The following is a 72,089-nucleotide window of genomic DNA, read 5'->3' on the forward strand; positions in this document are numbered from 1 at the left end:
CTTATACTGCAGGCGTCGTTTAAGAATGAATTTTTCGAAAGTCCAACTCTAAGGAAGTGAAATTGGGATGGAGTTCGTTTTTTTAAAACAAAAAATAGGTCGCTATTAAGGTAATTTTGAAGATATACCTACGAAAATTGGTATTTGGTTTCTTGATCAGAAATAAAGAACCGCTTCTCAAGCTGTGACATTGTCGCGAAAAAACTGACCGGTATATGTAATAAGTTTCCTTTAATTTACATCTATCGTCACAAACTTTTTGTTAACAGATTACCGGTTTCGGTCTTTAATGACCCTCATGAAATCTCTTTCATAAAAACAAGGTCCGAATGTACTGCAGCCTTTGTTTTTATGAAACACATCTGATGATGGTCATTAAAGACCGAAACCGATAATCTGTTAACAAAAAGTTGAAACGTCCCCTTAGAAAAATTAGTGAAGAGGGAAGCATTATCGATCGATCGGTCGGCAACAGCTCGCCTCAGGAAATCGAAATGACAGGACACAATCTTGCAAATACTGTTGATTCAGATTTTGGGTCCTCACCGTTGTCTCAAATAAGTCAAGACACATTTTCTGCTTGTCAAAATGTGAATGTTGCCGGTGCAAATGCACTGCCGAAAAGCATAGAGGAACAGATTCCAGACACTAATACATTATTATTCCAATTAATGCAACAAATGAAACAAAATCAGAGACAAACATAGCAACAGTTAGACACAATGGAACAAAATCAGAGACAAACACAGCAAAAGCTTCAAAAGTTAGACACAATGGAACAAAATCAGAGACAAACACAGCAAAAGCTTCAAAAGTTAGACACCACACTTGAACAAACACGTGAAGATTTAACTACTGAGTTACATAACATTGAATCGAAATGTCAAAAAGTCTGTAATGACGTAAAAACACAAATTTGTGAGCATTTTCAACCTATTTTTTCGCGGCGTGAAAATGCATTACAGAATCACGAAGCAGCCATAAAAGAACTGCAAACCATTGTTCATGAAAATCATGAGACCTTGTGGGCTAAAATTGACTCAGTTGCATCTACCGATTCGGTTACGCTACTTGCAAAAACTCAGGAAAACTTAAAGGACACAGTAGATACTCCGAAAATTGGTTCAGAAAAACACATGGAGGAAATTAGTTCATTATCAGAGAAAGTAGTCGAACTTTCGGATCAGCTAAATAATTTATCTACGAAGGTAGATGATAATCTGAATGACGCAAGACCGGTAGCCATCACTGACACAGAAGAGTATGAACAAATTAAGAAATTCAAACAAAATTAGAATCAAATTAATACGCAACACAAAAGAGCGAAATGTCTGAGTAAGTTCAGTTTTACTCAGCTGTTTGAAAATCAAATAACGTAAGGGATTTACCAGCACAGTAATTCACTAATTTTTCTAAGGGGACGTTACATAAAGTTTGTGACCATAGACGTAAATTAAAGGAAACTTATTAAAAAGAACTATGTGCTTCAGCATTTTTGGAAATTTAACTCTGTGCGTGTAAAATTGTGGGTGAGAGGTTGTTTTTAAAAATTCATCGTTATTAAAGAACTATTACAGTGTTTTTAAATCTATGAACATTGATATTTGACTTCTCTGTTATAAATAAAAAATTTATGTTTCAGTGTTTATGGAAATTATGTATATATGTAGCCTTAAAATCCTTTAGGAGTTCTCCAGTAAACATTTATTTTCAAAAAAACTGTCATCCACTGTTTTACCTCCTTAGTGGATGAATTTCCAAAAATACTGAAACACGTATTTTTAATTTTCTAACTGAGAAACCAAATACCAGTTTTCGTAGTTCTAGCTTCAAAATTCCCTTCATAGCGGCATACTTTCGAAAAGCTTTTCATCCAATGTTTCACACCCTTGGGAGTGTAAAAACGGTAACATGCATATGTTTTATTTATAACAGAAAAGAGAAATACAAATTTTCATAGATTTTGCTTCAAAAATGCTTACACAATGAAATATTTCCATAAAAACTTTCATCCTCGTTTCACCTCTACAGGGGTTGAACTCGCAAAATGCAGAGAAACAAGTAGTTTTTTGTTTCTAACTGAGAAGATAAATTTAAATTTTCATAGATTTAGCTTCAAAAGTGATTTCATAATAAAATATTTTCTTAAAGTCTAGTCTCTTATTTCACCTACTTAGGGGTTAAATTTCCATAAACACTTAAACATAAAATATTTATTTGTAACCTCGGGCATGGGTGTGTGTGTTTGTCCTTAGGATAATTTAGGTTAAGTAGTGTGTAAGCTTAGGGACTGGTGACCTTAGCAGTTAAGTCCCATAAGATTTCACTCTCATTTAAACATTTTTTTGTAATTAGGGAAAGAATTCTAAGACACCCGGTATATTCTTTTCGGAGTGACATTTCGACATATTTCTTCCTTGTATATTTTGGCAAAGTTGTAACATTACATATCCGGACCGCGCCCGTTTAGTGGTTTCTATATCTACAGCTAACTTAACATGCCACTGTCATTACCCCCCTTTCCTGTTCCAGTCGTATATGGTTCGCGGGAAGAACGACTGCAAGAAAGCCTCCGTGCGCGCTCGGAATCTCTCTAATCTTACATTCGTGATCTCCTTGGGAGGTATAAGTAGGCGGAAGCAATATATTCGATACCTCATCCTGTTCTGCGGCGAACAGTTACCCTCCAAGTTTGACTCCCATTCATTAAGGAAACGAACTCCCATGTTCAAACGTATCATTACTTAACAAATGAGTCAATGTGTTGTGCGGCTACAGCTGCATGTATGCTAGAAGACTAACAGATTTATACTCCTAGAGCATACGGTCATCTACTCAGTTGTCCGCACCCGCTAGCTGAGTGGTCAGCGCGACTGAATGTCGATCCTAAGGGCCCGGGTTCGATTCCCGCCTTGGTCGGAGATTTCCTCTGCTCAAGGGCTGGGTGTTGTGCTGTCCTAATCATCAACATTTCATCCCCATCGACGCTTATCTACTCAGTTATTAGCTTGTTTCATAATACAAAGTATTCGTATCAGTAGTTCACTCGCCGCTTAAATTGTGAATATCTTGAAGACACAGATCTGTACATATCTATATACACTACTGGACATTAAAATTGCTACACCACGAAGATGACGTGCTACAGACGTGAAATTTAACCGACAGGAAGAAGATGTTGCGATATGCAAATGATTAGCTTTTCAGAGCATTCACACAAGGTTGGCGCCGGTGGCGATACCTACAAAGTCCTGACATGAGGAAAGTTTCCAACCGATTTCTCATACACAAACAGCAGTTGACCTGCGTTGCCTGGTGAAACGTTGTAGTGATGCCTCCTGTAAGGAGGAGAAATGCGTACCATCACGTTTCAGACATTGATAAAGGTCGGATTGTAGCCTATCGCGATTGTGGTTTATCGTATCGCGGCATTGCTGCTCGCGTTGGTCGAGATCCAATGAATGTTAGCAGAATATGGAATCGGTGGGTTCAGGAGGGTAATACGGAACGCCGTGATCGATCCCAACGGCCTCGTATCACTAGCAGTCGAGATGACAGGCATATTATCCGTATGGCTGTAACGGATCGTGCAGCCACATCTCGATCCCGGAGTCCACAGATGGGGACGTTTGCAAGACAACAACCATCTGCACCAACAGTTCGACGACGTTTGCAGCAGCATGGACTATCAGCTCGGATACCATGGCTGCGGTTACCCTTGACGCCGCATCACAGACAGGAGCACCTGCGATGGTGTACTCGATGATGAACCTGGGTGCACGAATGACAAAACGTCATTTTTTCGGATGAATCCAGGTTCTGTTTACATCATCATGATGGTCGCATCCGTGTTTGGCGACATCGCGGTGAACGCATATTGGAAGCGTGTATTCGTCATCGCCATACTGGCGTATCACCCGGCGTGATGGTATGGAGTGCCATTGGTTACACGTCTCGGTCACCTCTTGTTCGCAATGACGGCACTTTGAACAATGGACGTTACATTGCAGATGTGTTACGACCCGTGGCTCTACCCTTCCATTCGATCCCTGCGAAACCCTACACTTCAGCAGGATAATGCACGACCGCATGTTGCAGGTCCTGTACGAGCCTTTCATGGACACAGAAAATGTTCGACTTCTGCCTTGGCGAGCACATTCTCCAGATCCCTCACCAATTGAAAACGTCTGGTCAATGGTGGCCGAGCAACTGGCTCGTCACAATACGCCAGTCACTACTCCTGATGAACTGTGGTATCGTGTTGAAGCTGCTGGGCAGCTGTACCTGTACACGGCATCCAAGCTCTGTTTGACTCAATGCCCAAGCGTATCAAGGCCGTTATTACGGCCAGAGGTGTTTTTTCTGGGTACTGATTTCTCAGGATCTATGCACCCAAATAGCGTGAAAATGTAATCACATGTCAGTTCTAGTATAATATATTTGTCCAATGAGTACCCGTTTATCATCTGCATTTGTTCTTGGTGTAGCAATTTTAATGGCCAATATTGTAAATGTGATGTTTAAGTGTTAAGTTTTGACACGCACTAATTTCGTACTTGAAAAGTGCGGTACCTGATGTAACCGCACGAGTTGTAGGATCCATCTCGATCTCAAGTTCTATGGATAACATTTTATGGTAACTTTCAAACATGTAATGCTTAGTTTAGTGGGGCATGTTTAATAAATACACAAAAAGTATTAGGTTCGTAGCCATGAACAGAAAAAATGTATTATGCGGTAAGCTTTTCCTTTCTTGTGGGGAGTGTTAGCGAGGAAAAGATTCGAAATCGTTTGAAATTTCGTTTAAACCTTTTTGGAAGTCGCTAACTGCTCTCTTTATCAAACACGTGATGAGTATTGTCTGGGTAACGAGTTTGTTTGCGTGGCCATCATCTGCAGCAAGCACTGAAATATTTGTTTTGTAAATAAAAACCGCCTTTTCTTGCTGCACTGATTTTATTTCTCCCAGACGCGTTTCGCCTTTTTCACTTTGAGGCATCGTCATTTCGATCTAGAATGATACAGTTCTGTTTTTATATGCGTTATTTGTAGATTACAAAACACTTCACGTCTTTTTTTTACGTAATCACTTATTTACATAAAATCCGAGACTTGGATGTTATGCAACAGCCACAGCCTTGCACCTAGTGCTGTATGCTCTGGATCATTATCTTGTGTGGAAATACAAGGCGTCCATAATTAAAGTTCTAGTTTCAAAACGACGTAAAAAGAGAAAGACGTCGTAATTGATAAGCATATTATTGACGCAGGAGGAAACGTCTTGGGATAAAAACAAAGCTAACGAAAATTTGACTAGTAGGCCCACATGCCACTGTAAGCGTCAGAATATGCACACCAACAAACACGCTGCACACGTCTGATCCTTAGTTTACTTCCGGGACACCAGGTTCCTCTCAGAGTATCCACGCACAATAGCACATTTCTTAGCAATCATAAACAACCACTCTCTTGACGAAAAGTCTGTTCCTGAAGACAGGAAAGTAGCACAGGTCACACCAATATTCAAGAAAGGAAATAGGAGTAACCCATTGAATTACAGACCCATATCACTGATCTGAATTTGCAGTAGGATTTTGGAGCATATACTGTACCCGGACATTATGAATCTCCTTGAAGAAAACGACTTATTGATACGTAACCAAACGGTTTCAGAAAATATCGTTCTTATACAACACAGATAGCTCTTTATTCCCATGAAGTAATGAGTGCTGTCGACAAGAGATCTCAGATCGATTCCATATTCCCAGATTTCCAGAAGGCTTTTGATACCGTTCTTCACAAGCGACTATTAATCAAATTGCGTGCATATGGAATATCGTCTCAGTTGTGTGACTACATTGGTGATTTCCTCTCGGAGAGGTCACAGTTCGTAGTAATAGACAGTAAATCATCGAGTAGAACAGAAGTGATGTCTGGCGTTCCGCAAGGTAGTGTCATAGGCCCTCTGCTGTTCCTGATTTACATTAACGATCTAGGTGATAATCTGAGCGGCCCCCTTAGATTGTTTGCAGAAGACGCTGTAATTTACCGTCTAGTAAAATCAATCCCAATTACAAAATGATCTAGAGACAATTTCTGTATGGTGCGAAAAGTGGCATTTGGCACTAAACAAAGAAAAGTGCGAGGTCATCCACATGGATAGTAAAAGAAATCCTATATATTTTGGGTATACGATAAATCGCACAAATCTAAGGACTGTCAATTCGACCAAATACCTAGAAATTACAGTTACGAGTAACTTAAATTGGGAAGACCACATAGATAATATTGTGGGGAAGGCGAAACAAAGACTATACTTTGTTGGCAGAACGCCGGCCGGGGTGCTGCCACAACTGTTGACTGCCGAACTTGTTGCAGTCATGTAACACAACTGAAACCATAGTCGTCGTATTGCGATTTATCTGTCATTATTTATAACCGATCCCATTTACGTTAAGACGCTTACAGAACCATCAATTGGTAAATTTTTCGCTAATTTTTCTTGTTACTTGATGTTTCCCCCTGCGTCAATAATACGCTGTTCAATTTTGACGTCATTCTGAGCAGTTGTTCTCGATCGAACAGCGTTTTAAACTGGTTTTTTAATTATGGACACTTCGTATAATTCTCAGAAAGACCAATATTATCCACTTCTGGATAGATGTATTTTCGGAATATTTATGTAAAAGCTTTGGTCCATAATTCAACCAATAAAACAAAAATTCCCCATAACATTTGTACTCATGCCGCCCCAGACAAGTACAGAACCTCCTCCATGTTTACCTGAGGCTTTTACATATCTGTCTTCAAGATCTTAATTCTTCGTCCTCAAACTGTTACTCGTCATTTGACTTAACCAGCTGAAATCGACTCTCGTCAGTAAATACGATCTTCTTCCAGAAAACAAACCCACTGGATTTATGTTTTGTTGATTTTACTGATGTATGGTCTTCTACGAACTGTGCAGCCTCCATAGCCCACACGATAAAGCACAGTCCTCACAGTCCGTGCTGAAACAGATTTTCCTGTAGGCCTTTGAACTGCAGTAGCAATTTCTGGAGAGCTTAGTTTTGGATTTTTCTTGAATTCTCTATGTAGCTCTCGTTTTTCCATCTCATACAGTACTGCAAGCGAAGCGCTTCGCGACTGGTTTTCATACGTTTTGTTGGCATTAAATATGTATATAATAATCTCACTGTACTGGTAGGTCTGCCTATGGTAACTACGATTTCTTGAAAACAATCAAATGTATGTTTATCTCTCTTCTTTTGTAGTTTCACGACGTTTTCGGCCCATATTTCTTAAATATCACGCAATGGTTTTAAAAACAAATAGGGAGCTATCCACTACTGTCTACGAAACACAACTGTATTAGAAAAGGGAGAGGGACGTGTGCCAGTGCAGCAGCCCACCTACGACCTACACTCATGCTCATAAATTAAGGATAATGCTGATACTTGGTGAAACAACGCTCTGGTGGGTGGTTTGCGGGCTTAAATCTACTCAGGGTATGACCATGCGGTGCATTTGACCTGCAGTCGTCGCATGGTGGCTCTGGCAGCAGTTCACATAGTATGTTGGTGCATGTCAAAGTACGGTGGAGAGAGTAAGTGACGTTTTCAGACGTGCTTATAGTGACTGTGTGTTGAAAATGGCTCAAAGAACACGTATTAATGACGTCATCAGGGGTAGAATAGTAGGACGACTCGAGGCTGGCCAAACACAGCAGATAGTAGCACGAGCCCTCCATGTGTGACAAAGTGTGATCTCAAGATTATGGCAACGATACCAGCAGACAGGAAACGTGCCCAGGCGCTACATCTCGGGACGTCCACAGTGTACAACATCACAAGAAGACCGATATTTCACCATCAGCACTCGCAGACGGCCACGGAGTCCCGCAGGTAGCCTTGCTCGGGACCTTACCGTGGCCACTGGAACAGTTGTCTCCGAACACACAGTCTACAGACGACTGAAAAGACATGGTTTAATCGTCAGGAGATCTTCAAGGTGCATTCCACTGACCCCTGGTCACAGGAGAGCCCATAACGTCTGGTGTCAAGAACACAGTACATGGTCATTGGAACAGTGGTCCCAGGTTATGTTCACGGACGAGTCCAGTTATAATCTGAACAGTGATTCTCGCCGGGTTCTCATTTGGTGTGAACCAGGAACCACATACCAACTCCTTAATGTCCTTGAAAGAGACCTGTATGGAGATCGTGGTTTGATGGTGTGGGGTGGGATTATGAATGGTGTACGTACACCCGTGCATGTCTTTCACAGAGGAACTGTAACAAGTCAAGTGTATCGGGATGTCATGTTGCACCAGCATGTCCGCCTTTTCAGGGGTGCAGTGGATCCCACCTCCGTCCTAATGGATGATAACGTACAGCCCCACCGAGCTGCCTTCGTGGAAGAGTACCTTGAAACAGAAGATACCAGGCGAATGGAGTGACCTGCCTGTTCTACAGACCTAAACCCCATCGAGCACGTCTGGGATGCTCTCGGTCGACGTATCGCTGCACGTCTTCAATCCCCTACGACACTTCCAGAGCTCCGACAGACACTGGTGCAGGAATGGGAGGCTATACCCCAGCAGCTGCTCGACCACCTGATCCAGCGTATGCCAACCCGTTTTGCGGCCCGTCTACGTGTGCATGGTGAGCATATCCCATATTGGTGTCGGGGTACATGCCCAGGAAACAGTGGCGTTTTATAGCACATGTGTTTCGGGACGGTTTTCTCAACTTATCACCAATACCGTGGACTTACAGATCTGTGTCGTGTGTGTTCCCTATGTACCTATGCTATTAGAGCCAGTTTTGTATAGTGCCACGTTGTGTGGCACATCATTCTGCAATTATCCTTAATTTATGAGCATCAGTGTAGTTTACTAGACGAATACTTGTGTAACATTAACTGAGGGATGATTTTAAATAACGTGGATTTGTTCACAAATTAGGCAACATATGAACCCAAATGGGTGTTACTTCTAAATAAAATGAAATAATTATTGTTTCTTTCTTAGCTGTATTTTTATGATTGTGCATGTTATTTTCTATGCACTAAGGTCGGACAAATACTTTTTGGAGTCACTGTCTATTCGTGAAGTGTCAGTTACGATTCATTGCGTAATATCTGTGTCCGGGAAGCGTCAGTCAGAACTCTGCCTTCCTGGCGAACATGTCAGCGCTCGACGATGTGGCGCTAGCGTGTACTGCGATCATGTTCCTTACCTTTCAGAACACGAGCAGAAGTTGTGCACAACGAGCGAAACAAATTTGAAAAGCTTAAAAAGAACATTTCAGTCGACCAGGGGCATTCACGACAGCGTAGATTCATAAATCACAACAACAAAACTTTTCAGTGTAAATAAGTAAACTATGTGATTGATCGTGTAGATGGCCTGCTCCTCTATGCATTTCCGTACTGTTAACAACTGTTGAAAACGAAATAAAAGAGTTGTTTAGTGATTACTGATTGAAAGCTTATATGAATTTTAGAGACCTTCGGATGCTCAATATTTACTGCACAATAGTAAGTATTGCGCAGTAATATTGACAGTCTGACAACGGTGTTGACAGTTTGTTTGATATATAGAAGGAGACTGCAGAGATTGAAAAACATTGACGCTGACTCAATACATTGCGCAGTATACACTGATAAGCCAAAACATTATGACCAGTGCCCACCGCGACGTTCGATGCCGCCTGATGGCGTCACGAACACATGACGCTGTAACAAAATTATGTAAGCGGAGTAATCGTGGACGTAGGATCACAAATGGGGACATCCATTGTGAGATAAACGACTTTATAAAATTATAAACAGCCGACCAGTTGCAATGGGTAAAGAAATCTTTACCTAGGTTTCAACAAATTTAAATTTGTCTTCTTCAGAAGGTGGCCTAAGGACAATGAACATCATAGCTTACATTAAAAGGTATGAATTTAAGTCAAGAATAGATTTTAACACATATTAGAGAGCTCTTGTATAACAAAAATATAAGAAGGACGCCTGGTGCTTACAATTTTACATTAGTATGGACTGATGTATCATCGCCGTTTTTACAAATGTCTGCATAGATCCATTTGTCCAAATTAAAATATAGCCCTAAAAATAGGGTTTGTCGCGTAAATATAAATTAGTACATGGATGTTGCAGAGCTCACAAGCGACTGAGTGTAATCGGCCAGCGTAGTTACTCTGCGGCCAGGGCAGGTGGCGCTCATGGCGCGAAACATGTGCCGATTGGCGTACAAAAGCAACGTGTAAATTATCAGTATTAATAGCGTCTTTAGATAAAGTAACAATAAAAAGAAGGAAAGCGTTTAACACTCCCGTTATAACAGTATGGGAGCCTTGGTATCATTAATGTAGTTATACATCAAAAAGGCAGGTGGCGTTTACGCCGAGAGTTACGTACAGTGGCATATACAGCCAGAATATAAAAATTACATTACAATATTAGTGAAGCACACACACCGTATATATGTCGGAAGTTTAAATTAACAATAATGGCTCTTAAAACAGAATTACGAACCCTGGTCCACAATCCAGTTAGTACATATTCTCGGGGAGCCAACGTTTTAGAGCCAGACAAAATCACATAAGGTCCGATGTAGTGGCAGCCATACATCGTGAGAAAACCACATTACATAAAGGGTAGTGAGCTTAAAGATTTGAAAGTGCATCATAGCTTCCTGAGAAAATAGACCACTGAGGTTACCAGCATTAATGTTATACCATAAACAGTACAGGTTTAAAGCCTTCGAAAAATTGTCTACAAGCAAGGTTCAACTGGTCGTTCAGTATATTGCCGTCTTTGAGCTCTAGATGTTTAAAAATTTGTAACTCTTCCCACTTTGGCAGAGGGCAGATTATAATTGCGCAGAGCCTGTGAACGAGTATCTCGAAAACATAATAGCCGATCGAATGTTCACGTGCTACTGTCGTGAGCATCTACGAAAAGAGGTAGAAGGACTGTGAAACCACCACTAGGCGCCAAATGATTGGACGTCCATGACCCTTCACAGAACGTACGGTTCCAAGGCTTGCCTGCTCTGTAAAATAGGATAGGTGGTGATCTGCCGAAGGAGCGCAATGCTGATGCACAAGGGTTTAGAACCACACCGTTCATCATACACTGTTGAGTGTGGAGCTCCGTAGCAGACCACCCCTATGTGTTCTCATGTTGACCCAACGACATCGTCACTTACGATTGCAATGGGCAAGGGGACATCGAGATTCGATCGTCGATCAATGGAAACGTGTCAGCTCTTAGGGTGAATGGCATTTTTGATACATTAGGTCGATGGTCGTCTCCACAACCGCCGTCTTCGAAGTAAACGGTGGCTTGAAACATACCGCACGCCATGACGCAGGCTGGTGGGAGCAGCATTATGCAGCGGGAGACATTCTCCTGAGCTTGCATAGGACCTGTGGTAGATGCAGAAGACACGCTGACAACTGCGAACCATCTGCAGCCCTTCATGCCTGATGTCCGCTTCTCGGAGCTATAATAGTGCTACTGTGGCTTGAGGAGCATTATAGTGAACTCATGTTGATAGCTCGGCGACCTAAGTCGCCTGATGCAACCCCATCTGCTTTGCTATGGGCGCCATCACCGCTTAGGCAAATCAGAGGCCCGTTCTTTACGTGGATAACCTCTTCGTAGACATCCAATGCCACATACCTCCAGAAACCTATCACCAAACTGTCGAATCCCTGATACACATAATCAGTGATGTATTTGTGGTGCCACCGCCAAACACCACACTTGCTAGGTGGTAGCCTTTAAATCGGCCGCGGTCCACTAGTATACGTCGGACCCGCGTGTCGCCACTGTCAGTGATTGCAGACCGAGCGCCGCCACACGGCAGGTCTAGAGAGACTTCCTAGTACTCGCCCCAGTTGTACAGCCGACTTTGCTAGCGATGGTTCACTGACAAATTACGCTCACATTTGCCGAGACGATAGTTAGCATAGCCTTCAGCTACGTCATTTGCTACGACCTAGTAAGGCGCCATTATCAATTGCTATTTATCTTGTGATGCATGTACCGTCAGACCGATATTCACCAATTATGGATTAAAGTTAAGTATTCCAACTGTGGTGTCACCGCCAGACACCACACTTGCTAGGTGGTAGCCTTTAAATCGGCTGCGGTCCGGTAGTATACATCGGACCCGCGTGTCGCCACTGTCAGTGATCGCAGACCGAGCGCCACCAAACGGCAGGTCTAGTGAGACGTCCTGGCACTCGCCCCCCTTGTACAGCCGACGTTCATAGCAATGGTTCACTGACAAATACGCTCTCATTTGCCGAGACGATAGTTAGCATAGCCTTAAGCTACAATTGCTACAACCTAGCAAGGCGTCGTATTCAATTGATATTTATTATGTGATGCATGTAACATCAAAAGCGATGTTCTACAATTGTGGATTAAAAAAAAAATGGTTCAAATGGCTCTGAGCACTATGGGACTTAACATCTATGGTCATCAGTCCCCTAGAACTACTTAAACCTAACTAACCTAAGGACAGCACACAACACCCAGCCATCACGAGGGAGAGAAAATCCCTGACCCCGCCGGGAATCGAACCCGGGAACCCGGGCGTGGGAAGCGAGAACGCTACCGCACGACCACGAGATGCGGGCTGTGGATTAAAGTTAAGTATTATATCAACTACGTACTTTATTTGCCATTCTCAAGATATTGTCCTGTTCCAGACCTCACGCCAGTCAGCGTGTAATTAAACGCGTGCATTTCGGCCTCCTCTACAAAAACAGTGTTGGCTCTTCTGCCAACAAAACACCAACAGTTACGTACTTTATTTACTAGACTCAAATCCTTTAACTGTTCCAGACCTCACGCCAGCCTGCGTGAGCTTAAACGCGTGCCTTTCGGCTTCACCTCTTAGTGGCTTGGCTGTCTTGCCAAGTCACAACAGTATTTCGTTTCAAAGACAGACAATCAAGCTATTAAGGAAGTGGCCATAATGTTTTGGCTCATCAGTGTGTTATACGGTGTAAGTGTGATATTGTGCAATACACGGCAGTTCCTGCCGTGACTTTGTGAGATGTGGACATGCAAACAACTATTACAGCGACGCCATATGAATATGAATAGAAGGAGAAACACAGATGAAAGAAATCACCTGTTGAGGTGCATTCAGGACAATAGGTTGATTTCGTATTTAATTCTAGCTTAAAGCCCACTGCTTCGTTCGTGTAGACTGTGCGATCTGCAAAGAAGTCTTTTTCTTTAATCGAATTTGTACGTTGTTGTGTCCGTTGCTTGTGTATAAATCTCCGCACTATAAAGGAGTCAGTGACTCTTTACATGGCTGGTAGTCTTTTCAAAATTAAAATGTTACAGCGGGTATAATTTAATTTCGTGTAACTAGTTAGAATCGGGTAAATGGTTCTTTAGTTACTACGCCGTTCTTATACCTTGTTCTGAACTCTACTGTAAATGAAATCATATTCAAATGTGACGTTTATATTGTCCTCAGTTATGATTAGCTTGCGAGGTAATTACAACAAAAATTATTTTGTGTATTTGTATTAGTCCTAGTGAAAAATTAACTGAAGATCCGTTTCTTTTTCTAAGCAATTCTGACAAAGCCATTTCGTCGTAGTGACTATTAAATAGGTTTCTTTGATCTGGTTCACAAATTTCAACATCTTTTAAATCTTTAACATTAATTAAGGCCATAGAAGCAAGGTCTTTGCTGAATGTACTTCTCGCTCAAAAGCGACTCGGTTTTCGTAATGAAATATTTTATTGAGACTTTTCATCTCCTGTTGACTCTTTAGGGGCTGAATTTCCGAAAACACTGAAACACGTACTTTTTTAATTACTAATCTAGAATCCAAATACCATTTTTCACAGACATAGATTTAAAAATGCATTATTAGTTCTTTAATATGATTTATTTTCAGAAAAAAACATTCACCCACTCTTTCATATCCTTAGAGGTAGAAGTTCCAAAAATGCTGTAACATGAATTTTTTTGGTTCTAATCAAAATGTTCGTAGATTGAAGTTAAAAATGTTTTGTGATGAAATACTGTCATAGAACTTTTCATCCCCAATTTCACCCCCTTAGGGACTGAATTAAAAAAAATAAAATAAAAAAATAAATGAAACACGTGTTTTTTTTTTAATTTCCAACCGAGAAGTCAAATACCAATCTTCACATATGTAGCTTTAAAATTGCTTTGGTAATTCTTTAGTAACGTTTTATTTTCAAAAAAATTTTCACTACTTAGCTGTTGAATTCCCACAAATTCTGAAAGACTTTTTTTTTCTGAACGAGTAACCGAATACCAGTTTTCGTAGTCCTACCTTCAAAATTGCTTAATAGCGAGATATTTTCAAAAAATATTCTATCTCCTATTGCACCTCCTTAGGTGTGAATTTCCAAAAATCCCTTTTTAAACGGTACTTATTAGTGTATAAGACCCTCTCCAAATTTCAGGTTCCTATCCTTAGCAGTTTGGGCTGGGTGGTGATGAGTCAGTGAGCCGATCAGAACATTTCTTTTTATATATAGAAATTTACTCAGTAATTAGCTGTAGAATTTGCGCAGAGGAGTTTACGTGCTGGGAAATAACACTGCATTTGTCATTTGTTCGTTCCAGAAACTTGAATTATTTATTGCAAAATAGATAACAACATTATCTAACAATCCTCTGCAGCCGTTGGATAAGCAGCTGCCAGCAACAAGTCGTATACTCTTAGCTCACTTACTTGTTACATAGTTTAATTCTTAACTTCTTTGCGTGTTTTTGGGTACTTGCATTGTTTAATTCATAAATTTCGGGCGTATTATAGTATTTGAGTGTTGTAGCATCGCGCTTTAGTACCTGAATAGTGTAAATTCGCATAGTCGTCTCTTTTTGGTTTGAACGGCCAGTGTCGGTTGGTCACACCCAGTGTGGGTATCACGGGGATGTCAACCTCGTCCCTTCTGTCCCCAGATCGGTCTGCCGCTGTGGTTGCCCCGGTTGCTGCCCGCAGAGGGGCTGAGCCCTCGCCTGTGGTTGATTGGGAGGTCGTTCCAAGGCGTGTCAGGCAGCGAAAGACGTCCCCGGAGGCTGTTCAGAATGCCTCCCCGATGCGTCTGACAAACAGGTTTCAGGCACTGTCTCTGGCTGAGCCAGATGCAGCTGCGTGCCCTGTTTCAGAGGATAATTCTCAGTCTTCAAGGTCCGGGCTATCCCAGAGGGTGGGCTTATTGGTAGTTGGGAGCCCCAATGTTAGGCGCGTAATGGGGCCCCTTAGGCATATGGCGGCTGCGGAGGGGAAGAAATCCAGTGTGCACTCCGTGTGCATTCCGGGTGGAGTCATTCCTGATGTGGAAAGGGTCCTTCCGGATGCCATGAAGAGCACAGGGTGCAGCCAGCTGCAGGTGGTGGCACATGTCGGCACTAATGACGTGTGTCGCTTTGTATCTGAGGAAATTCTCTCTGGATTCCAGCGGCTATCTGATTTGGTGAAGGCTGCCGGTCTTGCTTACGAGGTGAAGGCAGAGCTCACCATCTGCAGCATCGTTGACAGAACCGACTGCGGACGTTTGGTGCAGAGCCGGGTGGAGGGTCTAAATCAGAGGCTCAGACGGTTTTGCGACCGTGTGGGCTGCAGATTCCTTGACTTGCGCCATAGGGTGGTGGGGTTTCGGGTTCTGCTGAATAGGTCAGGAGTTCACTACACTCAGCTGGCGGCTACACGGGTAGCGGAGGCTGTGTGGCGTGGTCTGGGAGGTTTTTTAGGTTAGAAGGCCTCGGGAAAGTACGGGGTGGGCTGCAATCTCAAAGGGTGCATGATAAATACAGGACGGTCTTGGATCAAGGAACAGTCGGAATTGTAGTTGTAAATTGTTGTAGTTGTGCTGGGAAAGTTCCTGAGCTACAAGCGCTAATAGAAATCACAGAAACTGAAATCGTTATAGGTGCAGAAAGACGGCTAAAGCCTGAAATAAGTTCTGTAGAAAGTCTCAGACGGTGTTCAGGAAGGATACATTAGGCAGAATTGGTGGTGGAGTGTTTGGGTCTGTCAGTAGTGGTTTATCTTGTAGTGAAGTCGAAGTAGATACTCCGTGCGAATTGGTATGGGTGGATGTTATACTTAACAGCCGAACTAAGTTAATAATTGGCTCCTTCTACCGACCCCCAGACTCCGATGATATAGTTGCTGGACAGTTCAAAGAAAATTTGAGTCTCGTAACAAATAAATACCCCACTCATATGGTTATAGTTGGTGGGGACTTCAACCTTCCCTCGATATGTTGGCAAAAATACTTGTTCAAAACCGGTGGTAGGCAGAAAACATCTTCAGAGATTGTCCTAAATGCTTTCTCTGATAATTATTTCGAGCAGTTAGTCCACGAACCCACGCGAATTGTAAATGGTTGCGAAAACACACTTGAACTCTTAGCCACAAACAATCCAGAGCTAATAGAGAGCATCATGACTGATACAGGGATTAGTGATCACAAGGTCGTTGTAGCTAGGCTCAATACCGTTTCTTCCAAATCCGCCAGAAACAAACGCAAAATAATTTTATTTAAAAAAGCGGATAAAGTGTTACTAGAAGCCTTCCGAAGAGGCAATCTCCATTCCTTCCGAACTGACTATGCAAATTTAGACGAGATGTGGCTCAAATTCAAAGATATAGTAGCAACAGCAATTGAGAGATACATACTTCATAAATTGGTAAGAGATGGAACTGATCCCCCATGGTACACAAAACAGGTCCGAACGCTGTTGCAGAGGCAACGGAAAAAGCATGCGAAGTTCAGAAGAACGCGAAATCCCAAAGATTGGCACGGACTTTAATGCGAGATGCCTTTAATAGGTTCCACAATGAAACATTGTCTCGAAATTTGGTAGAAAATCCAAAGAAATTCTGGTCGTATGTAAAGTACACAAGCGGCAAGACGCAGTCAATACCTTCGCTGCGCAATGCTGATAGTACTGTTACCGACGACTGTGCCGCTAAAGCGGAGTTATTGAACGCAGTTTTCCGAAATTCCTTCACCAGGGAAGACGAATGGAATATTCCAGAATTTGAAACACGAACAGCTGCTAGTATGAGTTTCTTAGAAGTAAATACCTTAGGGGTTGCGAAGCAACTCAAATCGCTTGATACGGGCAAGTCTTCAGGTCCAGATTGCATACCGATTAGGTTCCTTTCAGATTACGCTGATACAATAGCTTCCTACTTAGCAATCATATACAACCGCTCGCTCACCGATTGATCTGTACCTACAGATCGGAAAATTGCGCAGGTCGCACCAGTGTTTAAGAAGGGTAGTAGGAGTAATCTATCGAACTACAGACCTATATCATTGACGTCGGTTTGTAGTAGGGTTATGGAGCATATACTGTATTCAAACATTATGAATCACCTCGAAAGGAACGATCTACTGATACGTAATCAGCATGGTTTCAGAAAACATCGTTCTTGTGCAACGCAGCTAGCTCTTTATTCGCACGAAGTAATGGCCGCTATCGACAGGGGATCTCAGGTTGATTCCGCATTTCTGGATTTCCGGAAAGCTTTTGACACCGTTCCTCACAAGCGACTTCTGATCAAGCTGCGGGCCTATGGGGTATCGTCTCAGTTGTGCGACTGGATTCGTGATTTCCTGTCAGGAAGGTCGCAGTTCGTAGTAATAGACGGCAAATCATTGAGTAAAACTGAAGTGATATCAGGTGTTCCCCAGGGAAGCGTCCTGAGACCTCTGCTGTTCCTGACCTATATAATGACCTGGGTGACATTCTGAGCACTTCTCTTAGGTTGTTCGCAGATGATGCTGTAATTTACCCTCTAGTAAGGTCATCTGAAGACCAGTATCAGTTGCAAAGCGATTTAGAAAAGATTTCTGTATGGTGTGGCAGGTGGCAGTTGACGCTAAATAACGAAAAGTGTGAGGTGATCCACATGAGTTCCAAAAGAAATCCATTGGAATTCGATTACTCGATAAATATTACAATTCTCAAGGCTGTCAATTCAACCTGGGTGTAAAAATTACGAACTACTTCAGTTGGAAAGACCACATAGATAATATTGTGGGGAAGGCGAGCCAAAGGTTGCGTTTCATTGGCAGGACACTTAGAAGATGCAACAAGTCCACTAAAGGGACAGCTTACACTACACTCGTTCGTCCTCTGTAAGAATATTGCTGCGTGGTGTGGGATCCTTACCAGGTGGGATTGACGGAGGACATCGAAAGGGTGCAAAAAAGGGCAGCTCGTTTTGTATTATCACGTAATAGGGGAGAGAGTGTGGCAGATATGATACGCGAGTTGGGATGGAAGTCATTAAAGCAAAGACGTTTTTCGTCGCGGCGAGATCTATTTACGAAATTTCAGTCACCAACTTTCTCTTCCGAATGCGAAAATATTTTGTTGAGCCCAACATACGTAGATAGGAATGATCATCAAAATAAAATAAGAGAAATCAGAGCTCGAACAGAAAGGTTTAGGTGTTCGTTTTTCCCGCTCGCTGTTCGGGAGTGGAATGGTAGAGAGATAGTATGATTGTGGTTCGATGAACCCTTTGCCAAGCACTTAAATGTGAATTGCAGAGTAGTCATGTAGATGTAGATATATTTTACTCTTCTCAGGATGACTTCCAGCATTGTGGAAAGTGAAATCCAACGAATTTATGAACAATATTTTTTCTGTGTTCGTAAGGTGTAACGAAGTTCGTCAATTCGCTGGAAATTCAACTTTCATCCTTCAAAAGTTCCGATAATCTGGCTCGGCTGCAAGTTCTCTTAGCATGTTAGTATGGTCGTGTGTAGGATGCCCTCAGGGTGCTGGACCAGGATTTTTAGCAGGCCCGCATTCTTATTGCCTCCATCTGTTCAGTTTCTAGTGACCCAGCTGGCGATCTCCAAATCCCCCGTCACAGTCACAATCCAGGCCTCTAGCCTCTGTTGTAAACCTGCATTAAGTTACAAACTTTTACTTGAGTCATACGTCTCCTTTCATTAAGCGATTCTCTGTCCTTTTTATTTTTTTCTTTATTAATGAAGTGTTGGCAGAAGAGCCAACACCGTGTTGCTAGAGGAGGCCGAAATGCACGCTTTTAATTACACACAGACTGGCGTGAGGCCTGGAACAGTTAAGGGAATTAATAGTAGCAAATAAAGTACGTAGCTGTTGGAATACTTAACTTTAATCCATAGTTGGTGTACATCGCTCTTGACGGTACATGTTTTATAAGATAAATATGAAATGCTATGGCGCCTTGCTAGGTCGTAGCAAATGACGTAGCTGAAGGCTATGCTAACTATCGTCTCGGCAAATGAGAGCGTATTTGTCAGTGTAGCATCGCTAGCAAAGTCGTCTGTACAACTGGGGCGAGTGCTAGGAAGTCTCTCTAGACCTGTCGTGTGGTGGCGCTCAGTCTGCTATCACTGACAGTGGCGACACGCGGGTCCGACGTATACTAATGGACCGCGGCCGATTTAAAGGCTACCACCTAGCAAGTGTGGTGTCTGGCGGTGACACCACATTCCTCCCCCGCAAATCGGCGAACGGTTGTGTTATAAGGCTTCCGCCCGCCGTGGGGAGGACCCTATGTTGACGTATGCGACGAGGTGGGGAGCCTAACAACAGGCGAGGCTGTGCCACCCGCACCCGGCCATTCGGTCCGAGGGGAGCTAGGAAACGCCTGAAAACGTAGTCCAGGGTGCACGCCAACATGCGGTGTATGCGCCCGTAGAGAGACAGGAGGGGCCGATGAGTCGACCTCCATCGCGTCGGGGTACCCGACGGGCGAAGACGACATCTGGTCCGGAGCGGGCAAGAGTTCCATGTCGGAGGACAGCTGGTCACGGGAAGCGATCGGCGGCACGTGACCCAGGGAGGCGCTTGGCGGCTGCGGCGAAGCGTCCACTGTGGGCGTCGCCGGCGGGAGAACAGGCGGCGGCGGCGGCGGCGCGTCGTCATGGGGCAAAATGGAAGGCAGCGTCGGTAACACCTGGGGATGAGGTGAGCAAGTAGATGGGTCCCCAGGGCGCTGACCAGACGGCACCGTCGCTGAAAGCAGACGGGGAGCGGCAGAACCCGTGCGACGACAGAGGTGCAGCTGATTGAGATGCCGACGCACCTCACCAGAGGCCCCCAAAACCAGATACATAGCGCAGCCGAGGCAGCGAAGAATGCACCCTGCGAGCCAACGCCGTGAACATCGATAGCTGCGATAATATACAACGTCGCCTGGAGCAAATGCAGGTGGCTGCCGCTGCACAGCAACCTGATGCGGCGGATGTAGCAAAGACATCAAGGTTCGATGAGGACGACCGTGGAGCAACTCAGCCGGCGAGCGACCATCTCGGGGCTGAGAGCGATACGAGGACAAGAAGAGCAATAACGCGTCCTCCCGAGAATGCGACTCTTTCAACTTCAACATCTGCGACTTGAAAGTCCGAACCAATCGTTCAGCGGCACCGTTTGAGTGAGGCGAAAACGGCGCGGATGTCAGATGTGGAATACCATTGGCCTTGCAGAATGACTGAAATTCTGCGGACATGAATTGTGGGCCATTGTCGGAAACAATAGTCTGTGGAAGATCTTCTATGCAAAAGATAGCAGATAACGCTTGGATGGCGGCAGAGGACGTCGTGGAAGACATCCTGACAACAAAAGGAAAATTACTGAATGAATCTGCCACAACCAACCATCGAGCATTCCAGAATGGACCACCAAAATTTATGTGTAAGCGTTGCCAAGGGGAAGTGGCTTTCGGCCATGCAAAGAATTTCCGCGGTGGTGCGGATTGTTGTTCGGCACACGTCATGCAAGAAGAGCACATATTCGTAATCGCAGCATCGATTCCGAACCAAGTACAGTGCTGACGAGCAAGTTGTTTCGTGCACACTATACCCCAATGTCCTTGGTGGAGAAGCCGTAAGACAGAGGACTGTAACGAACGTGGGACCACGACCCCGGACTGATCATTATCAGAACGCAACAGCAAAACACCACGTCATACAAAAAGTCTCTCCTTGTGAGCAAAAAATCGGCGAACCAACGGATCCTCGATCTGTGACTTTGACAAGGGCCATTGCGCAGCAACAAAACGCAAAACTGTAGCAAGGACAGGGTCAGCAGCTGTGGCTGTAGCTACACGACGAAAATCAATCGGAAACGATTCGACCACGTCATCGGTTTCCGAATCAATGAACAGGCAAGCAAGTTCGAAAGAATCGAATGCTCTATCCTCAGCAACAGGCAAACAGGAAAACGCATCGGCGTTTCCGTGCTTAGCAGTGGACCGATACAAGATATCGTAGCGGTACTGCGAGAGGAAAATAGACCAGCGAATGAATTTCTGCGCTGTACGTGGAGGTACAGGCTTGTTCGGATGAAAAAGCGATGTCAAAGGTTTGTGGTCTGTGATGATGGTAAAGTAACAACCATACAAGAAATCATGAAACTTTGTAACACCAAATACGAGAGCCAAAGCTTCTTTCTCGCTCTGTGAATAATTTCTTTGCGCAGACGAGAGCAATTTGGACGCAAGGCAAGTATTTGAAAGCAACGCCGATTTCAACTGGCGAAAGGCGCGTTCGCATTCCGTCGTCCAGACAAACGGAACACCTTTACGGCGTAAGCGATGCAGCGGAGCTGAAATGGAAGAGGCATGCGGGACATATCTGTGATAATAGTTAATTTTTCCCAGCACACTCTGTAGCCTTGCTAAGTCGTAGCAAATGACGTAGCTGAAGGCTATGCTAACTATCGTCTCGGCAAATGAGAGCGTATTTGTCAGTGTAGCATCGCTAGCAAAGTCGTCTGTACAACTGGGGCGAGTGCTAGGAAGTCTCTCTAGACCTGCCGTATGGTGGCGCTCGGTCTGCTATCACTGACAGTAGCGACACGCGGGTCCGACGTATACTAATGGACCGTGGCCGATTTAAAGGCTACCACCTAGCAAGTGTGGTGTCTGGCGGTGACACCACAATTAAACTCTCATTTTCCCCAAGGCTTCGCTCATAAACGCGTTTGACATATATGTTACACAGATCTCTTCCTTCCTCTCTCTGTGTTCACCTCTTCTATTCATTTCTATATGTCCATATCCTCCCACCCCTATCTTTCCACTGCCTCCTTTCCACTCTGTTTCTCAATCTCCCCCTTACCTTCTCTCTTTGCCCATATCCTCTTCCCCTCTCTCTGTCCAGCTCCTCCTACCCATCCCTCCTCTTCCTTTTCCACTTGCCCACTACACCCTACGCCTTTCACCTACCTCCTGCATATTCCCTTCTCATCAACTCTTTGTCCACTCCCCCTCACACTTTCTCTGACCATTTCGTCCTCCCCCTCTCTTTGTACATTTCCACCACCCTCACTCAGTCCCCTACTCACCACTCTGTGAACCTCCTCCACTTGCCTCTCTCAGTCCATCTTATTCAGCTTACACTCTCTCTGTCCATTTCCTGCTCCTCCCTGTCTCCCTATTCATCTGCTCAAACCCCCTCTCTCTGGTCAACCCCTTCTCTGTCTCAGTTTTCCTCCAGTCATACCCAACCACAAATGTAGGCCTGAAAAACACTGTTTCTGTGAATCTTTTTTTTTCGCCCCTGACATTTAGGTTTCCCTGCAAAGCAAGTCGACAAGGTGGGTCAATATTAGTCCAACATGCCTGTCATTCAGGGCAGCCTACAATCAGAGGCTGGAAAACCATTTCTCACGCTTGACATGTAGGGTGCCCAGTAAAGCAACTCCATCAGGCATACCAATACTATTTCCACATAACATGCCTGTTGTGCAGGGCATTCTGTATGCCAGGTACTGGAGGACCACACTTTTGCTCATATCTCTGCTGCTCTTGTGGCTAGGAGGTTATAAACCCCACAATGCTGATCCTAGTAAAGTTTGTTATTTGTTCGTCAAACTTGTTTGAAATAGATTCAGGGGTTAGAAGGAGATCATGGAAATACATACATGCTAGATATATGAGATTAGTTTTACATTTAGAACTTGCATTTTCCTACCAAGGGCTGTGTCCCACTGTTGTGATTGTCTGTTCAAAAATATCTCTCTTCTTGAGCTACAACAGGCAGGAGGAGTTGCTTGTGTGGGCTTTGATGGTCATTTTGAAGGAAAAACAGCAGAGGAAAGTGCACCTCTGCCATACTGCCGGCGCTTGTTCCTACCATCAAAGCGCCCTGGCCAGCTGGTCACGTATGACACAAGCACACCTGCTATTTCGGTACCTTACAAGCATTACCTGTGCAATGCAAGGTTTCTAGAATAGTTTTCAGCATTAATCTGCTAGAAAGTTACATAACATCGCACTCACCACTGCAAAGTTAAAGATGCTTTCTGGAATTCTGGAAGCAATCTCCTTGCCCATGGATAAATCTTTTCTCCGCTGTATTGTTTATTGTAGGCATGCTAGTCCAGCAAGGTTGCAGGAGAGTCCCTGTGCAGTATGGAAGATAGGAAAGAGATAATCGCTGAAACAATTGCTTAGTAAATGCAAAAAATATATCTCTGGCTACCAAAGTCCTCCATTACACACAAACCTTTTCGCAATGTCTCATAAAATTACGGCACATGGCACTGTCGATGGTGACCCGTTCGTTTGATGAAGAATCTGACAATCCATTTGGTGCCATTATAGATGTGTAGGATACTATGTGGAAGTATCAGGCCTCACCCTCTCCCTTCTCTCTTACTGTCAGCAGCAGCAAAAGGCGTGACACTACGCATGGCACACATTCATTGCAGTTGCCTACAGTAAACAGACACCCTAAAACACAACTTGCTCACGCTATATAGGAAAGGGATCACTGGGCACTGAGGTAAAAACTATACCCGATTACAAAGCTTAGTTACCCATCGGGGTCTCCCAGACGACAATGCCATATCACTCTGGTGATAATTATGATGTTTCTTTAAAAACATTCGACCACCTAGCGCACTTCTCATAGAACATTGGCTTATACTAATTTTAACTAATAAGTTTCCTGATGGTACAAAGGTTTATGACTTTTATCTCTTATGCAATGATTGGGATGTTATTTTAATTTAAAGATCTTATCTATTCGGGTTTTAAATCAAAGTCCACGTAGTGTTTCTCTGTCTGTTTGTAAAGATTAAGCTCAGGACTACTGTAAGGACTTTGATACAGTTTACACTAATACGGACTGATTCACAGGGAAGATTCATGTATACAATTTATTACTGCTACGCCAGACAAGTTGTCCAGCCATAGACATTTGTTAGTGCTGTAGCAGGTCACTACTTGTTTATGTAAGAATATAGTAATGAACACCGCCCAAATCCCGTTCCCAAACAGTGAGAACTGATTAATCAGGTTTGAACAACGTGTTGAGGTGGACAACGAAAACTCCATTAATGTGCTGTACATGGTGGTACGTGTACACTCACGTGAACTGTGCTGATGTGAAGTGCTGTAATACTGCCAAATGTAAAACTGATCAGCCCTAGTGAAATGCACTCGGCCCGAATGTGAAATTAGCAGAAATGGTCTTCGTGTAAGCCCAACCACAAGGGAACTGTTACGGAGCTGACTTGTATCTGGCGATGCATCCTTATATTAAAGGTGAGACGCACAGAAAAACTGCTCCAGCGTTTAGGGAAACATGATAAGTGGTACCATCGTAAATCTACACTACTGGCCATTAAAATTGCTACACCACGAAGATGACGTGCTACAGACGCGAAATCTAACCGACAGGAAGAAGATGCTGTATATGCAAATGATTAGCTTTTCAGAGCATTCACACAAGGTTGGCGCCGGTGGCGAGTCCTACAACGTGCTGACATGAGGAAAGTTTCCAACCGATTTCTCATACACAAACAGAAGTTGACCGGCGTTGCCTGGTGAAACGTTGTTATGATGGCTCGCGTAAGGAGGAGAAATGCGTACCATCACGTTTCCGACTTTGATAAAGGTCGGATTGTAGCCTATCGCGATTGCGGTTTATCGTATCACGAGATTGCTGCTCATGTTGGACGAGATCCAATGACTGTTAGCAGACTATGGAATCGGTGGGTAATACGGTACGCCGTGCTGGATCCCAACGGCCACGTATCACTAGCAGTCGAGATGACAGGCATATTATCCGCGTGGCTGTAACGGATCGTGCAGCCACGTCTCGATTCCTGAGTCAACAGATGGGGCCGTTTGCAAGACAACAACCATCTACACGAACAGTTCGATGACGTTTGGAGTAGCATGGACTATCAGCTCGGAGACCATGGCTGCGGTTACCCTTGACGCTGCATCACAGACAGGAGCGCCTGCGATGGCGTACTCAACCTGGGTGCACGAATGGCAAAACGTCATTTTTCCGGATGACTCCAGGTTCTGTTTACAGCATCATGATGGTCGCGTCCGTGTTTGGCGACATCGCAATGAACGCACATTGGAAGCGTGACGGAAAGGGGTGCCATTGGTTACACGTCTCGATCACCTCTTGTTCACATTGACTGCACTTTGAACAGTGGACTTTACATTCCAGATGTGTTACGACCCGTGGCTCTAACCTTCATTCGATCCCTGCGAAACCCTACATTTCAGCAGGATAACGCTCGATCGCATGTTGCAGGTCCTAAATGGTTCAAATGGCTCTGAGCCCTATGGGACTTAACTTCTGAGGTCATCAGTCCCCTAAAACTTAGAGCTACTTAAACGTAACTAACCCAAAGTCATCACACACATCCATGTCCGAGGCAGAATTCGAACCTGCGACCGTAGCGATCCTGATTTCTCAGGATCTATGCACCCAAATTGCGTGAAAATGTAATCACATGTCGGTTCTAGTATAATATATTTGTCCAATGAATAGCCGTTTATCATCTGCTTTTCTTCTTGGTGTAGCAATTTTAATGGCCAGTGGTGTAGCAAAAGAGGACTGTGAACTTTATGGATCTTCGACATGCAAGAAGCCATGAATGAACAGGCGTAAATCACGGTTTAATCGACTGCACATGAAAGAGGAATCGCTCACAGGGCCCTGTGGAACATAATACAGGAAATAGCTGTCATTCATGGAAAATGTTAGCGTGACAATCTGGGTTAATATTTCGTGACCTGACAACACACTATTTGCAAAATAATGAGGAATAGTCGGTTTCTTCCCTCAGAGCCAATTAGTTGCACAGGAAGTATAGCAGTCGTGATTTACTGAAGTTTTTTGCCAATTTTTGATTCCTGGATGTCATGTCCGATATATTCTTGTTTGACATATACATTTTTATATATTCCTAGACCGTGTTTTCACTGCACGTCTTACCGCTTCGCCGTTTTCTTGTTTCGTCAGGGAACAATAGCAAGGTAAACAGAGAGAAACAGCTGGCGATACAGTCAAGGACAGATGATATCATAGTACACGCCCAAATAGCCCTGTGTGTTAGAGCGCCCCACTTCCGGGATGGGGAGGTGCGCCAGCGCTGTTCCTGGATCAAAACCGTCAGTGTGACCGCCGGTCTATATGTGGTTTTTAGGCGGTTTACTACATCCCAGTAGGTGAATACCTGCCTGGTACCCACGTCCCGCATCAGATACAAGCTACGCAAACATTTAGAAAACTTTCCCGCACTAGCACACAGAGACGTTGGGTGCACTGATTCCAACCAGGTAGGGGGGGAAGGAGTGATTTCGAATAGGAAGCTGATGATCTTAGACGTTAGGTCCCGTACAACCGCATAATTGCGGCAGCAGACATCTTACAGGGTTACTGGCCACTTCCTTGACGTTTTGTTTTCTTTGAATACAGAGCTAATTACTAATTTTGGGCCTAGGGTGCGTTGTAGAGAACGGATAATCGTACGTAATACTGTAGTTTGTATAATCGCACATACCTGTGTTCCTTTGTGTGTGTGTGTGTGTGTGTGTGTGTGTATGTGTGTGTGTGTGTGTGTGTGTGTGTGTGCGCACGTGAGTGTGGTCTCTATGAAACGTAGGGATTGATAGTTTTGTATGACAGAGAATGTAATAACACTGGACTTTGTCCATGGAAGTGGCTTTACTTGTTACATTAACACTTGGCTATTATCTTTGAGAAAGGTTTTGTCAGAAAGAACTGGGAAAAACTGTTTAGGCCACTAAGGATTAGTTGGGCGAAAAACAAAAATACAAGATTAATATCGAATATTTATAAAAATTAGATAGGTCTTGTGTTATGTGGTGAACATATTGATATGGAGGAAAACATGATAAAAGGAGGATCCGAACAAAAGTTGTTACTTTCGCTTGCTATATTTAATGCACGCTTCCGAACAGATTGACGTGGATAGAGTAATAGATAAAACTGGACGGTCTTACATTTACGAGGGTATATGAAGAGGTAATAGGCGCTGTGGATTACTCTGAAATTCTTCCAGAGAATGTGAGAGGCCAAACAGAGATGATCAGTTTAATAGAGACTATCCTCAGCTCTAAGTGACACACAAAAATATTAAGGAAAGAAATGAAACTACTTTGTAAACGTGACACAATGGTTGATATACTTCTAGACGGATGACAACAAAATATCGTATTGTATTCCACCCTTCTTGCAAGCTGGATAACAGCAGATGGACACAGCCGAAAGATCTTATGTGCTGAATAAACCGGGTTAACACCGCTTGGTATGAAACGAAGAAATATGCATTATTAAGACTTTTGTCTGGAAAATGCCGGTGGGGTGAGGGGGGGGGGGGGGTGACCAGCAGGAGAAGAATTGAATATTTAGATATTTAATTTTAATGTGTTATTACTGAATGCTTATTATACCATGATCAGTCGAGATTACCGACGTAGACCTTTCTTGGTGAAGAAAGGGTGTGCCAAGTCTATGAAACAATGTTAAACCGTGACACGACTCGAATGGTTCGCAAAAAATACTTTGAGTGGGAGTACTGTTACACAGCTTGTTAGAAAGATGTGAGCATGTTCATAATCCGAGGACAAGACAAAGAAGAAAGAGTGTAGAGTAAATTAAGGAAGATCTGGGCTGTAAGCGCTACGTCGAATTAAATCGAATGATCAAGACAGCAGAAGTAAAACTGTTGCAGACGAATCTCCGGGTGGAAAACCAGAGAAAAAGACTACCTCGTAGAATGACAAGAGCCCAGAGAAAGAAAACGAGGCGACGTGATAGTGACAAATCAGTTTCCATCAATTTTTTGCGTTACTTTTCTTGTTATCTCGTAGCTCTCTCTGGTCATTTGTTTCGCCTGAGCCAGTGATTGATTATTCAAGGCCTTGTCACAGTTACTTAACGGACTGACGAGGTAAATAATTGATCAGGTTTCTTTCAGAAGAGAAACAGTTACAAGCGCAGACGAGCTTTTACCTCCTCAGTTTTAAAGCACACAAAGAGTACTTTTGCTTTTACCTGTGACCAAGTTCCTGGACAGAGAAGAAGGCAATGGAAGAGGCACAAGATACCATGTGCTGTAGTTTCACGTCCAATTACGCTGGCACTTTCATTATGACGCAGCACATTTTTTCGACAAATTATCGTTCATATCTCAGTCCATTCATTCTTCTCTATGTTTCGGGAAATTTCATTAGGGCACCATGACGTCTATTTGATCTTAATAAAACGAAACGAAAGGTGAAAAGACGAAAGATTCAGTTCTCATGAATAATTTCTCCTATCATTTCACGGGATCACGGCAGTCCTCGAAAAAATGGTTCAAATGGCTCTATGGAACTTAACTGCAGTGTGCATCAGCCCCCTAGAACTTAGAACTACTTAAACCTAACTAACCTAAGGACATCACACACATCCATTCCCGAGGCAGGATTCGAACCTGCGACAGTAGCGGTCGCACGGTTCCAGACTGTAGCGCCTAGAACCGCTCGGCCACTCCGGCCGGCGGCAGTCCTCGTTCCTGCCGTCTGTCGAATGAACAAATGGAGCTGAACCGCCAAAGAAACTGTTACAGACATGCGTGTTCTAGTACAGAGGTATGTAAACAGACAGAACACTGCGCTGCGGTCAGCAATGCCTATATAAGAGAAAAAGTGTCTGGCGGAGTTGTTAGAGCGGTTACCGCTGCTACAATGGCAGGTTATCAAGATTTAAGTGAGGTTGAACGTGGTTTTATAGTCGGCCCACGAGCGATGGGACACAGCATCTCCGAGGTAGCAGCGACGCGACATCGCTGCGGCCGGAAAAAGATCCTGCAATAACGGGACCAACGACGACAGAAGAGAATCGATCAACCTGAAGGAAGTGCAACCCCTCCACAAATTTCTGCAGATTTCAATGCTGGGCCATCAACAACTGTCAGCGTGCGACCCATTCAACGAATCATCATCCATATGGACTTTCGGAGCCGAAGGCCCACTCGTGTATCGTTGATAACTGTACGACTGGGCTCATCAACACCGACATTGCACTGTTGATGACTGGAAGCATGCTGCCTGATCGGACGAGTCTCGTTTCAAATTGTATCTAGTGGATGGACGTATACGTATACGGAGACAACTTCATGAATGCATGGACCCTGTGTATATCAGCAGTGGACTTTTCAAGCTGGTGGGGGCTCTATAATGGTGTGGGGCGTGTGCAGTTGGAGTGATATGGAACCCCTGTTACGTCTAGATACGACAGGTGACACGTACGTAAGCGTCCTGCCTGTTCACCTACCTCCATTCATGTCCATTGTGCATTTCGACGGACCTGGGAATTCCAGCAGGACAATGCTACACTCCACGCATGCAGAATTGCTACAGAGTGGCTCCGGGAACACTCTTCTGAGTTTAAAACCTCCGCTGGCCACCATACTTCCAAGACATGAACATTATTGAGCGTATCTGGGACGCCTTTCAACGTGCTGTTCAAAAGATAATTCCACCCCCTCTTACTCTTATGGATTTACTGTCAGCTCTACGGGATTCATTGTGTCAGTTCCCTCCAGTACTGCCGGACGCTGTGGCAGAGCAGTTCTAGGTGCTTCAGACCGGAACCCCGCAGCTGCTACGGTCGCAGGTTCGAATCCTGCCTCGGGGACGCATGGGTATGATGTCCTTACGTTAGTTAGGTTTAAGTAATTCTAAGCCTAGGGGACTGATGACCTCAGATGTTAAGTCCCATAGTGCTTAGAGCCGTTTGAACCATTTGATTTGAACCCTCCAGCACTACTTCAGACATTAGTCGAGTCCATGCCACATCGTGCAGCGGCACTTCTGCGTGCTCGCGGGGGCCCTACACGGTATTAGGCAGGTGTACCAGTTTCTTTGGCTCTTCAGTGTACTTTATGGACTAGTAGAATTTCGTGACTGCTTCTAGACCACGTGACTAAATTGGTATGTCTGCTAGTAAGCAATTATTGATGATATTAAGACTGAATATAATTATTCGCTCCTGATCCTGTGACTTTGCGTTAATGTGCTGGATTAAACACCAGATCGCTCCACAGTTAGTGAAGGCATGTTCTATTGATGGTGAATGGGAACGTCAAGCCTAGCGGTCCCATTGACGCAATTTGAGAGGTGTAGGTTACGTGCCAGAATCGAAAATCACACGCTGTCTTCTCTCACAGTCATAGCACGACACAAGCATGACGCCGCACTACACAGTTACATCTAGTATTGTGAGCCACTTTCCACGAGTATGCGTTAGACACGAATCTCATACACCGCATGAAAAGAAATCATTGTGGGCGTGGGAAGAAAACCTTTTTCCATTACGTGGCTGAACAACCCCTTGTGGTCTCGCAGCCAACTGTGCAGTACGACACCTTTTTGTCTTGTCAGTACTTCCATTTTTTTCAATTTTGTTCTATTTGTGTGTGTGTGTGTGTGTGTGTGTGAGAGAGAGAGAGAGAGAGAGAGAGTGAGAGAGTGAATGTGTGTGTGTGTGTGTGTGTGTGTGTGTGTGTGTGTGTGTGAGAGAGAGAGAGAGTGAGAGAGAGAGACAGAGAGAGAGTGAGAGAATGGGGGGGGGGGGAGAGAGGAAAAGAGGGAGAGACTGGTCTGGCTTTGATGCGGTCCGCCACGAATTCCTTTCGAGAGTCTCACAGTAGCATTTCCAACCTACGTTCTCAATTACTTGTTGAATGAATTCTAATCCCTTCCTTCGCCTACGGTATTACTCTTTATATTTACCTCTACAAGTCAAAACAACCTTTGGTGAAGTTAAAAGCAAGGGCGCTAACTCCAAGAGTGCAATTGGAATTCCACTGTCAAATGCAGTGGAAAGAGTGCAGAGATGGCTTCTATGTGAGGAAGAATTTCTATAATGACGTTTTAGAGGAAGAAGCAGGAGAGGACGCGGAGGAGATAGGGGACCCAATATTAGATTCACCATTTAAAAGAGCTTTGGACGACCTAAGATCAAATAAGGCACAAGGGAAATATAACATTCTCTCGGAATTTCTAAAATCATTGGAGGGAGTGGCAAGTAAACGTCTGTTGACGATGATGTGTCGAATTTATTAGAGTGGCGATATGCCGTCAGACTTTCGGAAAAAGTCATCCACACAATCCCGAAGATAGCAACAACCGACAAGAGAGATAATTGTTGCGCAATTACCTGAACAGCTCATGCATCCAAGTTGCTGACAACAATAATACAAAAAAATGGTGCAAATGGCTCTGAGCACTATGGGACTTACGATCTGAGGGCATCAGTCCCTTGGACTTAGAACTACTTATACCTAACTAACCTAAGGACATCACACACATCCATGCCCGAGGCATGATTCGAACCTGTTCCGGACTGAAGCACCTAGGACCGCTCGGTCACAGCAGCCGGCGGACCACTGTTCCAGTGACCATGTACTGTGTTCTTGACACCAGGCTTTATGGGCTCTCCTGTGTCCAGGGTTCAGGGTCTCCGGGTGAATAAACCGTGTCTGTTCAGTCGTCTGTAGACAGTGTGTCTGGAGACAACTGTTCCAGTGGCTGCGATAAGGTCCAGAGCAAGATTACTGCAGTACTCCGTGGCCATCTACGGGCACTGATAGTGAGATATCGGTCTTCTTGTGGTGTTGTACACTGTGGACTCCCGTACTGTAGCGCCTGGACACGTTTCGTGTCTGCTGGAATCGTTGCCATAATCTTGAGATCACACTTTGCGGCACACGAAGGGCCCGTGCTACGACCTGCTGTGTTTGACCAGCCTCCAGTCGCCCTAGTATTCTAACCCTCATAACATCATCAATAGGTGTTCTTTGAGTCATTTTGAACACGCAGTCATCATTAACACGTCTGAAAACGTCTGCACACTTACTCGCTGCACCGTACTCTGACATGCAGACCAACACACCTCTGCGTATATGGACTGCTGCCAGCGCCACCGTGCGACGACCGCAGGTCAAATGCACCGCATGGTCATACCCACTAGAGCTTTGTTTCACCATGTATCAGCATTATTATCCTTAATTTATGAGCATGAGTGTAGTATAGGACAGTATCATTACTACATCAGGACATCATCAGTGCCATGTTTACAGTCTCCACCAAGACAAGCAAAGCTAGACTTTCTCCAAGTGACCGCAGTTATTGTTGATTGGAATCAGGACTAGAATCAAAGGTAGACCAGTGCCAGTGAACATTGAACTGGTTCATACACCATCTCCTTACTTTGTTGTTGTGGTCTTCAGTCCTGAGACTGGTTTGATGCAGCTCTCCATGCTACTCTATCCTGTGCAAGCTTTTTCATCTCCCAGTACCTACTGCAACCTACATCCTTCTGAATCTGCTCAGTGTATTCATCTCTTGGTCTCCCTCTACGATTTTTACCCTCCACGCTGCCCTCCAATACTAAATTGGTGATCCCTTGATGCCTCAGAACATGTCCTACCAACCGATCCCTTCTTCTGGTCAAGTTGTGCCACAAACTTCTCTTCTCCCCAATCCTATTCAATACTTCCTCATTAGTTATGTGATCTACCCATCTAATCTTCAGCATTCTTCTGTAGCACCACATTTCGAAAGCTTCTATTCTCTTCTTGTCCAAACTATTTATCGTCCATGTTTCACTTCCATACATGGCTACACTCCATACAAATAGTTTCAGAAATGACTTCCTGACACTTAAATCTATACTCGATGTTAACAAATTTCCCTTCTTCAGAAACGCTTTCCTTGCCATTGCCAGTCTACATTTTATATCCTCTCTACTTCGACCATCATCAGTTATTTTGTTCCCCAAATAGCAAAACTCCTTTACTACATTAAGTGTCTCATTTCCTAATCTAATTCCCTCAGCATCACCCGAATTAATTAGACTACATTCCATTATCCTTGTTTTGCTTTTGTTGATGTTCATCTTATATCCTCCTTTCAAGACACTGTCCATTCCATTCAACTGCTCTTCCAAGTCCTTTGCTGTCTCTGACAGAATTACAATGTCATCGGCGAACCTCAAAGTTTTTATTTCTTCTCCATGAATTTTAATACCTACTCCGAATTTTTCTTTTGTTTCCTTTACTGCTTGCTCAGTATACAGATTGAACAACATCGGGGAGAGGCTACAACCCTGTCTTACTCCCTTCCCAACCACTGCTTCCCTTTCGTGTCCCTCGACTCTTATAACTGCCATCTGGTTTCTGTACAAATTGTAAATAGCCTTTCGCTCCCTGTATTTTACCCCTGCCACCTTTAGAATTTGAAAGAGAGTATTCCAGTCAACATTGTCAAAAGCTTTCTCTAAGTCTACAAATGCTAGAAACGTAGGTTTGCCTTTCCTTAATCTTTCTTCTAAGATAAGTCGTAAGGTCAGTATTGCCTCACGTGTTCCAGTGTTTCTACGGAATCCAAACTGATCTTCCCCGAGGTTGGCTTCTACTAGTTTTTCCATTCGTCTGTAAAGAATTCGTGTTAGTATTTTGCAGCTGTGACTTATTAAACTGATAGTTCGGTAATTTTCACATCTCGTTATTAGAGTTAAGTAATGTGCAAAAAAAAAGTTCAAATGTGTGTGAAATCTTATGAGACTTAAATGCTAAGGTCATCAGTCCCGAAGCTTACACACTACTTAACCTAAATTATCCTAAGGACAAATACACACACCCATGCCCGAGGGGGCCTCAAACCTCTGCCGGGAACAGCCACACAGTCCATAGTAATGTATAGTTTCTGTTAATAAATTGTTCTAAATTGTTGCTAATATTCGTTGTCATGTATTTTGTCCATAGTGTTGCCTAATGTTATTAGGCCATGTGGCGAGGCTATGTATCTGTTGCGTGAAAGCAAGCCACATCGTAAAAGCAACTACTTTCGGTGGTAGGGGGTTCTCTTCCTGCAACAGTACATCAGCAACATTTTTCCTTATTGATATCATTGTTATGTTCTGTGAAGCATCGATGGAAAATACTGTTGGTGATTTGATGTTTAAAGTTTTTATTTTCTTTTTTTACCCAAGATTCTAAAAATTTATCTTGTGTGAGTGTGTGTGTGTGTGTGTGTGTGTGTGTGTGTGTGCAGATATAGGACTTGCATCAGAATTTAATATTGTAATGTTTATAATTGAAACTACAATCAGGCCACAAGTACGGCTCAAAAAATTTTATTTAACTCGTACCATCATCGGTTTCGGATTTATTGCAAATCCATCTTCAGATGGCCGTTACAAATTTCCTTCCTACTGGGGGATCGTTTCCTGTTCGTTACTACTGTCGTGCACTAGATAAACAAATTTTTCGTTCACAGTGCGTTAAGGTTACGAGAGATTTTTTTTTCATTTTGGTGTTCTTAGAAACATTCATGAAATGATTTTTAAGCTAGTAAAAACATGAAATGTTGAGAAAGTAACGTGGTGAGTATTTCTGCGTGACGAATCCATTCCATATTTCTGTTAAGTTTATAAAGCAAAACACACATACAGGACGAATTCGTCATACAGAAACATCTAGCACGTAGTTTTCGCCTATTTCTCGTTTTTATTAATCAAAAAAAATAATTTCGTGAAAGTTTCTGTGAAGATCAGAATTAAAACAAAATCTCTCTTAACTTTACCGAGCTTTAAACGAAAACCTTTTGTTAATGTTAGTGCACCGCACCAGTAACAAGCACAAAACGAGGCCTCGCCAGAAAAGAGCCGGCCGGAGTGGCCTAGCGTCTCTAGGCGTTACAGTCTAGAACCGCGCGACCGCTACCGTCGCAGGTTCGAATCCTGCCTCGGGCATGGATGTATGTGATGTCCTTAGGTTAGTTAGGTTTAAGTAGTTCTAAGTTCTAGGGGACTTATGACCTCAGCAGTTAAGTCCCATAGTGCTCAGAGCCATTTTGAGCCAGAAAAGAAACGTAATTTGTAAACGTCATCTGAAGACGGATTTGTAATAAATCCGAAACCGGTACTAGTTTAGCTTAAATAATCTTTTTAAAATAATACTTGTGGCTGGCTGTTGCTTAACTTATCAATGGCTCAAATGGTTCAAATGGCTCTGAGCACTATGCGACTTAACTTCTGAGGTCATCAGTCGCCTAGAACTTAGAACTAATTAAACCTAACTAACGTAAGGACATCACATACATCCATATCCGAGGCAGGATTTGAACCTGCGACCGTAGCGGTCGCTCGGTTCCAGACTGTAGCGCCTAGAACCGCACGGCCACTCTGGCTGGCTTAACTTATCAACACATTGAAAATAACAGCCAGTCAGTTGAAATTTACAGATTTATTAAACCTTGACCATGGTTTTAAAACTGTCAAAACCATGGTCAAGGTTTAACAGACCTGTAATTTTCGACGGCCGCTGTGGCCGAGCGGTTCTAGGCGCTACAGTCTGGAATCGCGCGACGTCTACGTTAGCGGTTCGAATCCTGCCTCGGGCATGGATGTGTGTAATGTCCTTAGGTTTAAGTAATTCTAAGTCTAGGGGACTGATGACCTCAGATGTCAGCCGGCCGGTGTGGCCGAGCGGTTCTAGGGGCAACAGTCTGGAACCGCGCGACCGCTACGGTCGCACGTTCGAATCCTGCCTCGGGCATGGATGTGTGTGATGTCCTTAGGTTAGTTAGGTTTAAGTAGTTCTAAGTTCTAGGGGACTGATAACCTCAGAAGTTAAGTCCCATAGTGCACAGAGCCATTTGAACCTCCGATGTTAAGTGCTATAGTGCTCAGAGCCATTTTTTGTAATTTTCAACTGTCTGGCTGTTATTTCCAATGGACTGAAGCCCTTGCATGGACTTTTGCTGAAGCACAGCTATGTTCAAAATCTTAAATTGCAAATATTGTAATATTACTACAGCTATGTCTCTCAATATGTCATCTTTTGACAAGACAGAATTTGATATGTTCAATAAGTGGTTTTTGATTTTGAAGTATGAAAAGGTGGCTGAACATATGACATACTGTAGTGTACATAGTTCCGCGTAGTCAGCGCATACACAACTTTCCCACTACAGCGCGCCCCGCTAAGCACAACAGCGCAGGCGCAGCGCTCGTCCGTCTCCGCACTACGAGATGGCGCTGCCTTAGATATGGACCAAATTCTGCTTCCGCCGATCCGTGTATTAATGTGTAACAAAGCCAATGAGATTGCTGCTAACGTAGAACCTTTTCTCCTCGCGGATCACACTCGCGCAGTGATACCTGAACGTGCGAGGTATTATAACGAGTGTACAGACCTCCGATTAGTCAGTCTGCATTTGTCTGCATTTATCTGCACCAGTCTGTACCAGTCTGCATTAGTCTGTACGAGTCTGCATTTGTCTGCACCAGTCTGTACCAGTCTGCATTAGTCTGTACCAGTCTATAGTCAAGTTTCAATCTGCACCTAAGAAGATTATCATATTGCTGTCCATAGCCATGAAGAGAAATATATAGACACTTTGTCAAGTATCAGAGATATGTGAGAATAAGATTAACGTACCAAGACGAAAGGAACTTCAGATTGTCGATTGTAAATAGCATTCAGGATCAAGTTAAGTAATTTTATGCTTGTTATTATGTTACTAAATGTGTGTCTGTTTAAAGTTGGTCACCGTCAATCTGCTACTCTAAGCGTGCAAGTGGCATTTCTATCGTCTGACCTAACGGCAGAAGATAAACACGCCACGATAAGACCACGAGACATATTGCTGACACTCGTCTACTTCCTTAGAGCGACAAGTCAAATAATCTGATGGTGTGTGTACCGAAGGTCTTACAGTACGCACACCACACGTACGGAGGGCAAAAATGAAATAGAAGGTTCAGAGATGAAGAACCAGTGAGTGGTTTCGATTTGTTCTTGTACATCATTGTCAAGTAAAAAACAACAATTACGGACACGACCCACAGACGAAGACAACAAGGTGGTGCTTAAATTGAGTTTGTCCTCGGAGGAAGACTCCGCAGAAGAAACAGATTTACTATATCAATTACGTTGTAATTAAGGGCTTTCCGCAGGAGCTGTAATGAGGCGCATTAAGTTGGGCCCGCCGCGGTTCCGGAGACGGCGCAGCTCGGGGCAGGAGGACTGTGCCGGCTCCCCTGGCGGCCATTACGAAATTTTCGTCCTCGGGCGGCGCGGTCTGTCCTTAATGCGGCGTGTGACTAATCGAGTAATTGGAGAGTAATTTGCGGACGCGCCGAACGTCCGTCTTGGAGCCGGGGCCCGGGAGGGAGCCCGGACCGGCTGGAGAGTCGCGACTGCGCAGGCGCCGACTCCGGCGCGAGTCTCCATTACGAGCGCGCCTAATCCCGCGGGAGTCTTTACGTCCAGGAGCTCAGCGGACACGGCACCGCAACAGCGCGCCACCAACTTGCCGGAGTGGCTTCCCGTGTCCGCCGCCGGCGTCGGCCGCGGCATTCGTGGCGCGCGTCGGCGTCGGCGTCGTTGGGAGCTAGCCGGCCCGCCGGGGCGAAGCTAGCGTCGTGACCGCGTCTCATAAACCCCTGGTCTCTAGACTCGACCTAGCACACAAAAGACCACAGGTAGTTCCAGTTTTCAAGAGGGGCCGTCGAGCAGTTACGCAAAACTATAGGCCTATATCTCTGACATCGATCTGTTGTAGAATTTTAGAACATGTTTTTTGCTCGCGTATCATGTCACTTTTGGAAACCCAGAATCTGAATGCCGGACGTTTGCCACGCCGGACATTTGCCACACTTGCCCCTTCGCCAGGTAGCGATCCGTCAGGTAAGGGACGCCCTTCCTCGCACTTCTTCTGTCCGCTTTCAAACCGCCGTCTCCACATCTCACTTGATACAACCAGTACGTAACGGACCTTCTTCTTCGACATCTTGGAGAAATACAGAGCTTCTTTTCCGAAATCGAAAGATTTATATCTTTTGGGAAAAGAAAGCAATTCCGACGATTATGTCAGTATGTAATTAGTTCCGCCGAATACACTACTGGCCATTAAAGTTGCTACACCAAGAAGAAATGCAGATAATAAACGGGTATTCAAAAATGGCTCTGAGCACTATGGGACTCAACTGCTGAGGTCATTAGTCCCCTAGAACTTAGAACTAGTTAAACCTAACTAACCTAAGTACATCACAAACATCCATGCCCGAGGCAGGATTCGAACCTGCGACCGTAGCGGTCTTGCGGTTCCAGACTGTAGCGCCTTTAACCGCACGGCCACTTCGGCCGGCCCAAACGGGTATTAATTGGACAAATATATTATACGAGAACAGACATGTGATTACATTTTCCCGCAATTTGGGAGCATAGATCCTGAGAAATCAGTACCCAAAACAACCATCTATTGCCATAAATACGGCCTTCATACGCCTAGGCATTGAATCAGAGCTTGGATGGCGTGTACAGGTACAGCTGCCCATGCAGCTTCAACACGATACCACAGTTCATCAAGAGTAGTGACTGCCGAATTGTTATGAGCCAGTTGTTCAACCACCATTGACCAGACGTTTTCAATTGGTGAGAGATATGGAGAATATGCTGGCCAGGGCAGCAGTCGAGCATTTTCTGTATCGAGAGAGGCCCGTAGAGGACCTGCAACATGCGGTCGTGCATTATCACGCTGAAATGTAGGAATTCCCAGGGATCGAATGAAAGGTAGAACCATGGGTAGTAACACATCTGAAATGTAACGTCCACTGTTCAAAGTGCTGTCAGTGCGATCAAGAGATAACCGAGACGTGTAACCAATGGCACCCCATACCGTCACGCCAGGTGATACGCCAGTATGGCGTGACGAATACACGCTTCCAATGTGCGTTCTCGGCGATGTCACCAAACACGGACGCGACCATCATGATGCTGTAAACAGAACCTGGATTTATTCGAAAAAATGACGTTTTGCCATTCATGCAGCCAGGTTCGTCGTTGAGTACACCATCGCAGGCGCTCCTGTCTGTGATGCAGTGTCAAGGGTGACAGCAGCCATGGTCTCCGCGCTGATAATCCATGCTGCTGCAAACGTCGTCGAACTGTTCGTGCAGATGGTTGTTGTCTTACAAACGTCCCCATCTGTTGACTCAGGAATCGAGACGTGGCTGCACGATCCGCTACAGCGATGCGGATAAGATGCCTGTCATCTCGATTTATACTGATACGAGGCCGTTGGGATCCAGCACCGCGCTCCGTATTACCCTCCCGAACCGACCATTCCATATTTGGCTAACAGTCATTGGATCTCGACCAACTGCATGCCCAAAAGACAATAAGGAAAGAAGAAATGGGTATGCGAATGTTTGAAAAGAAGAACTCTCTAAAATCCGATATCCCTTGGGGCGAAACATTAGTTAATAAAGTGTAGGGGGACAATGTTCAAAACATGACTGAAAGTACTCATACGGTACAGCAGTTTCCGCTCTATAAGCAGCAAGTTTCGCTGCTCGCTCGCACCGGGAAATAGAAACAGAGGCGGCTCCGCAGCCAATTTTATTATACGACGCGGCCGGCTGAGGGTGCAACAGAACCAATGTGGACGGGTGGAAAGAAATGTGACAGGCTTCATAATACGTATTTCTTGTTCGTGAATGTGAATCTGCACATGAACTATTCTAATCCTCCTCACACCTTTCTGTAAAGCGTGGCCAAATCTGTGTTGGGAAGTAGTTCTGTGGTATAGTAGTGCCAACCTTACACTCCTGGGCAGGGGATCAGAGAGACAGCACAGGCAGGTAAAAGTCAAAGACTTTCCAGTGTCACAAGATTTGGGGTGGAGAGGTTGGTCACGGCCAAGTGGTTAGACCACCCTCTCCACCGGGGCCCAGGAAGACTTCCGGGTGCCCGCCATATTCTTGAAGTATTACAGAAGACGGGTAAGTGAGCAGACGTGCCCTCAGCGCGTCTGTCTCAATGTTCACGCATGGAAGAGAGGTATTTGAATATTTGTACTAATTCTTTTATTTCCAGCTTCGGATTGTGTAAGGAAATGAATGTGCTCGTTTAATTCCGGAAATTTGACCCCCTGTGTTAAAGTATCTGGTCCCCAGTTTGCCCGTTATCCTCCTCACATAGTGAATGTCCTACGTAAAATATTGGGAGACTTTGGTGGTATACATTTGGCCAACGCAATTCCGTCTTACCCGTAGAAATGTGCGTGCAGATTAGTATATAATATACCCGAGCTATAGGTTGTAAAATTGTAATATCTGTAAACCGAAACAATTGCTGCAATCGTTGTAAAGTCGAGTGATAATGTTTAAAATAAATAGGTAATCAACTGTCATCAATCTTTAACATACCTTAAAAATCACAAAGAAGTCAAGTTAAAGGAATTTATTTAAAATAAAAGCTATAGAATGCAGGGACCCACACATCAGCGTGTGAGCCCTCCAGCCCCTTGCCTAGTATCGTACAGAAAGGGCACGCTCTCTAGGTAGCTCCCCTCCCCAGTTATCCGTTGCGCAATTTTGATTCAGGACTTGGCAACATCAACTTTCATCTGGCGTCCCTAGGCAAGGAGGTTAGACGGTAAACTTTCAGTACGTTCATAAACAGAGATAAGAACATCTATGATATACATGTCATCTAAAGTCGACGTACAACTTTAAAATGTTAGAAATAAGGAAATGAAGTAATACAGAATGCTGTGCTTGTACCGTACGTTGTTGTTATACATTGTTTAGCTCTGGTATTTACAGAGTCACAGAGAAAGCATCCTAGGTTTTGGAGGGAAAAGCCGTAATTGTAATGATTTTCACTACAACAGAAACAAGAAGCACAACTTAAGGAAAAATAATGTAATTTGTGTTCCAGTCCACAAGCGACATTGAAGCAGGTAGTTCCTGTGAGTTAGTATGGACAGAGGTTATATTCGACAACCGGAATAAATTAATAACTGGCTCCTTTTACCAACCCCCAGTTTCAGATGAACAGTTGCTGAACATTTCAAAGGAAACTCGAGTCTCATCGCAAATAGCTACCATACTCATACAATTATAGTTGGCAGTGACTTCAATCTACCCTCCGTATGTTGACAAAAATGCATTTTCAGACCCTACTGTAGATATAAAACAACTTCCATAATTGTTCTAAATGCTTTTTATAAAATTATTTTGGACAATTAGTTCACAAGGCCATTCAAATTGTAAATGGTTACGAAAACACACTTGACCTCTTAGCCACAAATAATCCAGAGCATCGCGACGGATACAGAGATTAGTGAACACACAGTCGTAGCGAGGCTCAATTCCCTAACAAAGAAATTCACCAAAACTCAACGCGAAATATATATATTCATAAAAGCAACTAAAAATTCGGTTGACGTATTTCTAAGAGACAGTCTCCAATCCTTCCAAACCAAGTAAGTGAAGACTATATGTGGCTTAAGTTGAAAGAAATAGTATCAACAGCACTCGAGAGATTCATACCAAATAAATTAATATCAGACGGAACTGATCCCCCCATGGTACACAAAACACGACAGAAAGCTGCTGAAGGAGCACCGAAAAAGGTACGTATAATTTAGACGACCGCAAAATCTCCAAGATTCGCGAAGTTTTACTATGGCTCGAAATTTGGGATGGATTTCAATGCGAGATGCATTTAATAGTTTCCACAACGAAACTCTCTCTAGAAATGTGGTGAAAAATCCATAGAGATTCTGGTCCTATGTTAAGTAAACCAGCGGAAAGGCTCAGTAAGTACCTTTACTGCAGGTCGGGCGGCGAGTGAGGAGGAGGAGGAAGAGGGGTAGACAAGGGACCCAACCCTTCATAGCAGGTAAAATCGTGGCAAATATCCGGCGTGGCAAATGTCCGCACACCCCAGAATCTACTCGGTAGGAATCAACATGGATTCCGGAAACAGCGATCGTGAGACCCAACTCGCTTTATTTGTTCATGAGACCCAGAAAATATTAGATACAGGCTCCCAGGTAGATGCCATTTTCCTTGACTTCCGGAAGGCGTTCGATACAGTTCCGCACTGTCGCCTGATAAACAAAGTAAGAGCCTACGGAATATCAGACCAGCTGTGTGGCTGGATAGAAGAGTTTTTAACAAACAGAACACAGCATGTTGTTCTCAATGGAGAGACGTCGACAGACGTTAAAGTATCCTCTGACGTGCCACAGGGGAGTGTTAGGGGACCATTGCTTTTCACAATATATATATATATGACCTAGTAGATAGTGTCGGAAGTTCCATGCGGCTTTTCTCGGATGATGCTGTAGTATACAGAGAAGTTGCGGCATTAGAAAATTGCAGCGAAATGCAGGAAGATCTGCAGCGGATAGGCACTTGGTGCAGGGAGTGGCAACTGACCCTTAACGTAGACAAATGTAATGTATTGCGAATACATAAAAAGAAGGATCCTTTATTGTACGATTATATGATACCGGAACAAACAGTGGCAGCAGTTACTTCAGTAAAATATCTGGGAGTATGCGTAAGAAACGAAATCAAATGGCTCTGAGCACTATGGCACTTAACTTCTAAGATCATCAGTCCCCTAGAACTTAGAACTAGTAAAACCTAACTAACCTAAGGACATCACACACATCCATGCCCGAGGCAGGATTCGAACCTGCGACCGTAGCGGTCGCGCGGTTCCAGACTGTAGCGCCTAGAACCGCTCGGCCACTCTGGCCCGCCGTAAGGAACTATTTGAAGAGGAATGATCATATAAAATTAATTGTTGGTAACGCGGGTGCCAGGTTGAGATTCATTGGGAGAGTCCTTAGAAAATGTAGTCCATCAACAAAAGAGGTGGCTTACAAAACACTCGTTCGACTTATACTTGAGTATTGCTCATCAGTGTGGGATCTGTCCCAGGTCGGGTTGACAGAGGAGATAGAGAAGATCCAAAAAAGAGCAGCGCGTTTCGTCACAGGGTTATTTGGTAAGCGAGATAGCGTTACGGAGATGTTTAGCAACATTCAAGTGGCAGACTCTGCAAGAGAGGCGCTCTGCATCGCGGTGTAGCTTGCTGTCCAGGTTTCGAGAGGGTGCGTTTCTGGATGAGGTATCGAATATATTGCTTCCCCCTACTTATACCTCCCGAGGAAATCACAAATGTAAAATTAGAGAGATTCGAGCGCGCACTGTGGCTTTCCGGCAGTCGTTCTTCCCGCGAACCATACGCGACTGGAACAGGAAAGGGAGGTAATGACAGTGGCACGTAAAGTGCCCTCCGCCACACGCCGTTGGGTAGCTGGCGGAGTATAAATGTAGATGTAGATGTAGCCCGCTGTTATCGATCCATCCTTATTACGAGGAAAGGTACCAGGTAGCCATGTCCTGTAGGAGTCTTGACCATACTCCAATCTACAGTGTAACACAACTGCCTTACCAGACTCGTCACATGTTGTGACATGCACGAGTATCATGTGCGTTCACGAGAGACCATCAACAAAGACAGCGACCATCAACAATCAAGAACACAGGTCTGTTGTTGTTGCTGTTGTGGTCTTCAGTCCACAGGCTGGTTTGACGCAGCTCTCCATGCTACTCAATCCCGTGCTAGCTTCTTCATCTTCGAGTAATTACTGCAACCAATATCCTCCGGAATTTGCTTGGTGTATTCATCTCTTGGTCTCCCTCTACGATTTTTACCCTCCAGTACTAAATTGGTGATCCGTTGACGCACCAGAACTTGTCCCACCAAGCGATACCTCCTTCTAGTTAAGTTGTGTCACAAATTCCTCTTCTCCCCAATTCTACTGAATACCTCCTCATTAGTTATGTGATCTACCCATCTAATCTTCAGCATTCTTCTGTAGCACCACATTTCGAAATCTTCTATTCTCTTCTTGTCCAAACTGTTTATCGTCCACGTTTCACATCCATACAGGGCCACACTCCATACAAATACTTTCAGAAAAGGCTTCCTGACACTTAAACCTATACTCGATGTTAAGAAATTTCTCTTCCCCAGAAACGCTTTCCTTGCCATAGCCAGTCTACATTTATATCCTCTCTACTTCGACCATCATCAGTTACTTCGTTCCCCAAATAGTAAAACTCATCTACTACTTTAAGTGCTCATTTCCTAGTCGAATTCCCTCAGCATCACCTCATTTAATTAGACTACATTCCGTTATTTTCGTTTCGCTTTTGTTGATGTTCATCTTATACCCTCCTTTCAAGATACTGTCCGTTCCGTTCAGCTGCTCTTCCAGGTCCTTTGCTGCGTCTGATAGAATTACAATGTCGTCAACAAACCTCAAATTCATACTTTTGCTAATGACAAGATTCGCTACAGTTGTAAAAATTAATTGTTTCTAAAAACCAAAGCACAACGCGGTTTGAGGCTATACGTTCCAACTTCACTGAGAACATCAAAATGGCATGTCATGTAACATGGATGCAATATTTTAACTTCAGTTATGTCTCCTTTGTGGACTCATTCATTTTAGCATGCACTTGAAGATGGGGCATATGGCCTGAAACCGGGCTTTGTTTTCCTTTTTCAAAAATAAATAATTTTTACAACTGTAGCGGATTTTATCATTGACGATGAATAACAGTTGTGGATGTCAAGTCAGGATTAACGTTTGTTATACTTTGGCATTTTTTCTTATTCATTGTAAGTGAGTCTAATATTTATGTAATGCTTAGTTCAGAAACTCTCAGGGTTTCTCTACCACAACTAATGATGAAGTTCCATAAAATTCATACAAAACACATACATTCAAAAACAATTTATTAACCCCTGAACACTAAATGGGGGGGGGGGGGAGGAGGGGGGCATGTTACATTGCTACGAAACTATCATGAAGTTTACTACTCCAAATGTTATTGAACGAAATTCATAATTTATAGGTTATGTGCTAGTTAATTACCAGTATTAGATCTCCGATGATGTGTCACACATCAAATTAAGTATGGAATGTCCTACTTTACACCCTATTGCACTCGTATATTTTACGAGGGTTTAGTAATCTAAAGTTAAAAAAATCAATATTATAATAAAGTACTACGTTCCTAGGGACTAGCACAAAGGCATAACCCTTAATGTCTCGACCGAGCGAGGTGGCGCAGTGGTTAGCACACTGGACTCGTATTCGGGAGGACTTCGGTTTAACGCCATGTCCGGCCACCCTGATTTAGGGTTTCTGTGATTTTCCTAAATCGCTCCAGGCAAATGCCGCGACCGTTACTTTGAAAGGGACGGCCGACTTCCTTCCTCGTCCTTCCCTAATCCGATGAGACCGATGACCTCGCAGTTTGGTCTCTTCCCCAAAACAACCCAACCGAACCCAACCCTTACTGTCTCTTCTTTTCCTCCTCAAATCTCCATTGTGTTTCCTAGTGTGCACAGCCTGAGGACACTGCCCGTTCAGCGTCCAGCTGTATTCGGCTGTGGTCCTATCAGTACTGGATCCCCCCGTTCCATTTGTTTATTGTATTAATGGAAACTTTCTCCCTGATCCTCACACGCAGCACCTAGGTTTTCCAGATAATAACTGACACACGCTTCAGAGACTATAAAGTGCACCTTCAAGCTCACTGAGGGATCCATCACTTTGAAGTAATCCAGCATGTTTCTTACTAAGTCTCGTAATCAAGGTCTTCGCAGTTGCCAAAATAGTTGTGGTCAACTTCTTTCAAGAATATCAGAGAGGATCTTCAAATTTTATTCATCTACGTCTACATTTGCATCTAAATACATACTCAGCAAGCCACCGTACGGATTACCACGACTATCCATTTCCTGTTCCATTCGCAAATAGAGCGAGGGAACAACAACTACCTATATGTCTCCGTACAGGCCCCAATTTCTGTTTTCTTATGTGCTTCTCTTTTCTTATGCGAAATGTATGTAGGCGGCAGTATAATCGTTCTGCAGTCAGCTTCAAAAGCTGCCTCTCAAATTCATCTCAATAGTGTCCCTCGAAAAAATGTCACCTTATCTCCAGCGATTCTCATTTGAGTTTCCAAAGCATCTTCCTAATACTTGCGTGTTTTCCGAACCTACCGGTAACAAATCCAAAAGCCGCCTGTAGCAAAAATGCAGCTATTTATGAGAAGTCCAGATTCATTACTGAGATACCTATGAGACAAGAAGAAACACTAGTTTATTGAGATTTTATAGTAGATTTCTTAAAAGCCTATGATGCGAAAATTCAACTGGAATCATTATTTGTTTCTATCAATCTGATTTCAGCAATTAATTTTCTAACTCGTGTGCAGCAAGATCGCAAATCCTTGATAGAAAATATTTTTACAGAAATTGTTCAGGCTACAACAAATATTGTATACGCACACGGTAATGGAAAATACGTCCGCCCCGGTAGCTGAGTGGTCAGCGCGGCAGAATGTCAATCCTAAGGGCCCGGGTTCGATTCCCGGCTGGGTCGGAGATTTTCTCCGCTCAGGGACTGGGCGTTGCGTTAACCTAATCATCATTATCTCATCCCTCATTGACGCGCTGAAGTGACGTCAAATCGAAATACTTGCACCCGGTGAATGGTCTACCCGACAAGAGGCCCTAGCCACACGAAAAAAAAGGGAAATATCATCATGATGCACAGGTAAGGGGTGTAAACAATATAGCATCTTGAAGCTCTGAAGCGCGTTCATGCAAAGTAGTATTGTTACTGACAGTGGGATACAATGTTTTAGGATTACGTTAAAAAATGGTATGCGATGAGATATACACTCCTGGAAATTGAAATAAGAACACCGTGAATTCATTGTCCTAGGAAGGGGAAACTTTATTGACACATTCCTGGGGTCAGATACATCACATGATCACACTGACAGAACCACAGGCACATAGACACAGGCAACAGAGCATGCACAATGTCGGCACTAGTACAGTGTATATCCACCTTTCGCAGCAATGCAGGCTGCTATTCTCCCATGGAGACGATCGTAGAGATGCTGGATGTAGTCCTGTGGAACGGCTTGCCATGCCATTTCCACCTGGCGCCTCAGTTGGACCAGCGTTCGTGCTGAACGTGCAGACCGCGTGAGACGACGCTTCATCCAGTCCCAAATATGCTCAATGGGGGACAGATCCGGAGATCTTGCTGGCCAGGGTAGTTGACTTACACCTTCTAGAGCACGTTGGGTGGCACGGGATACATGCGGACGTGCATTGTCCTGTTGGAACAGCAAGTTCCCTTGCCGGTCTAGGAATGGTAGAACGATGGGTTCGATGACGGTTTGGATGTACCGTGCACTATTCAGTGTCCCCTCGACGATCACCAGTGGTGTACGGCCAGTGTAGGAGATCGCTCCCCACACCATGATGCCGGGTGTTGGCCCTGTGTGCCTCGGTCGTATGCAGTCCTGATTGTGGCGCTCACCTGCACGGCGCCAAACACGCATACGACCATCATTGGCACCAAGGCAGAAGCGACTCTCATCGGTGAAGACGACACGTCTCCATTCGTCCCTCCATTCACGCCTGTGGCGACACCACTGGAGGCGGGCTGCACGATGTTGGGGCGTGAGCGGAAGACGGCCTAACGGTGTGCGGGACCGTAGCCCAGCTTCATGGAGACGGTTGCGAATGGTCCTCGCCGATACCCCAGGAGCAACAGTGTCCCTAATAAGCTGGGAAGTGGCGGTGCGGTCCCCTACGGCACTGCGTAGGATCCTACGGTCTTGGCGTGCATCCGTGCGTCGCTGCGGTCCGGTCCCAGGTCGACGGGCACGTGCACCTTCCGCCGACCACTGGCGACAACATCGATGTACTGTGGAGACCTCACGCCCCACGTGTTGAGCAATTCGGCGTTACGTCCACCCGGCCTCCTGCATGCCCACTATACGCCCTCGCTCAAAGTCCGTCAACTGCACATACGGTTCATGTCCACGCTGTCGCGGCATGCTACCAGTGTTAAAGACTGCGATGGAGCTCCGTATGCCACGGCAAACTGGCTGACACTGACGGCGGCGGTGCACAAATGCTGCGCAGCTAGCGCCATTCGACGGCCAACACCGCGGTTCCTGGTGTGTCCGCTGTGCCGTGCGTGTGATCATTGCTTGTACAGCCCTCTCGCAGTGTCCAGAGCAAGTATGGTGGGTCTGACACACCGGTGTCAATGTGTTTTTTTTTTTCCATTTCCAGGAGTGTATTTGGAAAGAGATGCTAGTATGAAATTAAATGTTTCCTAGAGTAAATTTTTGTCAATATGCGAAAGTAGCTCCCCCCCCCCCCCCCAAAAAAATAGAGAAAGTCCACTACAAAAAAAAGTTATCCATGAATAACGAAAGGATTAAAATATCTAAACGGGAAATTTTCTGGTCGCTAGATCGGAGGGGGAGGTTGAGGTTCTATTCCATAACCTGCGAGGTCACCTGACCTGGATCCCCTTAATTATTTCCTTTGGGGATATCAAAAGTCACTTGTGTATGACAACCCACTGGATATAGAGATGGAATTATTTGCCAGAATTGTAGATGCCTGTTAAGTGATTCGAAACACACCGGAGATAGTAGTCAGGGTGCGACAGAATCTTGTTCGCCGACTTCATGCTTGCATTAAAGTTGATGGCCGTCAGTTTCAGCACATTTTGTAAGATACAGTAGAAATGGTACGTTGATTGTGTCAGTGTTGGTATTTACAGTTAACTGTAACAAATGAAAATAAAAAAGTACACAGTGATATGATTTTCTATTATCTCCTTAAGCTGGTTTTTCGACCCCAATTCCCTACCTCGAATTATTCGGGGGAGCATCCTCTATGTCCTGTTATATTTTTGCACGCTCTTGCGGAAACATCCTGTATGTATATTGTACTGGTTCTACATCTACATCTACATGAATACTCTGCAAATCACATTTAAGTGGCTGGCAGAGGGTTCATCGAACCATCTTCACAATTCTCTATTATTCCAATCTCGAATAGCGCGCGGAAAGAATGAACACCTACATCTTCCAGTACGAGCTCTGATTTCTCTTATTTTATCGTGGTGATCGTTCCTCCCTATGTAGGTCGGTGTCAACAAAATATTTTCGTATTCGGAGGAGAAGGCTGGTGACTGGAGTTTCGTGAGAAGATTCCGTCGCAACGAAAATCGCCTTTCTTTTAGCGATTTCCATCCCAAATCCTGTATCATTTCTGTGACACTCTCTCCCATACTTCGCGAGAGTACAAAACGTGCTGCCTTTCTTTGAACTTTTTCGATGTACTCTGTCAGTCCTATCTGGTAAGGATCCCACACAGCGCAGCAGTATGCTAAAAGAAGACGGACAAGCGTAGTGTAGGCAGTCTCATTAGTAGGTCTGTTACTTTTCTAAGTGTCCTGCCAATAAAACGCAGTCTTTGGTTAGCTTTCCCCACAACATTTTCTATGTGTTCCTTTCAATTTAAGTTGTTCGTAATTGTAATACCTAGGCATTTAATTGAATTTACGGCTTTTAGATTAGACTGATTCATCGTGTAACCGAAGTTTAACGAGTTCCTTTAAGCACTCATGTGGACGACCTCACACTTTTCGTTATTTAGGGTCAACTGCCACTTTTCGCTTCATTCAGATATCTTTTGTAAATCGTTTGCAATTTTTTTTATCTTGTGATGACTTTATTAGCCGATAAACGAAAGTGTCATCTGCAAACAACCTAAGACGGTTGCTCATATTGTCTCCCAAGTCGTTTATATAGATAAGTAACAGCAAAGGGCCTATAACACTGCCTTGGGGAACGCCAGGAATCACTTCTGTTCTACTCGACGACTTTCCGTCAACTACTACGAACTGTGACCTCTCTGACAGGAAATCGCAAATCCAGTCACATAAATGAGACTATATTCGATAAGCACGCAATTTCACTACAAGCCTCTTGTTTGGACCAGTGTCAAAAGCCTTCCGGAAATCAAGAAATACGGAATCCCATCTGAATAGCTCTCAACACTTCATGCGAGTTATGAGCTAGTTGCGTTTCACAATAACGATTTTTTCTAAACGCATATTGACTGTGTGTCAATAGACCGTTGTCTTCGAGGTAATTCATAATATTCGAACACATTATATGTTCTAAAATCCTGCTGCATATCGACGTTAACGATATGGGCCTGTAATTTAGTGGATTACTCCTACTACCTTTCTTGAATATTGGTGTGACCTGTGCAACTTTCCAGTCTTTGGGTACGGATCTTTCGTCGAGCGAACTGTTGTATATGATTGTTAAGTATGGAGCTAATGCATCAGCATACTCCGAAAGGAACCTAATTGGTATACAGTCTGTACCAGAAGACTTGGCTTTTTTAAGTGATTTAAGTTGCTTCACTACTCCGAGGATATTTACTTCTACCTTACTCATGTTGGCAACTGTTCTCGAGTAGAATTCTGGAATATTTACTACGTCTAATTACGAGGGCAGTTCAATAAGTAATGCAACACATTTTTTTCTGAAACAGGGGTTGTTTTATTCAGCATTGAAATACACCAGGTTATTCCCCAATCTTTTAGCTACACATTTTTCAACGTAATCTCCATTCAATGCTACGGCCTTACGCCACCTTGAAATGAGGGCCCGTATGCCTGCACGGTACCATTCCACTGATCGATGTCGGAGCCAACGTCGTACTGCATCAATAACTTCTTCATCATCCGCGTAGTGCCTCCCACGGATTGCGTCCTTCATTGAGCCAAACATATGGAAATCCGACGGTGCGAGATCGGGGCTGTAGGGTGCACGAGGAAGAACAGTCCACTGAAGTTTTGTGAGCTCCTCTCGGGTGCTAAGACTTGTGTGAGGTCTTGCGTTGTCATGAAGAAGGAGAAGTTCGTTCAGATTTTTGTGCCTACGAACACGCTGAAGTCGTTTCTTCAATTTCTGAAGAGTAGCGCAATACACTTCAGAGTTGATCGTTTGACCATGGGGAAGGACATCGAACAGAATAACCCCTTCAGCGTCCCAGAAGACTGTAACCATGACTTTACCGGCTGAGGGTATGGCTTTAAACTTTTTCTTGATAGGGGAGTGGGTGTGGCGCCACTCCATTGATTGCCGTTTTGTTTCAGGTTCGAAGTGATGAACCCATGTTTCATCGCCTGTAACAATCTTTGACAAGAAATTGTCACCTCAGCCACATGACGAGCAAGCAATTCCGCACAGATGGTTCTCCTTTGCTCTTTATGGCGTTCGGTTAGACAACGAGGGACCCAGCGGGAACAAACCTTTGAATATCCCAACTGGTGAACAATTGTGACAGCACTACCAACAGAGATGTCTAGTTGAGCACTGAGTTGTTTGATGGTGATCCGTCGATCATCTCGAACGAGTGTGTTCGCACGCTCCGCCATTGCAGGAGTCACAGCTGTGCACGGCCGGCCCGCACGCGGGAGATCAGACAGTCTTGCTTGACCTTGCGGCGATGATGACACACGCTTTGCCCAACGACTCACCTTGCTTTTGTCCACTGCCAGATCACCGTAGACATTCTGCAAGCGCCTATAAATATCTGAGATGCCCTGATTTTCCGCCAAAAGAAACTCGATCACTGCACGTTGTTTGCAACGCACATCCGTTACAGACGCCATTTTAACAGCTCCGTACAGCGCTGCCACCTGTCGGAAGTCAATGAAACTATACGAGACGAAGCGGGAATGTTTGAAAATATTCCACAAGAAATTTCCGGTTTTTTCAACCAAAATTGGCCGAGAAAAAAAATGTGTTGCATTACTTATTGAACTGCCCTCGTATCATTGTCGTATCATGCGCTATCGATACCACGTCGCGCCAAATCACATCCAGAAGCTCGCTTTGAGTCATGTGCCTGCACATACAACCTGCGACGGGCTCTGGGACGCGCCTTCCTCAGCCCTCGCCACCATTACCGTTATGGAGCCAGCTTAATGGACGTCCCACTGGGCTCTAGTCTCTCTGTCAGCTCAGATCTGTTTGTCCAGCCCATTGCCGGCTACAGCGTGCGAAACTTCAAGTGGGAGCGGTGTGTGGGCCGCGTGCCGGTCATTGGGTAGACAAACAGAGTGTTCGCCGTTTCAGTTGAAAGCGCTGCTGTGTACATGCAGGTGTAACTGATTGACCTGATAGGTAAGTCCCGTCTTAATGACAAATCCTTTTACATTAAAACTGTTCAGGGCATCTACACTGAGTTCCTCAGGTAGAGTTTCCACGTCTCCATAATCAGATTGTAAAAGTGATCGACATATTAACGTTGAAGAGCTTTTTTTGATTACGAAACCAAATAAGTCACGACTAAGTGGCAATCTGAATGAGACAATCTGTGAAATTGTCTGCATCTTTTCATATGTCGACAGTTTGCACCAGATGAAAATTATGTCATGTCTTCAGCAAGTCAAAAATAATTACACAATACTGGAAATTTGTTTTGTTTGTGACCTGTTTCGTAGAGAAACGTGGAATATACAACCAAGTTGTATTTAGTGCGACTACACTGCCATTTAAATGATGCTCATTCTCTGTTTTCCCCTCTTCCCCTTCCTTGCACTCAGACAACGTGGGGTGGCGTGCCCTTTACGGACATGTTTTGAAACCCACATGCGAAAAAACCTATTTGCAGTTGTTAACCACTGAGAGTGGCCTACAGAAGCTATGTCTCCTAATGACATAGGACCTGTCCTGTAGCCTGAGTCATCCTGTAAGCATAAGCCTGGTCTGCAGAGAGATCTTTGGCAATAGTGTTATTCCAAAGGCTCTGGAAATGATATTCTGACGGATGAGTGTTTGATTTCAAGTTCTGGTGCACTATCAAGCATATTTGCCAATTTCATCGCTCCATTTACTGTTTGAGAAAGTTTTCCCACTCAAATGGTGCGAAGGTAGCTCATTAGTATGAAGAGCAGAAACCAAACAGAGGGATGAGTTTACGATTCAGCTTTGTCGCAACCCATTGTATGGCTCGTCCTTCCCAACCAGTTTAATTCATTGAGTCGCCACCGACAGCCGGAAAACTTTTGTCAGCGCTGTTTTTCTTTGAAAAATCCACAAGATGGTTAGCAATAGCCGAGAATTCTTCCGGGTTGTATGGCCGTGGTCCATGGAACTCTTCTATCCCTGACGTCTGACGTCTCGTCCAAAGATACGTTGGACATCTTCGGAAGTGCTCCTGGTTGTGCTGAGTCTTGCCGACTGACGAGTCGGATGTCGAAGAACAGCATAAATACCGTGGATATTGCTCGTCGTATGGAATTCTCGGCAGTTGAAACATCCGCTCGTGAAAGCCTTCATTGTATGATAGTTAGCAATAATTTCAGCAGGTTTATTTTTCGTTGCGTCTTTCTCTGGAGTAAAAAGACAATGATACCTACCACCTGGCTCACTGCAAACTTGGAATCTGATGACTTGAGTTATCCGCTTGTAACAGAACTTCAGTGAAATCTTGGTGCCATCAAACAAGGTGCAGTCAATCTTGCCTATTCTTCATCCAGATGAAAGTCTTCACCAAGTGATTTCATGATTTTTTCTTGGCCTTTTTTATTTTATTGTGATCATCATCCACATTTCTCCTGTCTCCTTCAGCAATTAATCCAGCGTCCAAATATGGAGCTGTTATAATGGTAGCTGTAGCATGTAGACCAATACCATACTCCATACTTTGCAATGCAACCCTGTGCAGATGTAATGTATTTTACTGACTTGTACTTAAAGAAGAAGGTACATCAAAATAATTAAATAGTAGCTGCGAAGGATCTCCAGAATCTTTAGCTTTGAATCACTTGTCTTTTCATCTCCTTCAGAGAAAAGAATTCTATTTGGTTGTAATGTTAACCATATCTTCCTTTTTTGCTTATATTCAGATATTATTCTTAAGTCATCTTGTTGCCTCTTCGACTTCTCAATTTGTCTTCTGTGCTCAGGTAGATCTTGTGACCCAATTCGATGTTGTCCAACTGATCCAACCTTCTCTCTTTGATCATTAGCAAACATTAGTTCGTTGACAGGGATCTTGATATGCTTAGAGAAACAGCAGGAGATGTACATCTAAGGATTACAGTCAGCACCACCTGGACATTGCCCTCCACATCCGAATATAGATTAAACTGACATTTGCAACTGAGGATGTCAAACAGCTTTCCTAACGTTGCTATAAGAGCCTCTCTCACTTCCACTCTGCCAAGTGAAACGTTTCTGGCATTTTCCCAGTTTTCTTCTATCTTTTTCAGGACTGTGACTCTCGAATTGCAATTGGCACTACAAAACAGCTGTCTGATAGCCCACAATTTTCAAGCACTTTGGGATAAATATCCTTTCCGTTAGTGGCTGCTGAGTAATTTCTGACATTCTCTAGACTCTGCTCTCTTAGAACAAGACCATAGCTTACAACATCATGTAGAGTTGGGAGTTCAGAAGGGAGCATTTCTCGACCAGTTCCAATGAAGTTACTTGTGTGAGTGGTCGTTGCCAGTATTGTATTCCTTGTACAAGAATGGTTCTGAATTTTCAGATTTTAGAAGTGGAAGAAACAATTAGTGCCTATAAAGAGACAGACAAGAAAATGTAACTATTTGTATGATATTAATAAAAAGACAATCTGCTACAAATGAGTACTGCTAGTTTAAAAACTTTTACTAGCGAAATAAAAACGTTTACAGGTTTTATAGTATATTCTTATCCTTAGAACAGAAGAACAGACAGAAATAACGACAAGAAGGCACTTCTTGAAAGAAGACAATTTGCTGCGAATTTTTCGTGAAACATCAAAATATCACGAAACTGGATTAGATATTTACTAAGTGAAGAATGAATTTGCTATTTCTTGCAAATATAATTGGGAATTTCTAACCTAAACACAACTTTATGACCCTCCACGTTGTTTGAAAAACGAAGTCAAAATATTTGACCCTACTGGCATACAAACATGGCAGAGAAAATCGGTTTCCCAAATTCGATTTTTCCCGTCCGTAAGTTGTGTCGCAAGGAAACTTGGTGCTCGAGGCTATTGGAATGAGTTCTGTGAATACAGGTGTATAATGTACAATAATCAGATATAAGTAATAAAAGTAGTGAATCAGAAAGAAAATTTCATCTTGAAAACTGTTCAGTAAGAGTTGCAAATTATCCCCACCTTTTATAACTTTTATATCGAATGAGCAATGAAGGAAATGAAAGTTAATTCTGAATAATGAATAAAAGCGCACGAAGAAGTTTTGCCGATAGTAAAGTTCTCCGATGAAAGGATATGGAAGCGTGAAAGGTAGTGATCCTTTGGGCACGCCATCTTTTACCCTTTGTTAGTTATGTAGGCCCTGCAGAGGCATTGCAGGCATCTCAGCTATGTAGTGAGCCATCAGGACGACTAATTTTAGGTGAGACAAGAATGACAGAGTTTGTTTGCCACTAGCAGTAATAGTTGTGGCACTAGATTTTTTTCCGTGTCGTTGATGATGGCAGGGAGACGTGGCTAGGGCGGCAGAAGGGAAAGAAACAGCTGTAAGCTCTTCCAGGAAAGCATCCCAGCTTCTAAAATACTGTGACCACTTTGCTTGTCAGCGCAGACGGTGGCATCTCGCCATAAAGTCGATCCACTAGGGCGGCCCGCTCTTCACTAGGATAATGGACAGTGGCCTGCATTCAGGATGTGTGTTGTTCACCTTGGGTATGCGACCGACAGAGCTTTATGATTTGCTCTAGGAAGGGGAGCGTTGTCCGCCGCAGGTGTGGAACGCACGCGCGCTTCTCTGGCGCCAAGTTTAGCGGGGGAGAGCACTAATTTTGGCACCAAACTTTCTCATTGGAGGAATGCCGCTATGCAGTGTCTAGGTGGGAGTTCTGATATGGTGTTATAAGTACACCATTGGCGCAATTTGTGCAGACAGCTTGGCCATTGGAGGGGACACTTTTTGGCGACTCCATGAGGGTTTGGTGTCGAGGAGGGAGGAGAGGAGAGAGCTTAGAGACATTCGGTGGATGTCCACCGTAGAGGTCTGGGTGGTTTGGCCGAGGTACATTGTACGTTCGGCAAATTAGTGGAGAGCCACCACAGAGGACAGTCTTGGTTCTTTCGACGCGCCAGCCGTGATTCTCTGCACTTCTCGGCTCAAGGGTAGCCGCCCGTGACCTTTGCAATTGGGCACCTACGGTTAGTCTCCACATCATCCGTTGGGTGGCTCAGTCACCTGCACATCGGCAGCCCAGGCCTATTAGCGGTCTTTGGCTGAGGACTTATTATTCACTGAAGTGAGTCGATCTGGTCTCAAGCCCCGTATTTCAACCAACCTATTTCCTATTGAAGTTCAGCTAGCGGTCCACAACCTCAGTCAGTACCTCTCATATAGTCAGACAGCGTTTTTGCTGTTACTTTGAAGGAGACATCGTTTTAGCTTGACTCCCCTTCCCTTTTAATAACTTTGCCAGCTATCGATATCATCTGCCACTATGTATTTTGTTCCATGCGCGTGTGTGTGTTTTTGATTTAACCTGATCGGTATGTCAGTTCTGAGAATGCCTGTGTTGGATTTCTAATAAACTAAGTCTGAAAACAGAAATATTTCATTTCAGTACCCTATTCATTCTGACCATCTGAATTATAATAAATATTTGTGAGCAGAGGATACATTGAGAGGCACCCACATGCCTTGCTCATACTGTGGCATCAAGCAGTCAGGCCTGCAAGATGAGTGGTCTGCCAAGCGAGTGGATTCATTCTTATTTATCGAGTAACATGAACTCTAGTACTCACACTTAAGTTACAAGTTATCCTCCTATATGATTAATACGCAACGGAAACACGCATCTATCAGTAATTTACAGAACTCTGACTGTACACTAAGCACTGGCAATACCATATTTTCTTTTTGTCTTTTATTTAACGGCTTTTGTCAACACGTGGCCACCGCACTGAATATGAATGGCGCACACATTATAAATTTGGGACATTATGACAACATACAATTCGAAGGAAAAGTCCACCAATCTTTTTCTTTTCACTATCTTATTTATTCCGATAAATTCTCTAACCTAAACACACAAATTCTATAACCTACAACAATAACACATGAGAAATTCCGCCCAGTGGGCATGGCTTTACGTTGGTGAATCTCTATATTATGGTCTCGTAATTATTTAACGCTACAGTGCACTTTCTGGATAGGATGGTGGATCTTTTATTATTTCTCACACTTCAACTCTCACAATCATCATCACGAAACTATCCTCCAGACCGAGCAGTACAGAAGGAACAAGCATAACCCACTAATCTTTTGAAACTACCTTGCTACTCTCCCATGCAAACCACACATGCTTAAATTACATGACATACACTACACTACAACATGAAATGCTACACAGGGAATAGTCACAACATTATCACTTTCAGCTTTCCCACTTCAATTAATATTTATCCCAGTTTCACACGACACTGCCCCACTTCGTAATTCTACTTTCCTACTATGAACTCTGGAGACATATGCACGTCTTCCTGTGCAATGCAAGCCAAGTGGCGTTGCTGGATAGATGGCCGACTCACCTTGCTTCTCTCTCAGAGTTTGAAACTAGCGTCACACGGAATCATATCACGCAAAGTAATGTTAAGAACGTATTCATCACACACGCGAGTCCTCAACTGATACCATGGACGAGTACTTCTCTTTATCCTTTGTCTCATACACAGATTGAGAGTCACGCAGTACTCACCACGTGGAAGTACTCGTCTCTAATTTCAAGTCCTGCACACGCCATTTCTTAAATATTTCAACTTATGGTACACACGCTATTTCTTAAATATTTCAACTTATTGTACACACGCTAGTAATTCAGCTTAACTTAAGCACACGGAAGTACTTCAACTTATTGCTACAGGTGGTTTCATTGTGACTGTTGGTCACTTTCGAAGATTACTACAGTCCCATTAATATTACCTGCCTGACATTTAATTCTCCCCACAAAAGTTCCTGAAATAGAGAAATTATTATTTCAAACTACTCTTAAATATTCAACATGCATACCATGTCTCCACTCTTTTGTGTTTACGGAGCACAACTAAAACAGGCCTTAACAGCACAAGATCCAGCGGCAGAGTGCTGAAACATGGCTGTTCTCTAGGTCATCTCGCACCTCTGTCGAGGTGGGGAAGGACCATGCTACCGTATTGGTCAGCCACATTTCAGGCGCTCAAAGCTCAGGTAAATTTCATCTCTTTGGTCCCATCAAAGGTGGCCAAAGGATCGTCTCAAAGATGATCATATATTCACATTCACTATCTGCGGTTAGCAGACGACCATACATTCATTCATTTCACAGATCTCACCAAACTGGATGTAGGGATTTACTTTGTGGGAGTGCACATGTGATCAATTAAATAAATAGTCATTCTTTCCCACACTGGTATCCGGCTTCGCTGTATTAATTGAAATTGAGTTAGTTTTACAAAAAAAATGTGTTGTTCTGACAAAAATAATGAAGTATGTTGTACCTATTTTCAATGTCGGGCGGTACTGTACCCTTCAACATAACAGGGGTAGGAAACCTTATGGGGTGTTGAGTGTAATGTCGCTGTAACGATGCGAAGGTACGAAGAAAAGGGAGACACCAACAACATAGTAAAAGCAAAACGAACTAATTCCATTCCACGAAGAGTTACAAAATATTTGACAGGTTAGAGGTGGTTCAGCGCGATATTAATCATGTCCTCTGGCGTAATGGCATGTCTTCATAGTAAGCTAAAGATGTCTCGTGGCTTGCAAGGACGATCTGTGCACTTGAAGAACAACATCTGCCGAGATTATTTGACACTCTACCTACTCAAAGGCCTTACTTGCTGTACGCATATCACAGGTCATCTGATGCCAGCGCTGACACTTTTGTAGTCCTGCCAGAACGATTGTTCGAATTCCCGTAGGAACGCTGCCAGTAATGACAGCGTCGGTGTGCGTAGGGGCGAGTCTTTGAAAGAGAGTGTGGTGTGGGTGCAGTCCCTTGCTGCCTAATTACGGAAAACATCCAACACATCTGCGTGCGGATACGAAATAAAAAATAATTCCACGTAGGTGTCCAGCGTAATGGCGCACGTCTAAAGGCGCAAAACGAGTTCCATTGTTGGCGTTCCTGAGGGAGCATTTTTCCAATTACGGATTTGAAAACGTAAACAGGTTTGAGTCCCACAGCAAGTGAGAACTGAAAACTCCATATAACAGACGAACTGTTCACTCGAATAATGTCGTCGTAAATTACACGAGACCAGCGTATTTCATAACAATTTGCGTAAAACTTCTGCAGAGCTGTATTATACGACTTTTCAGATAGTGTTTATCTTTCATGCTCTTAAAATAAATGTATCGCCGCTACGGAAGGGTGTACACGTTTTTCCCGTGAGATGATTAAAATTTTCCCACCTCCGCGTTGCAAGTGTTTTGAGTGAAATGCCCAGTCGATGCGCTGTTGTTTTCACGTCAATTCTGCCAACATTGAGAGTTGTTTAGTTCTCGGGGTTTTGTAAAATTCCTAAATTCATGTCTCGTCGATGTGCAGCCTATGAAAAGGATTGCGGAAGACCCCCAAATAAATTCCAAAGTACAGTGCAGTTTTAATACCAATATATTTCCAGGACTCTGGTGTCCGAGCCTGGTGAACTGTACCGGTTACATCAGATGTACGCAAAGTTGACATCAAACGACACAGAGTTCACAACAATCAACAAACGAGTAAGCCTACAATACATTTGCTCGCAACCCTAGCCAAAAAACGAGTGCGCCTAGGCGCCTGCGTGACCTCTATTTATACTTTTGGTAACAATTACAAACAATGAAAATTACAATTTTATGTAAAATCACAATTAAAAGTTAAACCGAATATGAGATACACATTTCTAAAAATTTGCGATCTCATTGCTGAACAAGGTGAACCTATTTTCAACTTAGTTACGTGTTAATATAACATTTTCTGACCAATTACGAGGTGCGGCTAGAAAAAAACCGGACTGATGCTGGAAAAAACATTTATTTACAATTATTTACAATTTCATGTTATCTCCTTCAATGTACTCTCCTCCTCGGTCTCTACACCGCTCCATACGAATTTTCCACTGTTCATAGCAAGATCATTTTCGGTAAGTCCATACATTACTTCCGTCGCTTTTTCTTTTACTGCTTCAACAGTCTCAGATCTAGTTCCTTTCAAAGCTGACTTGACTTTAGGGAAAAGAAAAAAGTCACAGGGGGCCAAATCAGGTGAGTAGGGTGGATGATCTAAGATCGGAATGTTGTGTTTTGCCTAAAACGTCTTCACTGACAACGCACTGTGAGCTGGGGCATTGTCTTGGTGAAGGATCCATGACTTTTTTCTCCACAAATCGTTCCGTTTTCTCCGTACTCGCTCACGTAGGTTAGCCAGGACGCTAATGTAGTAATGCTGATTCACTGTTTGTCCCTCTGGTACCCAATCAATGTGCACAATCCCTTTGATGTCAAAAAAAACAATCATCATTGCCTTGAATTTCGATTTTGACATTCGTGCTTTTTTTTGTCATGGAGAACCAGGAGTTTTCCAATGCATCGATTTTGTAAGAAGGTGGGATCACTTTCAATGTTTTCCAGGATGTCAGAACAAATCATTCTTCGGCGTTCCTTCTGTTCAATTGTGAGACACTTTGGAACCATTTTTGAACACACTTTGTTCATGTTGAAACTTTCATGAAGAATCTGCCTAACACTTTCCTTGTCAACTCCTGTTAACTCAGACACTGCTCTGATTGTTAAACGGCGATCAATGTTTGCATCAGTTTTTGCTGACAATGGTCTGCCAGTGCGAGTGTCATCACTGGTGTCTTCGCGGCCATCTTTAAATCGTTTAAACCACTCAAACACTTGTGTTCGCGATAAACAATCATCGCCGTACACTTGTTGTAACATTACAAACGTTTCACTTGCAGATTTTCCTAGTTTGAAACAAAATTTGATGTTAATACGCTGTTCTTTCTGTACACTCAACATTTTCCGACGCACAGACAAAACGTCAACTACTTAAAACAGAAGCCACGGGCAGACTGAGTGCAGGAGGCAGATGAAACTCGAGCAGTAGGCGGAGCGAGAGTCACGTGACAGGCCACGCGACTTTCAGCCTTATTGCATTCGTTTTATTGTTTCACCAGTACTAGTCCGGTTTTTTTCTAGCCACACCTCGTATGTTACAGGTAACGATTACATTTCTAAATTTGTTTATAACAAATCAACTAGTGCCTGAATTTTAGTGCTAACATATATCGGAGATTCAATTAACATGCTTTATTTATATGTTCTATTTAATTTGCTGTAGTATTTTTATACTGATAGGTTTACTGGTACATCCATACCATGTGCTACATTTCTTTCGATAAGTTACAGTATTAAATTCACAGTTATATTATGTTTCTCACATAAGAACAATGTTAATCAGCAAAGCATCGTTTTCGAATTATATGTATACTGAAATAGTGGTTATTTTTGTATGTAGTTTGGAAACAGGTCACTTTACAATTGGACAATTAGGACTGGTGTTTATCTTTAATGCTCTCCGAGGGGTTCTGATAGGTAGCAATGAGATACAGTAATATTCACCCGGAGGATGCAGACTCACGTTAAGAGGTGATATTACGGGACATCGTGAAGGGAAATGACATTCTTAATGATTTCCGAGATACACCTGACTTTCTGGTATGATAACTATGCAAGTCTACTACATCTTCTGTATACTCTGCAAATCACACTTAAGTGCCTGGCAGGATTCATCGAATCACTTTCACAATCATTACCTATTATTCCACTCTCGAACAGCGCGCGAAAAAAAACGAACACCTATAACTTTCCGTGCGAGCTCTGATTGCCATTATTTTATTATGATGATCGTTTCTTCCTACGTGCATCGGAGGGAACACAATATTTACGCATTCCGAGGAGAAAGTTGGTGATTCACCGTAACGAGAAACGGCTTTGTTTTAATGATGTTCACCCCAAACCCTCACATATTTCTCGATAATACAAAACGTGTTGCCCTTCGTTGAACTTTCTCGACTTAGTCCGTTAATGCTATGTGGCAAGATTCCCACACCGCATAACAACATTTCAAAAGAGGACGGGCAAGCGTAGAGTAGGCAGTCTAGTAGATCTGTTGCATCTTCTAAGTGTTCTGCCAATAAATCGCAGTCTTTGGTTTAAGTTTCCCACAACATTTTCTATGTATTCATCCCAGTTTAAGTTGTTCATTATTGTAATTCCTAGGTCCTTTTGGACTTTAATGATTTATCGTGTAACCGAAGTTTAACGGGTTCCTTTTAGCACTCATGTGGATGACTTCACACTTTTCATTATTTAGGTCAACTGCCACTTATAGCACAATACAGATAACTTCATTTTGCAATTCGTTTCGATCTTCTGATGACTTTGTTAGATGATAAACGAAAGCATCATCTGCAAACAACCTAAGACGGCTGTTTAGATTGTCTCCTAAACCGTTTATATAGATAAGGAAAATCAGAAGCCCTGTTGCACTACCTTGGGGAACACCAGAAATCACTTCTGGTTTACTCGATAACTTTGTGTCAATTACTATGAAATGTGATCTCTCTGACAGCAAGTCACAAATTAGTCGCATAACTGAGACGATATTCCATAAGCAATTTCATTACAAGCCGCTTCTGAGGTACAGCGTCAAAAGCCTTCTGGAAATCTAGAAATACGACATCAGTTTGAAATCCCATGTCCACTCAACACTTGGTGTGAGTAAAGAGTTAGTTGTGTTTCACAAGAACGTTGTTTTCTAAAACCTTGTTGACTGTCTGTCAATAGACCTTTCTCTTCGAAGTAATTCACAATGATCGAACGCAATATACGACCCAAAACCTTGCTGTGATACAAAATTAACAGATGCTGATTTAATATGTTGCCCGTTGGCGTGCGTCTCAGGACCTTCGCACTGTCCTTCAGTGGTTCCTCTAACGTTTCACCTTTACAAGTGGTTAGTGGTGGTAATTTGGAAAATTGCGCTAAGTTCGTATGGGACCAAACTGCTGAGGTTATCGGTCCCTGGGCTTACACACTACTTAATCTAACTTAAACTGAAATGAAATGATCGTATGGCATTGTTGGCCGGGAGGCCCCATTCGGGGGAGTTCGGCTGCCGTGTTGAAAGTTCTTTTTAAATGACGCCACATTGGCGACTTGCGAGTCAATGATGATGAATGACACACAACACCCAGTCCCCTGCCGGGAATGGAACCCGGGCCACCTGCGTGGTAGGCGGTAACGCTACCGCTACGCTACGGAGGTGGACTTAACTTAAACTAACTTACGCTAAGGACAACACTCAAATCCATGCCCGAGGGAAGACTCGAACCTCCGACGGGGGCAACCGCGTGAACCGTGGCAAAGCGCCCTAAACCGCGCGGCAAGGGGTTGGTATTGTAAAAGAGTCGCTCTCTATTGCTGGTGCCGTATTTGAACACAGCAGAGTGAATCTTTAACAACGCTAGCCATTCTTATCGTCGGAACGGGAGAAAAAAATACAAACGAACTGTCAACGAAGCGCCTGAGACGAGCGCCAATGTGTAACAGGTCACGAAGAGGTTGCGCAAATCTCAGCTATCTTATAGATCTTAATTTGTTATGTGCTATTGTCAATTCCCTTTTATAGCACGTATTCAGCAAAGCCATAGCCAACATCAATGGAATCTGAGCTAAGCTACTAGGGGCTGCTATCCCTTTTCTCTGTATCCACTATGTCCACATAAGCGTCTAAAATGTTAGAAAGAGTTTACACCCTTGAATGTCAACTTCAAAGGGAATTGAAAATAAATCTGTTCCTTTTCTGTAATTTGCTTCAATCATATTCCCGGCAAACAGCTGTATTACAGAATCTGATTAGGATACGCCATGGGGCGGATCGAACTCCACCGACAAAATTTACTAACGAATTTCCAGTGTACCCATGTGGACAGAACGGTGTTTTTGTTTTCAGTCGCGTAGGGTGATATGGAAATGGGGTGAAGATCCGAGACTGTCATCAAGTAAATAAAAGAGAAGTTTACAACTTTGACTGTTTCAGCGTTGTACGGGAAAGTTAATAAGTTCTTCACGGACATTCTCAGAGTATTTTGGTATAACGGCTCACTAGCAAAGAAATAATAATTTAATCACGGCTTGTTCAGTTTATTACCACGAGGGCGAATTTTTTATGTGAAAACTCTTACAGGTTTTGAAATAAAACAGACTTTATTATCATTCTACATTTTTATTCTTTACGTCTATATAAACTGATAGGCCAGAACATTATGACCACCGACCTACTATCGATATTAATCCGTCCACGTGATAGCAGTGTCACCTGGCGAGGAATGGCTGCTAGTCAGACACAGACACGGTGCGTGCCATCCGTGTGTAGAATAGGGAATGCACGATCTGTCTGAGTTTATATTTTGTGTTCTGCCTTACGGCAGGTCTTGACATGAGGGAAGCCTCGCCATAGATGTCCACCGCATGAGCGTCTAGGAAAGTGATTCCATTGGTGGTGTCCCGTTGCCTTCCACTGATGATGATGAAATAGTAATGAGGACAACACAACACCCAGTCCCTGAGCGGAGAATATCTCCGACACAGCCGGGAATCGAACCCGGGCCCCCTGGCGTTACAGACCGTCGCGCTGACAACTTTCTTTTATAATTTTTCTAATTTTTTTCGTTGCATTTGTTCGGTGCGGATGTCCCAGAGCACCCGTTCAAGTTCAGTGTTGAGCCGTTGACTCAGGTTTTTTTATTATTATTAATTTTATTTTTATTTCTTTTTTTATTTTTTATTTTTATTTTTTATTTTATTTTATTTTTTTTTCTTACAGAGGGCAGATAACCCTCTGACCGAATACGCTGAGCAACCGTTCCGGCTGCCACTGAGCTATTGGGGCGGACTATCTGAGTTTGACCGAGGGCAGATTGTGATAGCCGGGAGGCTCGGCACGAGCGTTTAGGAAACTGCACGACTTGTCAGATGTTCGAGGAGTCCTGTGGTGAGTGTCTTCAAAACGTCGCGAAACCAAGGTGAAAACACGTCCATATGTCGTGTGTTGGGCGAACACCCCTCATTACAGATGTCGCACGTCGTAGGCTGGTTGGTTGGTTGATTGGTTCGTTTTGATGGAGGAGACCAAACAGCAACGTCATCGGTCCCATCAGATTAGCGAAGGATGGGGAAGGGAATCGGCCGCACCCTTTCAAAGGAACCATACCGGCATTTGCCTGAAGCGATTTATGGAAATCACAGAAAACCTTAATCTGGTTGGCCGGACGCAGGTTTGAACAGTCCTCCTCCCAAATGCGAGACCTGTGTGCTAACCAGTGCGCCACCTCGCTGGGTCCTTAGACTGGGCAGATGGGTACAACAGGACAGGCCGCTAACTGTGACGTAACTGACGCCAGACTTAAATGTTGGGCAGATTGCAAGTGTGTCTGAAAACACAGTGCTTCGAAAACGCCTAAATTTGGGCCTCCGCAGCCGACGGCCCATGCATGTTAACACCACGACATCGGCAACTACAACTGAAAGCGGCTCGTGACCATCGGGACAGGGTCTTGGCGCAGTGGCAGATCGTACCATGATCTTATGAATCCCGATACCTTCTTCATTATGCCGACGGCAGGGCACGAATCCGCCGTCTTTCAGAGGAAGATCTCCTTAACTACAGGACGAAGACAAGCTGGCGGCGGCTCCATTATCCTCTAGTGAACATCCACGTGGGTATCCATGGATTTAGTGGAGCTCGTGCAAGGTACCATGACGGCCGAGGAGTGTCGTACACAGGTTGCAGACCTCGTACACCCCTTCACGACGATCGTGTTTCCCAGCACAGTGGTATTTTTCAACAAGATAATGCACCGTGTCCAAGGCCAGGACTGTGAATGAGTGGTTCGAGGAACACAGCGGCAGACTGATGTGCTGGCTCCTCAACTCACCAGATCTGAACCTGATCGAACATCTGATACGTGACTGAACGGAGCGTCAGAGCTCATCGCACACCTCCCCGGAATTTACAGGGATTAGGTGAGTAATGTGTGCAGATGTGGTGCCAACTTCTTCCAGCGACCAACCAAGCCCCACTGCTTCCAAACCACCACGCGTCGCCGCTGTTACCCGTGCCAAAGGTGGACATACCGCTAGGTGGGCATAATGTTCTCCCTAATCAGTGTATTTACAGTCCTCTGCCACTAGAGGCTTCCGAACTGTAGGGTGTAACATCGTAGTACGTAACGTAACTACACTCCTGGAAATGGAAAAAAGAACACATTGACACCGGTGTGTCAGACCCACCATACTTGCTCCGGACACTGCGAGAGGGCTGTACAAGCAATGATCACACGCACGGCACAGCGGACACACCAGGAACCGCGGTGTTGGCCGTCGAATGGCGCTAGCTGCGCAGCATTAGTGCACCGCCGCCGTCAGTGTCAGCCAGTTTGCCGTGGCATACGGAGCTCCATCGCAGTCTTTAACACTGGTAGCATGCCGCGACAGCGTGGACGTGAACCGTATGTGCAGTTGACGGACTTTGAGCGAGGGCGTATAGTGGGCATGCGGGAGGCCGGGTGGACGTACCGCCGAATTGCTCAACACGTGGGGCGTGAGGTCTCCACAGTACATCGATGTTGTCGCCAGTGGTCGGCGGAAGGTGCACGTGCCCGTCGACCTGGGACCGGACCGCAGCGACGCACGGATGCACGCCAAGACCGTAGGATCCTACGCAGTGCCGCAGGGGACCGCACCGCCACTTCCCAGCAAATTAGGGACACTGTTGCTCCTGGGGTATCGGCGAGGACCATTCGCAACCGTCTCCATGAAGCTGGGCTACGGTCCCGCACACCGTTAGGCCGTCTTCCGCTCACGCCCCAACATCGTGCAGCCCGCCTCCAGTGGTGTCGCGACAGGCGTGAATGGAGGGACGAATGGAGACGTGTCGTCTTCAGCGATGAGAGTCGCTTCTGCCTTGGTGCCAATGATGGTCGTATGCGTGTTTGGCGCCGTGCAGGTGAGCGCCACAATCAGGACTGCATACGACCGAGGCACACAGGGCCAACACCCGGCATCATGGTGTGGGGAGCGATCTCCTACACTGGCCGTATACCACTGGTGATCGTCGAGGGGACACTGAATAGTGCACGGTACATCCAAACCGTCATCGAACCCATCGTTCTACCATTCCTAGACCGGCAAGGGAACGTGCTGTTCCAACAGGACAATGCACGTCCGCATGTATCCCGTGCCACCCAACGTGCTCTAGAAGGTGTAAGTCAACTACCCTGGCCAGCAAGATCTCCGGATCTGTCCCCCATTGAGCATGTTTGGGACTGGATGAAGCGTCGTCTCACGCGGTCTGCACGTCCAGCACGAACGCTGGTTCAATTGAGGCGCCAGGTGGAAATGACATGGCAAGCCGTTCCACAGGACTACATCCAGCATCTCTACGATCGTCTCCATGGGAGAATAGCAGCCTGCATTGCTGCGAAAGGTGGATATACACTGTACTAGTGCCGACATTGTGCATGCTCTGTTGCCTGTGTCTATGTGCCTGTGGTTCTGTCAGTGTGATCATGTGATGTATCTGACCCCAGGAATGTGTCAATAAAGTTTCCCCTTCCTGGGACAATGAATTCACGGTGTTCTTATTTCAATTTCCAGGAGTGTATATCGCTGAGAGAGAAATACCTTGCTGTAATCGAGTTTCGAATTCAAGGAGTTGTTCCACACACGGATCACCCTCTTCTTCAGCATGACAATGCCAGACAACACACGAGCACCGCGACATCTGAAACAAACCGACGCCTTGATCTCACTGTCATATATCATCCTCCATACACTCCCGACTTGACCACATCCGATCTTCATCTGTTTCCAAAACTTAAAGAACATCTTCGAGGACTTCACCCTGATAGTGCTGAAGTGGTGCAAGTAGAGATGAGGTTGTGGCTCCGTCAACCAAGTCAAACGTTCTGCAGTGTTTGTATAAACTTGTCTATTTTTGCGAGAAATATGTTCGCCCCAGGGTGAATAGGTTGAGAAATAAATACGTAGACATGAAGAACAAGGATGTAGAATGGAAATAACGCCTGTTTCATTAAAAAAGGTTTTAGAGTTTTCACTTAAAAATATCGGAGGCATTACTTTTCAGTCTGCCCCGTTAGGTGAGTGGTCAGCGCAGCGGTCTGTCACGCCAAGGGGCCCGGGTTCGATTCCCGGCTGGGTCGGAGATTTTCTCCGCTCAGGGACTGGGTGTTGTGTTGTTCTCATTAGAATTTCATCATCATCAGTGGAAGGCAACGGGAAACCACCACTGGAATCACTTCCCTAGACGCTCATGCGGTGGACCTTTCTGACGAGGCTTCCCCCATTACAAGACCTGCCGTAAGGCAGAACAAAAAGTTTCAGTTACTTTTCGGCACAAAATGGCTCTGAGCACTATGGGACTTAACTTCTGAGGTCATCAGTCCCCTAAAATTTAGAACTACTTAAACCTAACTAACCCAAGGGCATCACACACATCCGTGCCCGAGGCAGGATTCGAACCTGTGACTGTAGCCGTCGCGTGGTTCCGGACTGTAATGCCTAGAACCGCTTGGCTATTTTCAGAACAACCTCGAAATCTCTGTATCTGTGAAAATACCTCCACAACAGTCAATATGTATGTAATATACAATTACCAAAACGCACAACACAAACTAATGCAACAACCATCAGATGCAAAAATACTGTAATGTGGTTGCAGTCGCTGCGAGAACAACAAAGCTGAGTGCCGTAGTGTCGCTCTTCCAGCACTCGGTGAACCCACACACCACTGGCAGAACCGAGCAGTACCGAATGCGTGCTTGAGGGCTAAGAATTAAGTGGAATATCCAATGCCGTGAGTGAGTGGAACAAGTTTCTTTCCAAACGACACATAGCGAATTCCGTCAACATTTCATCTATTATGGAGACATTGTCAGTGCAGTGCAGATACAAACTCCAATAGGGACAACATAGAAAATGAAATATAATAATTCAGTTACAAGCCATACCAAAAACGGGCGAATTTTTTGGCTAAGACACCAGAGCAAGTTCACTATCGTGCCCATCAGTCCTCGTGAAATATGTTTACACACATTGTTTCCGTGACTGAACGAACTGTCAGGGTTGATGAAGAAGGACAAGTGTATCAAAACGAGATTAAGAAACCCTGGTCCAGTAACGTGTGAGACGAAGATTTCTAAGCCAAGTGTGATCTGGGACAATTCTGTTAGGGGAAACGAGAACTAACGAATCGCTTTTTGTACAACTGAAACTTCTTAATAAAGATTTTTACTTAAACTGCTGATCGAAATTGAATACAGTCTCTTTGCTATTTTATCATTTCAACACTGACCCACAATATTCTAGCACAACGCAATCTCACTGCTCAAGAAAGATAACCTGACTTCAAATAATTAATACAAAAGAATGGACCTGAATAAGAAGAAAGTCTAACAATAACCCATACATAACTCACCTCACAGAAAATCTTCAAAAAATGTTCAAATGTGTGTGAAACCTTATGGGACTTAACTGCTAAGGTCATCAGTCCCTAAGGTTACCCACTACTTAACCTAAACTATCCTAAGGAGAAACACACACACCCATGCCCGAGGGAGGACTCGAACCTCCGCCGGGATCAGCCGCACAGACCATGACTGTAGCGCCTTAGAAAATCTTCATTACACGAACAACAGCAATGCAGCGAATACCAATAAAGCGAGCTAAATAAAAGATTCTAACTACTGTAGGCTCTAGCTACTAATAGACCTGTAGTTAGCAAAGAATTTGTTGCAGAGGAAACAATGCATTTAGCAGATTTTACCTCAATAATGTGACATCCAGTTCAAAAAATTATATAACCATCCATGACATCCGGTTCCAAAACTTATATAATCATTGACAAAATTAAATTTCCATGACGGACACACGTCCAGATCGCCCGCTTGCGCTAACACTTCAGACCTGTAACCTCCACTACTGCTAGCTATTCACTTCCCACTTCCATCACTGCTGGCTGTTCACCTCCGCCTGTCCGACCAGCCACAGAGTGTCTCTTACAGAGAGCACGCAGCGCTGTCAGAGTTATTAATGCAGAGCTACATAGCGCTACCAACATACACTCCTGGAAATTGAAATAAGAACACCGTGAATTCATTGTCCCAGGAAGGGGAAACTTTATTGACACATTCCTGGGGTCAGATACATCACATGATCACACTGACAGAACCACAGGCACATAGACACAGGGGGCCGGCCGAAGTGGCCGTGCGGTTAAAGGCGCTGCAGTCTGGAACCGCAAGACCGCTACGGTCGCAGGTTCGAATCCTGCCCCGGGCATGGATGTTTGTGATGTCCTTAGGTTAGTTAGGTTTAACTAGTTCTAAGTTCTAGGGGACTAATGACCTCAGCAATTGAGTCCCATAGTGCTCAGAGCCATTTGAACCATTTGAACCATAGACACAGGCAACAGAGCATACACAATGTCAGCACTAGTACAGTGTATATCCACCTTTCGCAGCAATGCAGGCTGCTATTCTCCCATGAAGACGAACGTAGAGATGCTGGATGTAGTCCTGTGGAACGGCTTGCCATGCCATTTCCACCTGGCGCCTCAGTTGGACCAGCGTACGTGCTGGACGTGCAGACCGCGTGAGACACCGCTTCATCCAGTCCCAAACATGCTCGATGGGGGACAGATCCGGAGATCTTGCTGGCCAGGGTGGTTGACTTACACCTTCTAGAGCACGTTGGGTGACATGCGGACGTGCATTGTCCTGTTGGAACAGCAAGTTCCCTTGCCGGTCTAGGAATGGTAGAACGATGGGTTCGATGACGGTTTGGATGTACCGTGCACTATTCAGTGTCCCCTCGACGACCACCAGTGGTGTACGGCCAGTGTAGGAGATCGCTCCCCACACCATGATGCCGGGTGTTGGCCCTGTGTGCCTCGGTCGTATGCAGTCCTGATTGTGGCGCTCACCTGCACGGCGCCAAACACGCATACGACCATCATTGGCACCAAGGCAGAAGCGACTCTCATCGCTGAAGACGACACGTCTCCATTCGTCCCTCCATTCACGCCTGTCGCGACACCACTGGAGGCGGGCTGCACGATGTTGGGGCGTGAGCGGAAGACGGCCTAACGGTGTGCGGGACCGTAGCCCAGCTTCATGGAGACGGTTGCGAATGGTCCTCGCCGATACCCCAGGAGCAACAGTAGGATCCTACGGTCTTGGCGTGCATCCGTGCGTCGCTGCGGTCCGGTCCCAGGTCGACGGGCACGTGCACCTTCCGCCGACCACTGGCGACAACATCGATGTACTGTGGAGACCTCACGCCCCACGTGTTGAGCAATTCGGCGGTACGTCCACCCGGCCTCCCGCATGCCCACTATACGCCCTCGCTCAAAGTCCGTCAACTGCACATACGGTTCACGTCCACGCTGTCGCGGCATGCTACCAGTGTTAAAGACTGCGATGGAGCTCCGTATGCCACGGCAAACTGGCTGACACTGACGGCGGCGGTGCACAAATGCTGCGCAGCTAGCGCCATTCGACGGCCAACACCGCGGTTCCTGGTGTGTCCGCTGTGCCGTGCGTGTGATCATTGCTCGTACAGCCCTCTCGCAGTGTCCGGAGCAAGTATGGTGGGTCTGACACACCGGTGTCAATGTGTTCTTTTTTCCATTTCCAGGAGTGTACAAACACCTAAACGGTCTACTTACACAACGTAATAACCTGCTTTGTTACGTGCGTACTTTGTTAACATTGTAGGGTATCAAACCCGATTAAGATTTTCATAAGTTGTATCGGGCCAACTACCAACATAGCACCCATCCTACACAAACGTTTTTGAAGACTGCTCCACAGA

This window comes from Schistocerca piceifrons, chromosome 3, assembly GCF_021461385.2.
Source record: "Schistocerca piceifrons isolate TAMUIC-IGC-003096 chromosome 3, iqSchPice1.1, whole genome shotgun sequence".
Taxonomy (NCBI): Eukaryota; Metazoa; Arthropoda; class Insecta; order Orthoptera; family Acrididae; genus Schistocerca; species Schistocerca piceifrons.